The sequence below is a fragment of the Amblyomma americanum genome, chromosome 9 (assembly GCF_052857255.1).
Source record: "Amblyomma americanum isolate KBUSLIRL-KWMA chromosome 9, ASM5285725v1, whole genome shotgun sequence".
Taxonomy (NCBI): Eukaryota; Metazoa; Arthropoda; class Arachnida; order Ixodida; family Ixodidae; genus Amblyomma; species Amblyomma americanum.
This window is the reverse complement of record NC_135505.1, coordinates 124,307,574-124,379,662: the sequence shown is the minus strand read 5'-3', so window position 1 is coordinate 124,379,662 and position 72,089 is coordinate 124,307,574. Positions and strand designations below refer to the sequence as shown.

General features: G+C 44.5%; 1 protein-coding gene across 2 annotated transcripts; it reads left to right on the top strand.

Moving 5' to 3' along the window:
- Positions 1–19,216: 19,216 nt before the first annotated feature.
- LOC144105452 (venom metalloproteinase antarease-like TpachMP_B) lies at positions 19,217–49,514 on the top strand. 2 transcript variants are annotated; one of them, XM_077638576.1, is made up of 10 exons: positions 19,217–19,322; positions 22,000–22,119; positions 26,150–26,221; positions 29,060–29,181; positions 34,402–34,448; positions 37,654–37,762; positions 41,250–41,369; positions 44,066–44,195; positions 46,199–46,312; positions 49,339–49,514. In XM_077638576.1, exons 2-10 carry the CDS (start codon positions 22,075–22,077, stop codon positions 49,417–49,419), a joined length of 840 nt encoding a protein of 279 aa, XP_077494702.1. In that variant the 5' UTR covers positions 19,217–19,322; positions 22,000–22,074; the 3' UTR covers positions 49,420–49,514. The 2 variants fall into 2 exon arrangements, with proteins under 2 accessions (XP_077494702.1, XP_077494701.1); XM_077638575.1 differs by having other exon boundaries at positions 41,250–41,417.
- Positions 49,515–72,089: the final 22,575 nt, after the last annotated feature.

Below are 72,089 nucleotides of genomic sequence, written 5' to 3'. Positions count from 1 at the left end.
TGGGACGGTAGTTTTTACATGGAAAAGATTAACCTTTTTTGGGGGGACCATGATTTTTCAGTGACGGTAATAGTAGGGATGTGCTTATCAATCGTTTGGTGCATTTTGTGTTTGAGGAGAGACCAGTTAGTTTCTGTAGGCCGGTTCGAGAAGCCAAGGAGCAGCCACGCCCAAAAATCGATGAGTTCTGCGTTCATGGCTGTGTAAATTCCTTTGCCATATGTTCATGTTGTTCATGTGTCATGTTGTTCTCTGAGACGCGTCTATAAATGTTGAAGCATCACGTGGAATATTTTTATTGACAGAACTTATTTTTAAGGTAGCAAAAGTAAAACCGGCTTGCGCAAACGTTACTTTGTTGCAAACATTTCTGTCAGCTGTTTTCTAAGACTATTCACAACTTGTGAATTGAGTGTGTTCCTAAGCGAATGATTAGGAAGTTTTTGTAAATCGAATTTGTTTTTATAAATCAATTAGTTTCGGATAACGCAAAAATTCAGCAGACTATACCAAGCGACGCTCTACAGTCAGCAGTTATTATAAATCGAATTTGTTTTTATAAATCAATTGATTTCGCATAACGCAAAAATGCAGCAGACTATACCAAGCGACGCTCTACAGCAGCGGCTAGTTTCACTGGGGCTAGGGCACTCCGCCTTTTTTAAAACTTGGTTACCTTAAAATGAAACTCTTGGTGTAAATGACGCATCCACCTCGGTAGATGGCTACGCCCTTTTTTGCTTACTTTTCAACTGGCAACTCGCAAGGAAAGGACATCAATTTTGAGGCCACCTTAGTGACTTCTATCGCCGAGAAAACGACTGCTTGGGCTATACCATTTAATGCTCGAAGCCGACGTTGACAGCAAGCGCAATGTATTTTTAACTGCTACTATAAGAAAGAATCCGTGATGGCGGTCATGCTTTCTCTTAAGCCGCCGTGGTACCTTAGTGCTTATGATGTTAAGCTACTGATCCGAAAGACGCGGTACTGATCCCGGCTGCGGCGGTCGCATTTCGATGGAGGCGAAATGCTGCGCACTCGTGTACGGTACGATACCAGTGCATGCTAAATAACACACCAGGTGGTTGAAATTATCCAGATTCCTCCACTACAGCGTTCCTCATAGCCTGAGTCGCTTTAGGACATTAAGCCTCATAAACCTAGTGCTCTTCGAAAACCATGGCAAATACACATATTAGCCAAAACGGAGAAAGAAAAGCGGGTTTCGGCGTAACATTAGTACTAGACAGAGCAAGTAACGGATGGTTTATTAGGCCTCTCAACTGGATTCCATTGAAAGGAATACGTAGAAGGGTGCGACAGAGACTCGTGTGACTAAATGAGGTTGAAAAATTTGAGGACATTGGGTGGGAGCGGCGCTCACAAGACAAGGCTCATTCTTCTTAATTTCATTCTGCTGCGCCCTTAAAAGGAATAATCACAATGATGATGGCTTACAAAAAAGGTCCGTGTCATTATAAAATGCCTGAAAATACCTCGTAAACAGATTTGTGCGAAACGACACGATCGGAAAAGCGTAACTGCGACTGTAATGTTTACTACATTTTTTTTGCTAAAACGGACTATTTTGCCAAATCTCTTGCGGTTAGATAAGCAAGCTGACACCGCAGAATTGAGTGTTGAGTCGAAATCACTTTGTTGCAAGCTGTAGTGCTTTTGCTTGTCAGTTCATTTCGAGAGTCGCGTCAAAATATTTCGTTCTCAATTTTCAGTGCAATCTAAGGAGTCCACGCCCATCGTGCCCACGGGGTTGTCATTGTGTGATGCATCCTGCTATGAGATACTTGAATTTCTGTGTGATTCAAGGAAAGCCGTGGCCACGAAGCCTGATGGGCCCCTACTTACACCTGCTTTTCTGACCTGCTTATCCACAGATACTCTGTACTGAGTGTGACAGCGCTCCAATGATAATAAAGAAGTTACATTAAAACCCTTAGCCTTTTTTTCTTTCTTTTAATAATACTGTACACAGGTTCGCCCTATAAGGAGCTCTTTTGATTCCTTCGCCAGGCTACCCTACAGTCGTCCACGACATAGTTCATGCCTGTTGTTACGCCCACGCGACATTACCGTAAATATAATACTACCAGCTAGTTCAAACACACTTGTTCAATGCTGGTTCAAACGCGCACCAAAGCTGGCTTAAACGAGCTTTCCTCACAATTTCTTCAAGTGCTATCAGCGTGTCTGAGGCTCGGCAAGTATGGCCGTTTACAGTTCGTAAAACAGGACGCAAAGCTTGTAACGCGGCTTAATTGTTAGCCCAGGCAATGACTGTGCGTTCTTCAAATTAAGCCAACAGGACTAAGCACTAACACAAAGTGTTGTGTGGTACAGTCTGGTGGCCACTCGCTGTTTTAAGTGTAGTGCAAAAGTGCACATTCTGTATTTGCCACATTTGCTCCGTCCGGAACAAATAAAATTGGCAGTGGCTGAACTTGGCTAACCCTGCAATGGAGCGAAAATCAAGCATGTTTGCTATGTGTCTTAGGCTCGTCCATGGCAGCTCGATCACCATACGACCACGTGGCTATGACGTGGCATCACAAGGTCTTATGACACTTCCATCGGATGTCATCATGTGGCTTCAGTCACCCCATCAGATGATGTTAGGTCAAAAGTCAACGCAAAGGTCACCCAATGTCAGAAGTCAAATGTCAACTAAAGATCATGGGTCAAGATCAGGGGTCAAGGTTTGGACACCATAACTGTACCACATATGGCCATACACGGCTAACCTAGTTGGGCTGAGGGTCGTTCAAGGTCATTCTCAGGCCTGCGCTAGGACTGCTTTACCTAGCTTAGTGAAGCTTTTCGCTTCAAAATCCTGAACGCAAGAATCGGCGATGAGTTTTCGACCGAACATCAGAAGGCAAAATGCCAGTCATATGTAGTGTCCAAATGGGGTCTCAGTCCCTCCTTGATAGCCACTGGATATCTGGAAGACATACTGAGAGCATTAAAAAAAGAACGGTTAGGGAAGAGAATAGTAATGTTGTGGTTACGCCGTGCCGGTAGTTAGGTAGGTTAAACAGTGAAAAGGGCTTCCAAAAATAACTGCAATGGCCCGATCTGCGCGCACAGATAACTAAGTGACTCGGCGGCGCCTTACCAGGAACCGTGCTCGGCGGTCGTCTAACAGGCTGCCTGCCACTCTTGGTCTGGCTCGTGTTAATTCTGGCAATGAGCAGTGGCGATAACGCTCCAAAGAAACTACAGCAGCCTGTTGCACGTGGCTGTGATCATTCGAGATAAATCTGGTCCCATGTCACGTCACAAACAAAACGTTTTAGCCCAGTGCTGACGGCTTTCAGCATAAAAAACAAACACTACAAAGAATCGCGGCATCACCTCCCTCCCAAGAAACACCGACCCGATGCTTTAAAAAAAAGGTTTAGAAAAAAAAAACCCAGACATTACAAAAGCAAACACGGTACAAAAACACCGTGCCCTTCAGCTCTCATAATACGGCTTTAGACTCACGACATCGGCAACTACTGGTCGTGCGTGTGTCGCTGCAATTCTGTAATTCCATCAGGGATGACTTCATAATGCAGTTCACTTAATCGACGAAGAACCTTGTAGGGGCAGAAATAGCAGCGCAAAAGTTTCTCACTCAGCATCGGCAAATGGGCTTCCGACCCCAGACTTGTATTCCGCGTTGCGTCTTCGTTGGCTGTAGCGTCTGGCGACGGTCCGCTGTTGGTCTTTGGTCCGTAGCCGGGAGCGCAAATGTAGGAGGCGGCGTCAAGGTTGTCTTCATCGGTGACGTTTAGGAGTAAGACATCGAGCGTGGTGATCGCTTTCATACCTACGACGAGCCTAAACGGTGTCATTTGAGTGGCGCAGCCGCTCCGGTGTGCTATGAAGGAAAACAGATTGGAAAATTTTATTTGAGAGTAACTTCGAATAAATTTCAAAGAAGTCAGCGTTCAATTAGCCGTTTTTCTTCTCGCTAAACTCGTCGTACCTCTTGCCTCGGAAAGACATTTACCAACACAATGTTGAGCACAGCAACAATGTTACGTATGAAATTGCATTCCTGCTACAAATCAAGCTAACGTAACTAACACAAAGACACATAGCATCCACAGTGAAACGTTCTGTCACCCTCACGCCGAGGCGGAACTAGTCACGATACTTGAAAAAATGATCTTCGATAACAGTGCCCTTTACCGTCAAAAATTTTATTTTCGGTACCAGTAAAAGATACCTAACCAAAATTTATTTCGGATGCAGATACCAGATACTGTGTAGTCGATACTAAATTATCAATATATTATCAAAAATGGTAATGTGATTTGTTAAGTTCATGAATTCATGCGTGGTTTCTGCACATTTTTTTAGTTCTTGATATAGGCCATTGCATTTGAAACTCTTTAAACAAGTCCGGTCGCACGCATTTCCTCTAGCTCCTCTGTCAGCGCAGCTGTCTTCGTTAAGAGTTTAGCATTACAATGGAGCCATGTTCTTGCTGAAATGAACACTCCTATAAGCAGCCCAGAAAAAGCTTTTTTGAGGGTAACGTTCTTCACGCAGACGGGGCTCTCAGCTCTTGACTGCATAAAAATAAAACGAGAAGCTAGTTGTTATGCTCTTCCTATGGTACTGCAGTATTTACAGTTCTCTCTGCCTTTGCACTGTACTAAAACGTAGAAGCTCGGTGCGCTTAACAAATCTGAGTAGGTATTTCCTCAGCACTCCAATTATCAGATTTTTGAAGTTGGGCATTCTCTAAACGCACTTGGAAAACAAAAAAGTATAAAAGTGCTAAACGTTTTTATTAGGTACAACAGTTCTTGCTAATCTCTGTTATTTAGATGTCAAAGCTAGTAAGTAACATTTCTTCAAACCGCCGGTCCTAAAGAGCCCCAAGACGCGGCAGTATTCTAAGCGAACAAAAGGAGAAAAGCCTTTCAGCAGGAGCAGACGAGCAGACGAGTATTCTATTTTGTGCGGGGACCTAGTTTCCACTGATAAGAGTGAAGGACTATATCTAAGTCGACTGGGGGATCCTCGAAGACTAGTCAAGCAACCGAAGTTTCTCAAGTTCCTCTTGATAACTACTCCTTATAGCGCTGCTCATCTAACTGAAAGGAATGCATCAGCTGGTGCACTAGACGCTGCTCGGATTGATTACCCCCATGACCCACGAGTGTAAGAGGGTGTGACCTTTATCGTTCTTGCAAAATAAACGACAAATGTTTTGCAAGCTCCTGAGTATGAACGTCAGTCTTCCATTTCTGTTAGCAACCACCGCAACATAAAATATCGGTTAAAGGGTGTTGGGGCAATCATAATGGCGAGCTTATTTTCTCGTCTCTTGTTACTAAGTGCGCAGACGAGCAACGTATCGGTCGTCTATCTACCAAGCAACACACGCAGGAAAAATGTAAACTGACCACGGCGACCGGCATTGGCACCGTCTTTTAGTAGTCCCTTACTTTTTACAGTGTGCTACTGCCAGTGTAATCGGCGCCAGCCTAAATGTGACTAACAGCTGCCTGAAAATCTGTGGCACGCTTGTTTTTATGTCTATCTCGTGGCCGTAAGATACACAGTACATTAAAATATACTTTCGATACAAAGACCCAGATACTTTCATATCTAGCAAGTGATTCCTAATATTGATACATAAAATGTGTCGAAAGAGAGTACCGTAGATACATGTATCTTCCATACTGCCGATGTCTGCGCCGAAGATCGCGTCGCCATTGGTCAGACTAGAAGTTACGCTTCCAGAGGTTTGAAGTTTCTACACTACTCCCTGATACCGATCAGCGCGAGCGAAGTGCACATGGCACCACACAATACACACAAGCTTACGCGCTCTCCATGAATAAACAGGTGATGCTTCTCCCAGCTTCTGGACTCTTCTGGAGCGCGCGTGAGAGTGATTCTTCTCTCGACGCACCGGATTTCGGCGCGCTAGGCGCATACGAGTCTGGCGCCGTCTCTGAGTGAGCGGCGGCATTTCATGCACCTAGGCAGTACGCATGCGTTTTAAGCTGTAGCTTTTAAGCTTGGAATGCTTTTTAGCTCTCGTTGTCTGCACACCACTGGAGACCTTGGCCTTGGAAGTCAGGACAAGGGAGTTTTTATACACGTCACTTTAAGAGCAAGTGATGTGCGGATTTTGTTTTATTGTGCATACCCGCCTTTTTCAGCAAGCAGTTTTTCCGCAACGCACAATGCGCAAGTTTCTTGGTGGCCGAGAGCGTGACGGTTGCATGTACCCGTTTCCAAAATATTTTCAGATGGTAGGATTGAGGCAACTTGCCGTATTCAGATTCTCAAATTGATTTCACAAAAACATTTCAACAGTGCGTGAAATTGACCTATTCATTCGCGACGTTGAGGCTCCTCAACAAATGGAACAGAATACAATTGAATGTTCTCGTAGTTCGCCGGTTCAATACTCGCCAAACCATTTCCTGATACATTACGGTTGTGCTGCGAAGTCATTTTCCACCTTCTGTTTGAGTCTGTTGGTGTTCAATATGGTAGAATTGCTTACTCTGTAACCACTCAGCAGCGACGGCCACACTAGGACCAGTTGTTTTCTCTAGGTATCATGAATTTCCCACTAGCCCCATCAGCCACTTTCTTCACTTGTTTTCTATATCCCGAATGCCCTGGGAACTTGCGCCCCTTGCAGTAGTTCCGCTAGGCCCACCCAGAATTTTATTTCCTTTTTTTTTCTCTACGGGTGCTTTGGCTTTACTCTGAGTAACTATATCTAAGCATCTTGCTAGGAATTAGATGTTTGATTTGTATTCCAAAAAAAATTATCTTCAGCGATTCAAAATGAGCTCTGAAAATTTTAAGCACTCTACGAATGATAACCACGGAACTATAGGTATCAGAGGCAAATGCACAGACTAGAGACTTAAACAGCTGGCAAGAACTCAGCATTACTAAGCTGGCGGCTATTCTGGGGCGCCTGGTATCCTCCTTACGTCGAAACTGGCACTCACATGGCGTTTCCTCCTTCTGCTATAGCCAGAACAAAGCTGAGTAACTGTAAGAAATAACGTAATTTCATGTTCTACTGTATTTCTCTCATTGAAACATTATCTCGCTCGATCATGTAAGTAGAGCAGCTTTAGCTCTTAGTTGCATCACATAAATCTTTCTTCAAAAACGTTTCTCACTAAGGAAATATATTCCTTTGAGTGACAGTTTTAAAATTCGCATTAATAAACCACGTGCTTCATTGTTACCACATTTTCAAGTGGCAGCGAGGAGTTACGAGCTTCCTTCATAAAACTCTTCATGTATTAATGAGTCGATCTAAATACATGAAAAATCATAAACATGTTTTCCATGAACTCCTTAGAACGGGGTGAATTATGCAGCCAGCCATTATGTTCTTTTTTTATTCCAGTACATGTGTAGAGCGGTTTTTCTGTAGACGCTGATTTTCGGTATAAAGTGCAATGTGAATGGTTGATATTTGAAGTCAAGGAAAGAAAACCATGAGGTCTTCATGATATATAAAATGCACACGAAATAAAATCTGCGGTGATTCTAAACTGTGTTTTAAGTTTTTAAGATGGGAAGAGGATTAAGAGGCGGTCCATTTGTTGCCCTAGAGTAAATATCAATTTTAGGAGTTATTTCGTGACAGCTGATCTCGCCTTGTATGGAGGTTTTTTTTTTTCATTTCATCACCATCGAAATGCTGCCAGCGCCGCTTTATACCGACCTCATCACCTTCAACTCAACAGCTGAATGTCATAGTGACTAAACCACCATGGCGATGCCTCCAAACAGCTTCATTTTAATACCCCAACTTGTGAAACGCAACCGATTGTTTTCTACACACACATCAAAGGCGAAACATCATTACCACACGTTCCTGTCGGCTCCTTTTCAAATGTTAATAATGTCATGCTTGAATTGGGCAATCAACTTGTTTTCGTGCACCCGCCTTGGCAAAGATTTGTTACCGCGATCTTGGAAGGATCAGCCGAATGACTAGTGCCAGTAAGCACCGCGGTGTGAGAAAAAGATGTGATAGTCCTATTCCGTTTTATAACTCCAATACTCCAAACTTGAATGCATGGAGGTTGCTACAGGCTCCCTCTTTATTCTTCGTAAAGGCTAAGGTCAGCCTACAGAGGGGACATTGTCTAAGCACGGAAAACATAGTAACTAGCTGTGCAGTGTGTATAAAAATAACACCCTGCTGATGACAACATTTATAGTTTCAAATCCTTGTCAACTCTTTGACGTCATCATTATTCCCCCACAGTTTCGAGCTTTAGCGGCCTTTCTAAAGCCCTCGTCTTATTATTCCGGCAAATAGACAGTTCACATTTTGTCTTGGAACATTGCCACATATGTCTTATGACCTCGATCCTTCAAATGAGGAACGAACATTCTTGAACGCGTAATTAGTGCATCTTCGCTGCACTCGCTACGCCTTCTTCCATAAGCTGCGTGATAGTGACTAAACTAGCTCAGACTAAAATTAGGTACCCCCGCTACCAGGTTTCACTTCCATACAGAATGGCAAGTTTTCAAGCGCTTATTGATAACTACAGAACTGCAGAAAAAAACTCCAGTTAGGTCATATTGTCACCGACAAACGGGCGAAGCACTCAAACCAGGTTTTCATTGGACGTGCTGGGAGTGCAAGACAGCAGGGAGCTCGAGCGAGGAAGAAGACGAATCCCCTAGCCCCTCGAGTGCGCAAGGCATGGCAACTCCCATCTAAAACAGTTCGGCCGCGGTATAGCGCCACTGGATTGCTTGGTACTGTTGCATTACTCCCCCTTTCTGAAGGGCAACGACTCGGTGCCGCAACAATGAGAAACAGGAAGGCAAGGGACGGCGAATGTTCCGGCGGCTGGTGTAGACACGCCTGAAGCGCTAGCGGGAGTAGTAAGGCTTCATCCGTGCGACATGGATGACTTCGGGGGTCGGCCGTCTAGAGGAGCGAACTGTTCCTTGGAGGAGAACTTCATAGTTCACCTCACTGACTTGGCGGAGTACCTCGTAGGGTCCAAAATATCGGCGCAGAAGCTTTTTGGAGCGCTCACGCATGCGGATTGGGCTCCAAACCGAGACTTGTTCGCCGGGCTGGTAACTAACAGCTCGGTGGCGGAGGTTATAGCGGCGAGCGTCGAGAGCTTGCTGGTGTCAGATGCGCTGTCGGGCGAGTTGGCGGGCGGCCTCGGCGTGACGGACGAATCGGGCAGCACCCATAAAAGATGAGGTATTTACTACTAGTCGGAAGCAACATGGCGTCCAGCATGGTTGTGGCTTCGCGACCATGCACTAATCGAAATGGAGTGAAGCGTGTCGTTTCTTGTAGAGCAGTGTTGTAGGAAAATGTGGTGGTCTGCGTCAACATACATGAAAATCATGTCGGCGATCGTCTTGTTGAGCCGTTCGGTGAGTCGGTTCGTTTGAGGGTGATAAGCTCTTGTTTTGTGGTGACTTGTGCCGCTCAGGCGCATAACTTCCTGCGTAAGGGCCGAAGTGAACGCCGTTCCCCTGTCAGTTACAACGATGATGGGTGCACCGTGACGAAGCACAATATTTTGAACGAAAAAGTTCGCAATTTCGTCAGTAGTACCACGAGGAAGAGCTTTAGTTTCACAGTACCGGCTGAGGTAATCGGTGGCGACCACAATGTAGCGGTTACCCAGCGAGGACTCCGGAAATGGGCCGAGTAAGTCCATGCCGACTTGGTGGAAGGGGACTTATGGCGGATGAATATGCTGCAGTAGTCCGGCTGGCTAAGTCGGCGGCGTCTTGCGACGTTGGCACTCGCGGCAAGTTCCGACGTAACGCTGGACATTTGCAGCAACCCTGGGCCAGTAGTACTTTTCGCGTATCCGCGCGAAAGCGCGGGAAAAACCCAGGTGACCAGAAGATGGGTCATCATGGCACGCCTGCAGGACTTCGTCGCGCAAGGCCGCAGGTACGACGAGCAGATAGGCAGCTTCCATCGGGTTGTAGTTTTTCTTATACAGAACGCCATCGCGCAAACAGAATGACGACAGTCCACGTGAGAAGATTCGTGGGGGCGACGCAGCGCTGCCTTAAAGATACTCAATGAGGGGCCGTAGTTCACTGTCGTCCCTGTGGTGTTGAGTGAGGACGGACGTGGAGATGGCGCCGAGAAAAATAGAATCGTCGTCAGGATCACCTCGGTTATCCTCGATAGGAGCACGAGACAGACAGTCGGCATCACTGTGCTTCCCACCGGGCTTATAAACGATGGTGACATCGAACTCTTGAAAGCGAAGGCTCCAGCGTGCAAGCCATCCCGAGGGATCTTTGAGGTTCGCCAGCGAACAAAGCGAACGGTGATCACTGACGACTCTAAAAGGGCGGCCGTATAAATACGGGCGAAATTTGTTCACTGCCCACAGAATTGCCAGGCATTCTTTTTCAGTAGTGGAATAGTTCGCCTCCGACCATGACAAGGTGCGGCTTGCGTATGCAATGACACGTTCGATACCATCCTGCCACTGCACAAGGACCGCACCGAGGCCGATGTTGCTGGCGTCGGTGTGCAGTTCAGTGTCGGCGGACTCATCGAAGTGGCCAAGGATGGGCGTACACTGGAGACGAGTGCGGAGGTCTTCGAAGGCCTGTTGTTTCTCCTGGCCCCAGAGAAACGGTTCGGCATCTTTCGTGAGGCGGTTAAGAGGCTCAGCGATCTGGGAGAAGTTCGGCACAAAACGCCGATAATTCGGCACAAAACGCGGTCTTTTCCCGGTCGCGTTCGTCCACCTCGATTTGCCAATGGCCACTGCGTAAATCTAGTGACGAGAAGTACGTGGCGTGGCTAACCGGTCCAGGGAGTCATCAATGCGCGGCAGAGGATAAACGTCTTTTTTGCTGACTTTGTTTAGACGCCTGTAATCAGCACAGAACCATAGGGTTCCATCTTTCTTCGCCACTAGAACAACAGGCGATGCCCACGGGCTCGTCGACGGTTGTATCACGTCGTCTTGGAGTATTTCTTAAACATGTCGGCGGATGGCATCCCGTTCCTTCGAAGAGATCCGATAAGGCGGCTGGCATAACGGTCGCTGGTTTGCGTCAACTATAATGCGGTGCTTTATGAGCAGAGTCTGCTCAACCTTGGAGGTCGAGGCAAAACAGTCGCAGAAAGATTCGATAATGCTCTCTAGGCAGCGTTTCTGATTAGACAGGAGGGTAGGGTTCACGTCGGTTTTTATGGGAGTGGTCGGTGCCTCCACTGATGCCGGGATTTCAGCGAGTGCTGTCCCGAGAATTCGCTAAGTTCTTCGAAATACGCTATAGCTGTTTTGCCAGGCGAACACTGGGGTTCAGAGCCAAAATTGGTCACTAAAAGTTCGGTTCGCCCACTGTTCAATTCACTAATTCCGCGAGCTACACAGACTTGCCGTACCAGGAGCAGTGAGATGTTGGTTTCAGCGATGCCACGAGTGCTGGGGCTGTTATCACACTCGACGGTAACAAACATGCTGACTCTGGACGAGATCAATACGTGGTCGTCACAGACGCATAACTTAGCCCTACGTGGCTCGGTATCGTCGTCGACAGGGCTTTGGGTGGAAAACGACACTATTAGCTCCTGGAGGTTGATAACGGCACCGTACTCCAGAAGGAAATCCAAAGCGAGTATGAGGTCTTTGGAGCACTCGGGTAACACAGCAAAGCAGCCAGGGAAAGTAACACCGCGGATCTGGATTCGCGAAGTGCAGACACCGATCGGAGTTACCACATGGCCACCAGCTGTCCGGATCTGCGGCCCAGACCAAGGGGTCAGAACCTTCCTCAAGGCCGTGGCTAACCGTCTGCTCATTACAGAAAAATCGGCGCCGGTATCCACGAGTGCGGTAACTTCGTGGTTGTCGGTGGATACCGGTATCTCGGCGGAGACCAGTCGGTAGCAGCCCGTCGTCGAGGCCGTCGGTTCAGGTCGTCGTCGGTCGGAGCGTCGCGGCGAATCGTCGGGTGGAGGCTCTTGGCTCGGTCTTGTAGCGGCAGCCCTACCCTCGGAGGACGCCGTCTTCAGGCCAGAGGATGACGGGCGGCCGGGCGAAGAGAACCGCCTTGGGGATGGCGACCGGGACTGGCGTCGCTGTGAGGTCAAAGATCGCACGTTATCAGCCAAGTACTGTTCAATATCCCGTGGTCTTTCACCATAGCGTGGTCGAGGTGCGTCAGGTGAAAAACCCCTTAAACCCATTCTGCGGTAGGGGCAGTGGCGGAGGATGTGGCCGGGCTCCCCGCAGTGGTAACAGAGCGGCCGATTGTTTGGCGTACGCCAAACGTGCGCTTTGCTCACGGGTGGCCTGAACTCCTGCGGCACGAAGGGTACGGTTGCGACTTGCTCCTGCAGGTGTGGCACAGGAGCGACGGGGGAAAAGGCTCGCATCGCTAGCCTGGGACTTCGTAGCGCCTCGCTGTACGTCATAATGGAGGGCGCCGGGTGTGGAGCTGGGGGTGACTGCACAACTCGTCGGATTTCTTCGCGCACCCCATCCGTTACGGCAGCGACGCTGACCTGTGGAGCTTCAAAGCGAAGTTTCGCCAGTTCATCGCGCACAAGGCTTTTTACAAGCTCCCGAAGATCCTCGGCGAGCAGCGACGTAGGCGTGTACTGGTAAGCGGCTGCTACAGTAGCCTGACGTCCGTAGTGGGCGCCCCGTTCCTGCAGAGAGCGCTCGATACCCATTACCTCCTTGGTGAAGTCGGACACTGTTTGTGGCGGGTCGCGGACCAGTCCGGCAAAAAGCTGCTCTTTTACGCCACGCATTAAGTGGCGTACCTTCTGGGCTTCGTGCATAGCTGGGTCGGCCCGATTGAGCAATCGCGTCATGTCCTCTATGAACATCGTGACGCTCTCATTCGGCTGCTGTGATCTTGAGCGCAGGGCGATTTCAGCCTTCTCTTTTCTTTCAGTGCTGGTAAATGTCGCTAGCAGCTCTCGACGAAAAGCCTCCCAGGTGGTAAAGGAAGCTTCGTGGTTCTCAAACCACGTTTTGGCCGAGTCCTGCAGCGCAAAGTAGACGTTGCGCAGCTTGCGCTCGCCGTCCCACTCGTTGAAGCCCGCCACTCGGTCAAAGCTGGCCAACCAGTCTTCGACGTCATCAAACCTCTCACCGTGGAATGATGGAGGCGACCGAGGCGTGTGAAGGACGAACGGCGGGGCATTCCCGGAATGCTGACTTGTCTGGCTAGCCGTAGCGGACGTCATGGCCCTTGCTGGTCTTGCGAGTTGGCCGAACTCTGGTTGTAGGCATCGCAGGCGGCGGCTCGCCTTGTGGACTGGTGTTGTAGCCACGAGTTGAGAATTGATTTCAAGAGTGTACTCGAGGTCAGCGTACATGGACCGTTACCCAGCACCTCCACCAAATATGTCGCCGACAAACGGGCGAAGCACTCAAACCAGGTTTTAATTAGGCGTGCTGGGAGTGCAAGACAGCAGGGACCTCGAGCGAGGAAGAAGACGAATCCCCTAGCCCCTCGAGTGCGCAAGGCATGGCAAGTTCCATCTAAAACAGTTCGGCCGCGGTATGGCGCCACTGGATTGCTTGGTACTTTTGCAATATTGTTCAGTTAGTTAGTTAGTTAATTAGTTAGTTAATTAGTTAGCAATACATAGCCTATACACTCTTGAGAAAATCTTGCGCTAAACAAGCCGGGTGTTTTTTTTTTTGCCGTCTCTGAGCAAACAGTTATTTATTTACATGAACTTGTGACCGTAAAAAAGCCACGTGAATTTAATCTGCGTCGAAAAATAAGATAAAAACAATGGGATGCTTTTCCTTTCTTAAATCTGCACTGCTAACAACAGTTGAGGCTTTTATACCAGTAAAATAGTGCAATTATGGTAAGTACGCATGATGCACGGAGATGCAGTTAATAGACCTTTATATTTTCCTGTCATTCACGCCACCTCGCTATCGCGAAGAGCACGGTGCTATCAGATTACTTTGAACCCCAAAGTTCCCTCTGGAGAGAAGTTTTAAACGCAATCGACGCGCTCACTACATTCTGACTCCCATTTTTGATGCAGCCATTCAGACATCAATCAATGGGCTAGGAGACGGAGCAGTGCTAAGAAAAGTGGAAAACATTTTAGCGTTTAGCTTATGCTGATTTATAGCGTCATGGAAAATAATTTCCAGATGTGCTCTCAAGTGGTGCGTAGGCGTAGGCGTAGAGCGCTCGCGAACTTTGCAATACGTGGACGAGCGCGGCTTGAAGCATCCGCACCCGGCGCAGACGATGCGAGGCACGTAGGCGCGAGCCAGCGTAGACCATTTCTGCAACAAACTGTTCACGTGACCAAGCGCAGCGAATGGGCGTAGCGGCGGCGAAGAAAAAAACCAAGAAAACTTACTTGGTACTTTCAAAACCCCAGAGACGGCGCTCGCGTCTCTTTGAGATGAAAGCGGTAACGGAAGTGAAGCCGCATCCCGGGGGCAAGTTTCCAGTTGTCCTTATCTAAAAATATTGCCAGGGGCACAGCCCAAGCATCATCTCTATCAAGAGCAAGGCAGTCGGACACTTGCGGACAGCTGTCAGACTGACGCGACTGCGCACAACGCTGTGTAATCCTTCTGGGCTAAACCACGTCACCATCGTCTTCACCTGCTGCTGTGAAAAGGACAACGCAGCCGCCTCGGCAGTCACTTGGTAACGGAGGTGACGGATTCAGTAGGCGCTCATTTCCTATTGGGTTCACAGGTTGGAACTCTTTAATTCTGCTGCAGTTACTGTTCTTGCAAATCTCTTCCCGTTGCTTCTGCTGCAAATCGTTGTGTAACTGTGTTACATTTGTGACGCGTAGTTTTCCACCATGAGAATTGGGATGGCTGATTTTAAGCTTGAGATACGTAAAGAAATCAGGGAGCTGAAGGCCAGCCTAGAGCACATGAACAATAATGTTGAAGATTTTCGAAAAGAGGAATGTGCTGATTTGAAAAAAAAAAACAGAACGCCCCTCTCGAAACTTCAAACGAAAAGATGCGTCTTGAACTTGCACACCTGAAAAAGTTGGCAAAAAAGAGATCGATGCAAATCACATCGCAGTACCGCTGTTGGAGGAGAAAAACACTGAGATTAGATTCCCCAGGTCCAGAACGAAAACCTTATTGATGTTCTTGGCAGGGTTGGTGACGCACTTGGGAAGCTATAACAGAACAAGATGTTGAGATGTGCCATCGGGTTCCTGTGCGGTACACAGCTCTTGAGCAGAAAAATGATGACCAAACGTTTGAAGAAAGGCCCCAGCAAAAGTCTGGTAGTAATTCAAATATTGTAGTAGTTTTCAATAACTGTGCAAAGCGCGGTACTGCTATTGATAATGCGCGAAAAATGCGGTTCGGAGAACATAAAATAGGATTTTTCTGGAAACAGCAGTCGGACTCATGTCAGCTTGCTTCGTGCGGTCCGAAACTGAAGGAATTCGAATGCGAATTTCGCAGAGAAACTAAGAATAAGAGCACAATAGATGTGCCGTAGCACGTGCACTCTTGAGAAACTCCGGAGCAAGTTTTTGTGAATGAACGTCTTCGCCCAAAATTGAAAAAGTTTCTTGGTATGACCACTGGTGAGAGATGAACTGGCATTTCGCATGTATCATGAACGGCAAAGTGTACGCGCGGAAAACGAAAACATCCAGCGTCATCCGAATTGGTTGTGAATCTGACCTGGAAAAGATGCCCTCTGCAGCCCCCACCCCCCAAGGGCCTACTGACTGCTAGCCTGTACCTGTTTGGTCTCTTTGATGTCTGCATCTAGGGATCTAATCTGCCCCCTTGGGAACAGTTATATCAGCGTTCTGCACTGCTATGCCCAAAGTGCACGAGAAAAACAATGATCTGATTCTGTTTCTTGCTGAATTCTGATTCAAGTTCCAAGTGATTATGATTACTGAAACATGGTACTCGTCTGAAGCTGATGCTCGCACTCTTCCGGGATACGAGAGCTTTTTTTTTTAAATAGGACCGAACGACGCGATGGCGGTGTGCTGCAGTTCATATCGAAACAATTTGCATGTGCTGTGCAACCTGAGGTTTTTTAAAAGTAACACGGATTATGAGGTTATAATGACTCTAAGCGAAAATAAATTGTTTCCTGTCATTTACCGCCCATCAAACGAAACCCTGAACCGCTTTTTTAGCTGTTTAGAGAAGATGTTGAATTGGCACTATCTTATAAGTTGCATGTCATTATAGGTGATGACTGCAATAATAATTTGTTGGACAGCACAGCAGCCTCGCGTGATTTTGAAATCTTGCTTGATTGATTTTCACATGGAAAGTTCGTCACCGAGCCTGCACGAATCACCCATCACTCTGAAAGCCTTTTAGACTTATTTGTGGCAAAAAAATGGGGATGACTGTGTTAATTAGAGCCGAATAAACACAGGCTTAAGTGATCCCTTTCCTGTATGCATGATACACACAAGTAATCTATTTCATACACGACAGGCTCACCGGCCCTGAAACTATACGTTTTGACAAATAAATTCTAGGACCCTTGAAGCATTTAGAAACGAAATCAGCAAACTAAAGTGGAGCCCAGTGTTTGAATGCTCTACTGCTCAACTAACATATGAAATCTTTGTCACTTTTGAAGTCATGTTATCACAACTATTTTAGGTTAAAGATAGTGAAGAAATCAAAATAGTTACGCAAGCCTTGGATGGCAGATCAATGTTTCAGAATGATTAAAAAGAAAGAACGCTTATACACAAAGTTTGTCAAAACAAGGAACTCGGAGGATCTCTCTGCTTTTAAAAAAATGCCTAAATTTTGTCACAGCCTATTTACATAAAACTAGAAACGCATATTTTAAGAGCTTGTTCAATGGCTCAGCTCGTCAAACTTGTGTTTCATGGCGCGAACTCAACAAACAGTAAACTCTGGTACACGTTGTAAACAGTCAAGTACTTCAACTAACTGTAAATGATCGAACACTAGAAGACAAGGATCTTTCAGACGGGTTTAATAAATAATTCACCGCTCTTGCCTCAGGCTCTCTTGTATTCGACAGCGATGAAATTAAAAAAATATTGAGGTGCAACTAACTGTAAAACTGCATTTTTTGAACCAACCACTTGTAATGAAATCTACTCTACTTTTATGTCATTAAAGGATAGTAAAGCGCGGGACATTGATGATCTTGAAATTAAACCCAATAAGCTCGTTCTAGACCTACTGATAGCAGTTCTTTTTCCCATTTTCAATACCTGTTTACTCACTGGTGCCTTCCCAGAAAGTATGCGGCGTGTTAGCGTAGGAATTATATATAAATCAAGAAACAAAAACAATTTTTCAAAAATAACGACGCATCTCTGTGTTACCAGTTTTTTCAAAGAGATTGGAGAAGATCATTTTCAAACGAATCACTTCTTTCTGCGATAAGCACATCATACTATCAAAACAGCAGTTTGGGTTTTGTCGAGGCATGTCTACTGAGTTAGCCTTGCTAACACAAAAAGAATTAATACTTAGAGAGTTTGAGGATAATAAACTGACGCTAGGTGTCCTAATTCATTTCTCGAAAGCATTTGATAGGATTGACCATATAATTTTGTCTATAAATTCAGAATATGGGTTTAGTGGAGTTCCCACAGAGCTTCCTAAGTCATAATGAAAATATTATGAACAATGCGTTGTAATTAATGAATCCCAATTTTCGGTACTAAATGTTATTTCAGATGTACCACTGGGAAACGACTGTGCCCAGTTCTCTTTAATTTTACAAAAATTATATAGTAAACATCAGCACCCTTGCTACTTACATCACTTGCGCAGATGACACAAGCATTTTTTTTTCATTCTACTGGTATCGATGAGCTCACACACTCCGCAAATGTTACACTAGTGAAATTGTCGCAGTGGACTGAAATAAATACCTTAGAAATTAACGTTGCCAAAACAAAACACTTAATATTTGCGCCTGTACAGAAGACTATTAGTCGAGATATCATTATAAAACTCAGTGCAGTGCAAATAAAACTCATAAAAAAGGCAAAAACGTTGGGAGTGAGTTGTAGTCAGCACCTAAATTGGAATTCTCACGTCGAACGCGTCGCAGGAAACTTGGCAAGAGCTTGTGGTACGCTTTGTAGGTGTAGACAAATTCTTCCAACTAAAATTAGTTTTTGCTTTACAACGCAATTTTTGCTCCTCATATTAATTACGGCAGCCTTGTTTGGACTGAGACATCTCAGACTGACATTAACTAATTGCTTATATTGTAGAAAAAATCCATTCGTCACGTAGCCAATGCCCTCATGACGCTGATACAAGAGGGATTTTACCCAGGTTTAATGCATTGCCCGTAAAGCACACACACAAATTTATTCTTGTAATGAAGTATAAACATATTCTAAAAAGCAACAACACCATTTCTTTTTAACTTATGCAACTTGAGAACACCCGCTGCATCAACCTACCTATTCCGCAATACAGACCACTGGTTAATACCGTTTCCCGTTCAAGCGTTGGCCTACACATTCTGCAGCACCATATGCCTTATTACTTAAATTTCCTGAAAAAATAAAATATTGAAATAAACAAGATTACAAAAGAAATATTCAAGAAATACCATATTGAGCAAAAAATTATGTTTGGCCGAAATATTTCATTCAACATGATTTGTTGTGCATGATTATTGAGCTATAGTGTTTTTGTAATTATCTTTGTCCTCTCTCGTAGTATGTTCACTGTTCTGCAGATTTTCTATAATTATTTATTTGCTCTTGTTTCCATCATTTGCAGTCCGTGACTATCTTCTTTGCTGTCACTTTTGTCGAATATTTCGTTTGCCGCGCATGCACAAGTTCCATATAGCTGCGTGCTGTAGTTTGTTCAGTTATACCTACGTGATTTAAGTTAATTCCAATAGAAAATATATAAATTTATGTTCAGCTACAACGCCTGTATGTATTGTGCATTGCTTTACTATGCTGCCTAAACACCTCTAGCATGACTGTCTGCTGCCCATGCCAAACAGGGGTAGGAACCTCATTAAGCTATTTTGTTAGTAGCTTTTTGTTCCTCCCTTGGCATTTTTTTTCTTCCGTCGAGTTTTCAGAGAAGGAATAAACGCTCAATAAAGATGAAAGATGAAAATATGTCGTAGATGCAAAAAAGAAAGACGCCAGCGTGTTCTTTCTCCTTATTTTCGAAAATTTTCCATGCAACATGTCCCGGAGTCACTTCCGACAACCGCCACACCGCTAAATGCTTGGCGTTGCCAAATGGAGGCACCATGCTTGACATTCATGCTACTTGCAATTTATGTCAACACATCACTAGCAGGTAAGCTAGCCTTCTTGATACAGAATATAGTCACATCGAATATATAGTCACATAGAATGAAGAGAACGGTCCTTCTTCCAGCAGGTCCTCGGTGATGTGTTGGAAACTTAGTTTCATATAATGGAGCGAAATATTGCCATTGAGCAAAGCTGCAATGCTGGCTAGTTGGTTTTTCATTTGGCGCGCTGTACTTAAACACAAGGGCTTACAACAAAGTTTCTGTCTCGTCTTCCTGTTCTTTGTTGTAATCGCATGTGTTTAAGTACAGTGAGCCAGCTCTTTAAAGATTGCCATTGAGATGCTTCTTCAAACCATATACAGAAGTGCTTTAATCCTAACTCGGTCTTTATTACTGAGCTCAACCCGTAACCGCCACATAGCTGAAACCTAAGTGTAATTCTTCTCAAAGCATGGATCACACCCCCTGGAACAATAGATGCACATAATGCAAAGTGGACATTCGCTCCGAAAACAACCATTCAATCCGTGGAATCTCAGGTCAACGTACCAACATTTGTAGAACACAGGGAAGTAAGTGGGTACGAGTACCGCTTAGTTGGAAATTCACCAGGTGTGCATACGACGGAACAATTTTCACCGCTCTTAGTGCGGCTAAAATTTTTAGCCCCTCTTTGTGTGAGTACTTCTGCAGTTTGTCGGCTGAGATGAAGTTTCGACCTTAACATGTTTCCTGCCGCCATCCAGTCGCTACGAGTCTGGCATTGAGGCTACGGCCTATTATGTGCAACGACCAAAATTATGGGCAATAAATATTAACAAACATTCGACATTCACCTTAATTCAGTCCGGAGTCTGAATCCAGTGAATGACTCTCGAATGACTAATCCTGAATGACTAATCATAATAAAATTGAGTTAAATCTTTCTGAAAATTCATTTTTGGGGAAGCAAAATGGCGCAGTAATTGACCCAGTCATCTAGCTGGACATGCGAACCGCGCCGTAAGGAAAGGTAGGATGGTGGGAGTGAAAGAAGGAAGAGAGCAAGACGTGCCGTAGTGGAGGGCTCCGGATAAATTTCGACCACCGGGGTATCTTTGAGGTGCACTGGTATCGCACAGGACACGGGCGTTTTGCGTTTCGCCTATGTGAAAACGCGGCCGCCATGGCCGGATTCGAACCCGGGAATTCTGGCTCAGTAGTCTGGTGCCCTAACCACTGTGCCACCACGACGGACAGTTCACAGGAAGCGTCACATTGTTTTCCACATAAACAGTATAAATCAATATAATAGTATTTATTTATTGTTATATTTCTATTGCCGCCCACCACGTACTTTTGTGTTCTTTTCTACAAATTTTTGTGAATACTTACCTGAAACTTTCACCTTAGAGTCCGTGGCCTCCGATCGAGCAGTATCGCGGCTTTTACTGACGGCGCCCTCTGGTTTTGTGATTAAATAATTAACGTTCCTAATTCTGCAAGTAAACACTTTTCAAATGTTTTTCAGAGCTTGAATTAAAAACAACCGCTCCTCCTTGTTAGGTTTTCGAGGTCTTAAATACACAATTAGCCAGCAGGTTTCCCCCTGCATGGAACAGAAAATATGTTTTTGCATGCTGCCGCGTCTGCAAGATGGCCAAAAAGATAGTTTACCCACTCGCTCTGGGGAAAGTGGAATGCTGCTGCCGGGAAACATCATTTTATGCTCAATTCTTCCTTTTATATATTCACACTATGCAGCGCCTACACATCAGCGGAGGGGAAAATTCGGCGTGTAATCGGACTGACGCTGTTATTTTGGAGTTAGCTGCTCCACTAAACGTACTATACATAAATAACAGCTCGAAAGACGGGCAATAACGAAGAGACGCAAACACGAGCGTTGTGCTGAGCTCGTGTTATTAAAGTGGACTAAAACGAACTACGTTACGAGAGCGCCGCTCTAGTAGTTGCCGAAGTCAATTGCTCGTGTGCTGGCAGACACCACTCGCACTGCTCGGCTCTTGTATTTAAACAGGAGCAGCAATGTAGACATGGTGAGTAATAGGGCTCTTTGCCGCCCGAGCATCAGCAGCGTCCGTAGAGAGACTCACAAAAATGTAGCGCAGCGCAAAGCCACGCCGTCACCTCCGTACAGTATTCCGCTGTTTGCGCATGCGCAGAACGGATTTTCTTCCTTTCGACGAGCCATCGCTGCTCCAGTCTACTAGTTCCCAGTCTGCAATGACCCGATCAGCGCAAGTTATCGCCCCAATATTGGAAATATATCGGCCAAGGCCGGTCCTACATAGGTCCAGAGTGAAACCATTGGTTTTCGGTTTTTTCGAAGAAAGGAAGTGGCGCAATATCTGTCTTATATATCGTTGGACACCTGAACCGCGCCGTAAAGGAGTGAGTGAAAGAACAAAGGAAGAAAGAGGTGCCCGTAGTGGAGGGCTCCGGAATAATTTCGACCACCTGGGGATCTTTAACGTGTACTTACTTTGCAGAGCACACGGAGGGTGAAACCATTCATTTTCAATATTGGGCTCAATACCCGTGCTGTTAGGGCAGCATAGCGATAACTAGGTATTTATAAGCGTTTTATTTATAAGCCATTAATATTTGAGGATCGTTTCAACTGATGTGATCACGAACGTTGGTGTCTTGTATGGCTTACTTTTTTCGCTGTATTGCATCATGCGGTCTCATTTCACTGCCGCCTTCATTTTACAGCATCGCCACCGAATAAGGGATATGTGCGCCCAGACACTTTCGTAGTAGAGACGTGCTTTGTGGCGACCCGGGAGTATGAAAACTACTACACTGACTATGTACAGGCCGTTGCCTACTTCGGTAAAATGCTAAATTCTGTACGCTGTTCTTATTGTATTCGATATAAATTAACGATCCTGTTTACTTATCTCATATTTTCGGTCTTAAAAAAAGGAAAGCAGCGACGATCTTGGTAGCTAATAGCCACTCCAACATGGGCGTTTGTTGCTCAAATTACTTCTTATATAAATGATCCTTAATGCGCGATTGCGGTCGTTAAAGTTTGTTTATTCTTAATTGTCGGTTTTGTGACTGTCGTGTTTCCAGCGTTTTAAACAAATTATACAGCGTTCTTTCATCTCGGAGCGAAAATTAAATATTTTGTTTTGTTCTAATTTCCCTCATATACGTCATTACTTACTTGACACTTTGAACATCATGTGCTTGGAAATCTTCCGCGTGTGCCAATTTCTTTAAAGAATTGAAAATTGGTTTTTGGCGAACCGAAATGGCCCAGTATCTGTCTCACATCTCGGCGGACACGTGAACCGCGCCGTAAGGGAAGGGATAAATGATGAAGTGAAAGAAGAAAGGAAGAAAGAGGTGCCGTTGTGGAGGTCCCCTGAATAATTTCGACCACCTAGGGATCCTTAACGTCCGCTGACATCGCACAGCACACGGGCGTCGTTTGCGTTTCGCCTCCATCGAAACGCGGCCGCCGCGGTCGGGTTCGAACCCACGTGCTCCGGCTCAGCAGCCGTACGCTCTAACCACCGAGCCACCGCGGCGGGTAAAGGAGGCAAACAGATTAGCTAGACCCTTATATTTCGTTCTGAACAGTCACCTTATGAAGTAAGGAGCGCTGTATAGGAATCGCATGGATGGAAAGGGTCTTTATCTTTCTGCCAATAGAGAACACCCAAGTTTCAGATATTCACTACCTATCTCGTTTGCCACCCCAAGTAGCAATTTTTCCACCACATTGTGGTGTTTTGAAAGCATAATCAAAATACGCATGTCATATATCTCACTACACATGCTTGCAAATTCAAGCTAATTGTTTATTACATTGATTTAGTGAGCATAGAATATACCCAAAAGATCAAAGGGACAGTGTGAAATGCTCTATCGAATTTTGCTTTCAGTAACACTTGGTAAGCTGTCTCTTTATTTATTTATTTTATTTGAAAATACTGCAGCCCCATTCCAGGGGCTATAGCAGGAGTGGTTACATATATCATGCGGTACAGTTGCGCGCATAAAGGGGTACATGGCAAAATGTGAAACAAACGCTGCATACAACATCATATAATGCTACGTCTCAATTTCGGACGCAAAATCAGACACAGAAAAGGCACGTATATTTCCATTTAAAGAGTTCCAACTCTCCACGGTACGCGGAAAAAAACTGTATTTGAAAGCGTTAGTACGGGCAAAGAAGGGTTGGATATTAAGATCGTGATGGCTCCTGGTTAGAGATGGTTTTGAAAACGTGATATGCTTACTCTCTGAGAGGCAATTAGCAGAATGCACTATTGAGTGAAGAAGTTTTAAGGACTCAGTTTTCCGGCGGGATGCGAGCGGACTTAAGTTTAAGGAAGATATCGCAGATGAGGGTGAAAAATGAAAGTCGTAGCGGCGAAAAATAAATCTTACAGCTTTTCGTTGTACAGATTCTATTTGATCAATTTCACATTGCTTATATGGATTCCAAACATTGGAAGCGTATTCAAGAATAGGGCGAATTAGTGTTTTATACATGACCAGTTTCGTCTCTTTAGGAGCATCCCGTACTGTGCGCCTCAAGTAACCTACCTTTTTAAGAGCTTTAGCTGTGATATGATCGATGTGTTTTGACCATGACATATTGTATGTGACATATTGACATATTGGATGTGCTCGTGTTTATCGGGCAAGAAAATGCGCGTCTATGGCTTGAGACAACTCAAGCTAAATAAAATTACGGAGGAGTGCAGTTAGCAGTATGCGATGTCAGTGTGCGCAATACATCTTCTAATTGCTTTTTAGCTGCCATCTTCGGGCCTTTCTCTCCTCTCACCGAGAAAAGAGGAGGGGATTTTTTCCGTCTCTCTTTCTACTTTGTCACCCGGCAACCTTGGTAGGTGCTTTTTCGTGTCCTAGTCGGGTGATATAGCAGGTTTCAAGTGTACCCAACTCTACAGCGCCGTACGTCAAATACTGGTGACGCATTCAGATTTCCTCACAACTCCGATTAGAGAAGCACAAACCGACAACGACTGCAAACGCCGTTTTTTAGTAAATGCCGATAGAAGGTAGTATCTTGGATTCGCACGAAAAATTCGCTCTCGTCGCAGACACTTTGCATGGTATAAAGATAACTTTAGGGTGTCTCTGATAGGGTCCTTTAAAACTAATTCCCAAAAACTGCGTTATCACTGAGACTGCTCTCTTAGTAGTCAGAATGCCGTTGTCTATGGATACAGATCGACTTCAGTGAGTCAACAATGTGCCTTTAAAGATGATTCTAAATGTGGTTGTGTACGAGATTGGAGAGGGGACGGAGCCTAATATCTGGTCTGTTGCTGTGAACATCGGACTACGACCAAGGCGGGGGGTTGATCACATGCTTCGCAATTAGCAGTATATTTAACCGCTCATCTGCAATAAAATGCTTAACACACTTAGTACGCCTTCTTAGATCATCAAAAAACACCACTGAACGCAAGACAGTAGAATAAAGCTTCGCGCTACATATCACTGTCGCGAGTAGAAGCGACCCAGTAATGCTTTGTTGTACATGGGTAGCACATTCTTGGACTTGTTAGTGATGAGTTTTTAATGATAGTTGGGACTTGTTAGTGATTACATTACTAGTTTTGGCCTTTTCCTTCCACTGCCTGTCCTCCAGGTGCGTGCAGACCCTTCTCTTTTTTCAACAAAGCAGTACGCTAGATGCCTATTGGTGCTTTCGTAATTTGCGAGCCCCGGTGCCTACCCGCTTTACTTCAATCGTTAAGACATGTCCGAACGCATCCGCCACCTTCTCACCTTTGCGTGCAGGGGTATACTTAATAATTGTTTTTTGTTTAGGGGGGGGGGTGGAAATGACGCAGCATCTGTCTGATATATCGTTGGACACTTGAACCGCGCCGTAAAAGAAGGGATAAAGGAGGGAGTGAAAGAAGAAAGGAAGAAAGAGGTGCCGTAGTGGAGGGCTCCGGAATAATTTCGACCACCTGGGGATTTTTAACGTGCACTGACATCGCGCAGCACGCAGGTGCCTTAACGTTTTGCCTCCATAAAAACGCAGCCGCCGCGGTCGGGTTCGAACCCGGGAACTCCGGATCTGTAGCCGAGAGCCCTAACCACTGAGCCATCGCGAGAGGTTGGGGGTGTACTTACGATCTTCTAAACAGTGGAACACTTTTCAGTGCGACTGTGACATTTGTCTAGCGTTCTACTCCTGGAAAGAGTCCCTGTAAAGATGTTAGAGATGCTGCTGTTGGTGATTTATGCAATTCTCCTTTGGAACAGTCGTGTAGGCGAAATCAGCTTCGGTCGCCTGGCGATCATCAGATTCAGATTGGCGATCATCAGATGACGCGCAAGCGACAGTTCCAATGCCGCTGCTGAAAGTTGTTTTCGGCAGATATATATTCTGACGAACACTTCGGCTTTAGCAGCCACACATATCAGCGTGGGTTTTACTGCGAATGTAATGGAGCGGTAGATGAAAATTGTCACCATTAGAGGCTATAAATATATTTTGTTCTAAAAGCGCAGCACGCAGCATTTCAGGCATTCTTGCAATGCTATGATCATTTATGTGCTCTTATAGTTTTATTGAAAATCGTTGCTGTTTTTAGGAACCAAGCAATTCTTTGAAACTTATTGAAAGCATTGTGAATTTCAAACCTCCTCGGCCATTTGGTCCTCCGAGAAAAGCATAAGCATGACCAAATCGCCACGCAGAACTGACGAATCTTCATGCGAAATTGTGACACGAGTATTTAAGATAGTTTTTGCACCTAATGGCGCTTTCATAACCGTAATATGTTGAAATATGTAATTTAATGCAGCGAAACATAGGGATCGTCAAACAAATTGGGCTCTACATTTTTTTATCCAGGTTAATCTAATTTACGAAAACATGGTGAACCCAAAAGTTCGCCTCCAGATGAACGGGCTCACCGTATGGAATGTAAGTATTTAGTACAGAATATATCAGCAACAGTTTGATTCAAGGAGATTGTGAATGTTTTAAAGGCCTCGAGAGAATGCCTGCATTTTCCTTCGGAATTATGAGCTCCGATAAACCACATTGATGCCAATTCTGGCGTGTAAGCAACATAAAGATTTATCAGAAGCGGATAAGCAAAGCCAAGAGGCATGGGCTATGCTTTCAGGTGGCTATTTATTATAAAACGTCCCGTTAAGTTAATAACTCCCCACTTACCGTACGCGCATCATCGCAGAAACATTTAAGTAAAATTTATGGTTTGTCGGGTTTAACGTCCAAAAGCGGCTCAGGCTAAGCGGGGCGCCGCATTGTTGGACGCCGGATAATTTCGACCAGCTGGGGTTCATAAATATGCAATTGCACAGTACACGGGTGTCTAGTATTTTGCCTTCATCGAAACTCGACCACCGCGGCCGGAATAGAACCCGCGTCTTTGAGGTCGGCTGCCGAGTACCGTAACCACTGAGCCACCGCAGCTGTTCAAAATATTTGAACAAACTCCATATTAGAATACTGGTTTTCACAAACGCTGGTTCTTGCTGAACCTGCGCAGCCTCTCACTTAACCGATATATTAAGACATGGCTCGCACATGGGTTTGCTTATTTGTTCATATGGAAGGCTTCTTACACAACTTGATCCTTTTTTGTGATAATGCACTAGGAAGCTTTCGAAAAAGCTGTGCAGGCACAGTCATCAGAATGCGTGGTTGAATGCGAGAAACGAGAGATTTTAAGTGAACTTACACGCTCACTGGGCTCCTAGCCGGTATAAATTAGAGTTTTCGAAAAGGAATTTCACATCCAGAGGTTAAAGTTGTTGCTTTTCGATAATTCGTTGATAAGCTTCACATCTCTGGAGCCTTCCTTCAAAAAAGATCTATCAAAACTTTCAGAGCTTGGGTACCCAGAACGGTTGGTCCCAGAGCAAATTGCCATCCACGAATGAAAAAATGCTTTTGCATGATAACTTTTGTCATGCAAAACATCAATAATAAGTGCTGCTCATATACAAACTCGACTCCTCAGCATATACATATGCCGCATTGCTACCGCTGGGGCCACTTTTTCGAACTCGTAATAAGTGCAGTAAAAAAAAAACAGAAACAGCTCCAAAAAGGCTGGAACTGAATGCTGCCGAACTGGAGATCGATGCCACGGCCTCAGCAAGATTTTCTCTTTGTTCGTTTTTTTATTTTATTGAAAAGAAGTTCTTGCATTAAAGCACTAACAACTTAGTTCGAATAAAGCGCCACATCTTGCGAAGTTCTAACACGCTATGAAAGCGCTTATATATTATGTACATTTGCGTTCAGAGTCAAAATTTGTGGTAGGTGTATGCTTCGAGCCTTTTGAAACATTCTCCACAATTTTTCATCAAAATTTTGCTTTTTGGTTTGGTGTGAAATTGTAAACAATGAACGAAACATGACAATAACTACTTCTGTCGCACAGTAATTAACTACTTGCGTTTTCAGTATCGTGGCTACTTTCCCTATGTATCCTTTTCATTTTTATTTTTTGACCTTTTTGTTGTGGGTTAAACAGAAGAGCTTGATGCGGGTGGTAAAGACAAATTCAGGCTATACAATGCGTGGGCGACGGACAAGAATGTCTGTTTGCTCCGAACAAATAAATGTCTGGGGTCAGCCTTCAGCTTGAGGCAGTGAAATGTGCTCAGAGCGCAGAAATAGGTCACGATAACACGAGACGCACAGCATCAGTTTGCACTATAGGTAAAGCTCGCAAACATACACCGAGAGAACGAATTAGGCTAGAGACAATGTCTACTACATTCGAATTGGAGAGAAAGCACGGATTTGTGCCACGTAGAAGACGACGATGAGCAGGGAGTGCCGCGGTACGGAGCACTCCCCCATAGTGGGTATGTGCCAGCAACGTCTGAGGCCTTCCTTCCTTCCTTGGGACGGAGCGGATTGAATTCGATGAAGAGGACGCTCTCCAATGCACAGCGCGAGAGAGCGGTGCAGTTTTACACTGCGCACAGGAGAATAGCCACCCGATTCTTGGCCGATCCCCTAGTGTAGGTATGTGTCATATTTTGATAGGCTAACAACAACAACAACAACAACACGAGGCGTGTTGGCTGCTGCGAAATCCTGGTGATCTCACTCAGTGGAGATTGGAGAACACGTGCGCAGCGAATTCTACCCCACTCGGCAGTTCACGCCATTTCCGACACCGTGTGCCAGTTTAGCACTAGTGCATTCATAGCGCATTTTATTCGCTTACGAAAGGGCTGCAAGCCAAAGTTTCATAGGATACACTTTTGTTGCATGCTTGAAAACGCAGCTGTTGCCAACATCTGATGGCTGAGGAAACCTTTCTCCGTTACGCAGCATGGAGCTTGGTTTCGCTAACGTTGACGATGGTTCGACAAGATCTCGGGGAAAATCTCGAGCAGCTCTACTACTCGAACTCGGAGAATGAATATTTTCCTGTCAGAGTTGGGATAACACACCTGGAGTGGAATAGATTTCACTGCCTTTTAGGGGGGCGTTAGTTCTGCCATCTATGAACAAAAAAGTTCAAATTCAAACCTGCGTTGCCTCGGATTGGGGGAGGCCACTTAAGCAAAGGAGTTAGGTGGTTCATAGCATTATAATTTAGCTCTCTTTTTTTTCTGAGAGGCATGTCAATTTCACTTAAAGATTAAAAGGTTATTGTTGAAATCAGCAATTGTTCACAGTATTCCCCTTAGTGTGTTATTCGAATTACATTTAAAAATGAAGTAAGCTACCTCTAAAAAATATATAATTATACATTGTCTCTCCTGGCAGAGTTCTCAAGTTATTCGTTACGTCAAAAAACTTGTGGATGGCCAGAAAACACTTAACACCCTTCAGACTCTCGTGAAGGAAAGCTGCTTTGGAATCTGCGATGTTGTTGTCCTGATTACTAGGTAAGAAAGTTAGAAATACAAAGGTGAGAGGTTTTATTCCTCAAACTGAGGAAAACATGTGTTAGTAATTGCTAGAATATAACAAAAATAATGAATTTCTAGCGGTTTAAGAAAAAACGGGCGGATAAATCATAGGAGAAAAAAACAGCACATCTCACGAGCGAATGGGAAAACTAATTTTTGAAAACCAGGAAAAAACGCACGATGAGGTAGGGGCCCAAGAATAAAAGACATTTGGTTGTTGAACTGGCCGGCAATTCACCGCATGCTCGGGTAATGGCAAGTCCGTGTCGTTCTAATACCCTCTAGACGAGAAAGGCTTGGGCGGTGGTCCGGTGACGAAAGCAGTGTGGCTGGAGAAAATTGAGTTGTGCATGGTGAACAAAGTAGATTGGCACTATTAGCCTGATATGTAGTCCTTCTCGCTTCGTGCAAGTGCCCTCTCTTAATAAGATTTTTTATGCCACTAAGCGTTGTCCACTCAAAGTGTGCTGGTTGTCGTCAACAATGGGCGAGAAATTCATCTTTAGGGGCCACCTGCTTGGTAAATTCAGCGCGCGCGTCATCACAGCAGGCGACGAAACGATCAGGGGTCAGATCTTTTTCACACCGAGTGAAGCCAGCAGTGCGTGCGTGCGTGCGTGCGTGCGTGCGTGCGTGTGTGTGTGTGTGTGTGTGTGTGTGTGTGTGTGTGTGTGTGTGTGTGTGTGTGTGTGTGTGTGTGTGTGCGTGCGTGCGTGCGTGCGTGCGTGCGTGCGTGCGCGTGTGTGTGTGTGTGTGTGTGTGTGTGTGTGTGTGTGTGTGTGTGTGTGTGTGTGTGTGTGTGTGTGTGTGTGTGTGTGTGTGTGTGTGTGTGTGTGTGTGTGTGTGTGTGTGTGTGTGTGTGTGTGTGTGTGTGTGTGTGTGTGTGTGTGTGAGAGAGAGAGAGAGAGAGAGAGACAGTAGTTATGAAAGCGATGAAACGAGGAGAAAGCTGTGTTCACATCCATTACTTATTTGTGAAATCACAAGCACTTCACGTTCCAGGCTAATAATATCCGTGACGTTATAGCAACTTGACAGTGACAAAAAAAGCCTGCCTGCCCCGGCATCTGCTCAGAGGCTTCGGTTGGCGTTGGCCGCGAAACTCGCAGGAATGCTCGAAAGCAAGTTTATCGGCCATTGCGGAGACGTAAATTGTGAAACGTGGAGTCTCCCTTAAAGCACAACTGTAAGAGCTACGAAATTCTTGTTTTAAGCATTAGGCGTTTTGAACAACTTTACCCAATAAGAAACTTTAGAAGCAGGGCTACCTTCAGTGTTGAAAGCCTTCACTTCGATTTCGCAATACACTTTAACCTGTAACATAAAAAGGAGGCAGACTCACTTGATACTGCTATACGCGTGAGAAGGCGTAAGCCCGCCTGCTCACTTTGTGAACGCAGTAGGCGCGTGCTATGGCGTCAACTAACCCGATGAGATGCAGCTGGCAGTTCTACCTCTGCATGGCTTTACCTAGGGACGCAGCGATGCCGCCCCCCCCCCTTCTGATTTGCGCCTTAACTTCGTGGAGGTAGTGGCCACCCTACCGCGGCACGTCCCCCTTCCCTTTCCTGGGAGTACTCATACCACTCCTTGCGCAATGGTAGAGCAGTTAAGGGGTGCGCCTATGCCCTTCGATAGCAGGTGCTGCCCTCGGGTTTGTGCGAGCCAAGTTGCGCTTCCCGAGCAACCTCTCACGAACAGACAGCAATTTAGCTGGCAAGTGGTAGTTATGCAAGGCGCCACTGCCCTTTAATGGCAGGTGCTGCCACCGCTGAAACTTGTGCCCCACAGAGAGAGACCAGGGTGGCAGCCACTTCCATCTGAGTGAGTGAAAACCGCACGAGCCTCGTGCTGATCCTCAAGCACTGGGATGACAGCAGCTGCAAGAGTGCTTCGGAAAGATTACAAACTGATACTGCGAAAGGCAGGCTCTTTTCTTGATATTGAAATTGATGGTACTTAAACGACATTAAACGTTTTAGCTTAATCATCCTTGTCTTTCGCTCGGTGCTTCTGTCTTGTCGCAGCGCTTCTGAAAATGACTTATCTGCACTAACTAGCCCGCTTAGACGCTCTCCTTACAAAAGACTACCTCACTTTTTTTTACCAAACCATATACACAATTAACAATGCTTCAACGGTGGTCGGGAGATGAACTACCGCCAACGCAGAGAAATATCGCTACGTAATGATTTAAAAAACTAAGCCGCCTCCTGAGTCTTTTGCGAATTGTTGATGTTGTTGTTGTTGTTGTTGTTGCCCTCATGACATGAATTGTGCTGTACTGGCTGCATCTCGTGCTGCTGTTTCGATTGTCATCCTCGCCACCTTCTGTGCGCTAGATTTTCGTTTCTAAATGTCAAATCAAACAAAAGGCTGTTCAGCTGGCAGAGAAATGTATGCCTCATGGCACACTTCTCGAATAAAAAAAAAAGAAATGTCAGAGGTCGGCGGCTTCCCAAGCCGCGACAAAAAGGAAGGGAGGGCAGGCGCACTTCTTGTCTCGACGGCTGCATGAGGAAATAGCGACTAAAGCAGCTGCAGTATGACGTCCGAGAGCGGCTAGCGATTCTGTGCAGCCCAAAATGTACTGCGTTTTTCCTGCGATGCACTTGGTACTTGCTGCTATCGATGACAAGATCAGCTGCATTCTACACGTTGTACTCATTTGCCTAATTAAAGAAAATCAGCGAGTTTTCCTGTATTCTCTCATGACAGAAAGTAGCTTTTTAATGAATATTTAGAAAAAAGCACACTTGTAGACTGCCTGAATTTAGAAACTTATTATAGCACGTGCAATAGCCTGAAGTTTTAGCTTTAGAATGTTTGACCCGATTTGCGTAACAACGTATGTAAGACAACGATGGTCGGCGCCAACCTCCTACATGGTGAGGTAGAGGTCTTGTATACAGAATTTCTTCAGTTTCGCTAGGCGCCATAGTTGCAAGATCTGCTATCAGTTTCAACTGTTGATTTACGACGTTTGCACAGAAGCTGCTATGCGCTATTGGTGTGTCTCACTACAGAAAGTTATCGATGTGTTACCACCGTCTTCTATTCGCCAGTTCGTGGATTTAGATCGAAATATAGAAGGTAATATCTTGAAACAAAGGCGTGCTTCTTCATTTCTACTAAATCCAGCACTCCCAATATACCTCTACATCTCGGTTTCCGATTTACAGACATTCCCTGAAGAAACAAAAGGTTCACTGTTGATTTTTTCTTATTAGGCTCATTACGGCCATTTTTTAACCACTCTGTGTCCACCAGGTAGCTAAACGGTCTCGCAGACACAGGTGTTTCATTGCTTATGGTGTGTTTTAATTATTCTTGAAGCACAGGTTTTTATACATAAAACCAGTCTATACGATAATTCCACAAGCTGAGCAATTTTTGTTTAAACCAGTAATTTTTTATCAGTACCCAGCAATGTGCCGCCATATAGCTGCAAAATAAACCTGTCCTGATTACACAAAAACACCGTACTCTAAAAAATCGCCATAGTCAGGAATGAACACACTGCAGCAACTCGTATTTTTCAAAGAGAGTTAGATGGAACACAGATGTCATCCTGTGTTGTTTAATTAGTCTGTCGCGTAAAGCGGTGGTCTTTGAGCGTACATACAAAGAGCATCCGTCAGTCACGTGAAGTTCTGTATGCGGGAATTTTGTATTTTTATTTCTCTTCTCCATAGGTGCGGGTATACTAGTGGGCAAAGTATATCTGCCAGGAAAGCAATAGCTGAATTAAATATAAAAACATCTATATTAAAGTGTTTAATTGACTACTTATGGCCACAGCAAGACGATAGCGGTTTTCACTCCAAAGAAAAATAGTTATGCTCTTCACAGGGTGGTGCTTCAAGGTCTCTCCCAAGCGTATTTTAATGCAACACACAGCATTACCACAGTCTGATTTGCCCTAAACTCAACGTACATAAACCAACGATTCCACTTGTCATCCTCGTTCATCAACTTGTCAGCCTCGATTCCTCGTTCATCAAGCATACCATATCAAGCATACCTCGCCGCAATATGCTTCACTGTATACCAAACATGCCTCACCACAGGACTCGACGGTCTCGAAAATAGCGCAGCCCTATTTATCACATTTAAATACTGAAATAAATTAGCATCACCCTATAAAAACGCTCAGCCTCCCTACAAACACGCTATTAACTAAGCCTCCTCACTCCATTTTATCTCCAATTGCATGTGCTTCTTGAACGCTATATCCTAAAAAAAACACTGTTAACACTATAGCGAAAAGAACGTTCAGCTGCCTTAACCCAGGCAGACCGTAACTAGTATAGACAGCCGCACACTAGCCATGAGCAGCTCACCGAGAAGGACAGGTAATTGGCCCAATATTGGATAGGAACGGTTTCACGCTGGTCTTTTCGAGGACCCGCCTTTGCCAATATATTACCAATATTGGGCCGATTACTGGTGCTGCTTGCCTCCTTTTTCTTGAACGCAATGACCCTGTGTAATATCCTACCAAGCGGCTTAGTTTCATGCAACGAACGCAAGTAACTTCTTGCCGACCTCACCTGTCACTTCCAGGACTTATAAACATTCCGACAAACTTGTCCTGTGACATTAACTGACTTTGAAGTGCACCTATTGCCACACGGTCCTGTACCTTGTCTTTTTCTATGCTTCTGTATGCCTCTTGAGGTTCTCTATTTTTCTTTCGTAGTTTGTTACTGAAATTTTTGCTTCACTGACATTGTCGTTTTGTTATTATTGAATTTACGCGAACTCTAGTCTGTGCTTGTATTATGTCGTCAGTGCTTTCAGAGAGAATTTAATTAATGATATGAATCAACTACCACTGCCTAACAAATTGTTATTCCAAGAGTGCCCATGAAGCAGACACAGCAAATTATCATTAAATGTCTCAGTTCCTTCAAGCACAGGCTCGGTCTTCGATTGAGCGCTTCAAGTGCCACCTCAATGAAGAACGCCACAGTGAAACCAATATACTGGTAAATAGAATGTCAGGCTGTAAAGCATCACTTTGTATACAATTCGTAATCTCTCAAAGAAACTGTTTAGGCATTTCACCTAACATTCCCACTCATTCAATTGGCTGTGTGCTAGGTACTCACAGATGAATATTTTTGTTGAGGTAATCGGGAGCACATTTGAGGTTGAGGTAATCGGGAGCCTGGCATTTCTTTTTTTTTCCAGAGACAAAATTGCGGTCGAACAGGGCAGAAAAAGTGGAACCGCCAGTGGTAAGAGAGATGGTTTATTGACGGGAAAGGCAGAGAGGTTGGCCTGAAAAATAAATATTTGGCCTGCTACTCTGCACTGGGGAACGGGAAGAGGAGAAAAAAGAGGGTCACGTTGGGGAATGATGATGATAGGAGGAGGCAGATGAAAAATACATACAAAAAATTGAAAAAACAAGGCACAGTTTCTAACATCACAAACGCGAGGCAAGGTCCGTCTCACCTAAAAAACGTGAGAGCGCTCGCGTTGCCTGTACAGGTTTCAAACTATCTGGCCAAGCGCCGAGGATAAAATCCTCCGAGAGGGGCCTTGTGTCCATAGACTTCAAAGCAGATGCGAGCATGAGTCTTTCACGTGCATATGCTGGACACGCCACAAAAAAATTGTTGATCCTCTGCGCTTGGCCAGATAGCTTGAAAACTGCCATACCCCAAGTGCAATGAGGGTTGTGATATAAAAGTGACACAGCCGCAATGCGCGCATGCTGCCTATGCCATCAGAGCTGCCAGAACCGAGGCCCTGCTTGAGCTATTGAACAGAAAACGGTAGAAAAAATAGGCTTCGTGACATCATCAACATCCTGACTACACCCACTGCGGGGCAGAGGCCTCTCCCATGTCTCTCCAAATTAACCCGGGACGACATACATACAAAAAAACCCAAACAGTCAACGAAACCAAGAAAAGTATACAGGAGTATTTTTACTTTTAGAAGTTAACTGGTGAGAAAGTAGTATTGCAGTCATTTTTTCCTTAAAGATAATAGATGCCTGAAGAATGAAAAGCTTTTCATTTTTACTAAAACTAAAAATGAAAAGCTTTTCATTCCTCAGGCATCTATTATCTTTCACGTAAAAGCAAATTAAACTACAAATTTCTCACTCATCGATATCACAAACTAAAGAAAACACCTGTCGTGTTCTTTGCCTAGTTTCATTCGGTCTTCGCTTCCTTCGTATTCATATGAACAGAAATGTCGACCGAAATGTAGACAAGCTCCCCATTAAGGGGTATATTATATGGAGGCTCTGAAGGTAAGGAAGATCAATCATTATACATCTGCAGTCGAGAATGGCAATCCCCCCAGTCCTTTGCGATCTCGCAGACCAGCGTCGACCAAGGAGTTACGTTTGCTGCAAGTTTCATATTACTAATTATACTAGAACCAAAGTGCCCTGCACGTCTTTTTTTTTTTGTTAACTCACAGTCTGCTCCCCGAGAGTATCGCATCCGGGGTTTTATCTATTGCAGAATAGCGCAATGTTTTCTGTTACACGTGTTACACGCAAAACAAAAGCGGAGCATCTTTGTACTCCCCCTTTCCTACCGTCTCCTGGTGTGTTAAGAATTGAGAGAGGCAAGATATCATCAGGTCGACTGTGAGTACTGCACCCGCAGACTCCTAAAGAGTGAGAAGTTGTTCCGTGTTATTCTACTCTGAGAAAGGTACTGCCGGGGTAAAACCTAAAGCGAGGATGTTTGCTTTTTATTTTCACAGGCTGAACTATTTGGAAGCTCCATGAAGTAGAGTTTAAGGATTGTGCACCCGGGAAAATATCTGATCACCTCCTTTGCCAAAATTTTGGCAAATATTTAAGGGGACCCTTAGCTCCACCTTCATAGTATGATGTGACAACGTTATTTGCTCCGCTCACAGGCCTGGGGTCCTCTTTGCGTATCACTTTGCCTAGGTTCTGCTTAATTGCCCATGTATGTGGAATTGGTCATATATATCTAGTTTACATTCTTACACCGCGGGAAGTCCTCATGCCACTACTGGGGAAGTAGTGAAGCGGTTATGCGACGTGCCACTGTTCTGATAGGTGGTTCTTTCAAACATAACCACTGTTGGTGGTTCTCAGACCGAGGTTACTCTCCCGAGCAACTTCTCACAACCAATCATTAATTTACCTTCCATCTGCCACGATGGGAGAATTGGTAATGACGTAAAAGCATAACGTGACCTAGGTGGCACGAAGGCCGCCTCTTTCTCCGCTCACAACACTGATAATGCCGATGACACCGGCGACGTATTTTCTCTAAAACGCAGGCCTTAAGGCAATAAGAACGGAAAACTGGGCGAGTTGGTAGGGAATCATGTTTAACTGCGCAAAGAAACGAAGACAGAGAAGAACCAAGCACGACACGAGCGCTCGTGTCGTGCCTGGTTCTTCTCTGTCTTCGTTTCTTTGCGCAGTTAAACATGATTCCTTAAGGCAAACTTATTATTAAGTGAGACGGCCTTGGCATTTCAAAAAATGATTGATTGAAACACGTCACCTAATAAAAGACAACCGTGTACACTCTGCTCGAAGCATCCGCGCGGGCGTGTGGCCCCACTTTGTCAGGACAGCTGAAGTGAGGGCTGATTCAGTCGCCATTAACTGTCTCAAAGCATGTTTCTCGGCCTTTCTGCCATATATTCTCAATATTTGCCCACAACAGACCAACAAGCGTACTGTACAGTGCATTGTTTCAAGAACTCAGTCGCTGTATGTAGACGGGCGGCCCGCAGTAGCTAGTTTTATGTGCTTCGTTCTGCATACCTTCCAAGATTCTTGGCATTGAAAGACGATTTTGGGTAACAGTCGCTGGACTTCAGCAGCGACGGTACATCCGCTCGTTGGATTCTTTCTCGAAAGATTTGTCTCATAAGGCTGAGATTAGAGCAGTATTTACTTCGAGACTGATAACAAGAGTGTGCTTGCCTTTTACTTATCCGCTGGAGCATGCGTAATAGGCAGCACCTGATCTTCAGCGCACGCCTCTCTTTCACCACGGAAGTGCAGAAAGGCCTTCCACTTCCACCGTCACGTCTCAGCTATTTCTTTGTAAGCAGCAGGACCCAGCGACCAGTGCGTCTCTATCTAGTGAGGGGTTATGTACGTTCTGTGTAGTCACCATCATGTACGGCGTGGTTGCCTGGAGATATACTGTGCTTGGAATAAGTAGGGGGGGGGGGGGTTCTGAAGAACTAAGGACTGTATCCTGAAAACTCTGATCAATATATTTGGTGACAGCATGGTGGACGGTGCCAAGGTACGGATGCAACAAATTTTAAAACGAGTAGCTGAGATTCCAGTTTCATTTCATGCTAACAAAAAAAGAGATGCAATTGTTCGGTTTCAAAGCTACATGTCCAGCAAAATCTGTGGCTGAATGTGCATCGTGACATGATGTATGTAACTCTTTGAACATACTTTTTCAGGACTCGCAAGAACGAGCTCAGTTTGTACGGACATGAAAGTTGCAATAGTACACGACATCCCCAATTCCTACGCTGCTGTGGTAACGTTAGCCCACGAGGTGGCGCATTTGTAAGTAAGAAAATATTTCTTGGAAATGTAACGCTGCAAAGATTTAAACGAAGAGTACATCTTCATGGTAGCAATTATTTAGAGGTGGAGGCCTGGGCATTCCAGCTATACTAGCATCGAAGGCTGAAGTTAAGTCCCTTTCTGTATGTTTTCGGCGTTTTTTTTTGCATATTCCGTGCATCTAAGTGACTTAACAAGCTATATTGTTTTGAGCACGAGAAAATCACAGCCGTGAAGGGACTGAAGCTTCTACACAACACTTTTATATTGTCTTTGAGATAAAGATAATTAAAATTCCTAAAATAAAAGCACTTCTTTCCCTTCCACAAAAAGAAACCTGGAGGCACTCTCATGGAAACAAATGCACACTGGTTTCCAAAGACCGCAGTCGTTTAGGCCGAAAAGTATCAAATAATGAAAAAAAATTGAGGCTCTCACAATTACGGAACTAATATATCAACAATCAAAGCTTTACGTATCGAGTTTGTTGCTGCAGCTGGCATTTCGGAAATCTCTTAATGTGAATTTGCAAACATGAGCAGTCTCTCCACTATGCGGAAATGTCAATTTGTTGAAGATGAATCAGATAAGCACAAAAGCAGTGAAAGTCCTGCAAACATTTTCTCTTGATAATATATGGCGCAGTCTGCATTCTTGAAAATCTAATTCTAGGTACTCATTTTAGTGATGCCGTTTTCATTTTTTTATACAGAAGATGTGACGTTTTGGAGGCTTTTTATTCTCTTGCGCTTTTGCCTATCAGAGTAGTTTAGGTAATGCGATGAAAAAAATTCCGACTTCCTCGTATTTCCAAACGTCTGCTTTGCTGCACACATCAAACCGCTCGTCCATCCCAAGAAAAGGTGTGCAATGAAGATTCGGTGTTACAAGTTCAGTTGTTCTTCGTGCACGAGAACGAGGAAAACCGCGCTTGTAGCAGAAACTTGTGAGGTCAACAACAACAACAACAACAACAACAACAACAACAACAACTTGAACACAGCGAGGGTAGGGGACAAGAGCGGGAGGCAAATTTCGCTGTTAACAGTTTATGATAGAAATGACAAGATTTCCTTTGGGCTGTCGCAATTATCACTAATTAAAATTGTGCAGGAGACCCATCGAAGGAAAGAATGATGCACCGGTAAATTTTAAAGTTCAGGGTTTTAGGGCAAAGAGGGTTGAGGGTTAGGTAGCTTTATATAAAGCACTACTATCGATACTCTGATATTTATATTCTAGCCTCTATTCAGGTTCAAGCTGCGTAAACATTTTGCGACTGTACTCTTTGACGAAACACGTGTGCGGTAGCTGATTGGACTCATTGGCAGCTTGTCCTATGCAATACACTGTTACGTTGCGGGCAGAAAAAATGTAATGACCGATGGCAAACAGATGATCAATTAGCTCCTGGCCTAGCGCGAGGTTTGCTTTCTTTGCGACAAGTGGAAGGAAAAACGTGGAAATAGAGCAGCAAAATTAATTTCAATATTTTCTTGAAGTAAGAAAACGTCGCGGATATGCTCACTGCAGGTACTGTTTTTTTTTTGTTCAAATTTTTCTTCTGCAATGGAAAGAAAAAATATTCCTAAAAAATAACAGCGTTGTAGTTGTGGTCGGAAGCCTCCGATCTCTTCACTATTCAGCTGTTTAAGGTTAGCGGACAACGTTTCTGTTGCAAATTCGTATTGGAAATAAAAATTTCTATGCAAGCTACACGTGGAAATGACCACCCGCCGTACATTTGTAATATTGTGAATTCGCTCGACACTTGGTGTTAAAAGCATGCCAGAAGGCAAGCTGACCACGTCATCCCCTGACGGCGGATTATAGACTGTTTTGTCGCATGCCAACTGTTTCCAGCGTTAGTGCATCCACCGTGAAGTAGATTTACGTATATATTTTGTTTTATGCATCAGTCACTTGCCCAGCATAGTGTAGATGAAGCACAAGTAGCACGTTTTTTAGGAATCTTATGTATAGTTAATTGCTCAACTTTTCTGTTTTTATCTTTTAATGCTCAGCGGTCTTTTTCTATTTATTATTTCTGAATGCAAGTTTTGGCTTTTCTCGGGTGTTATTTTTTTACGAATGAATTGCTGACATTTTCGGTAATTTAACTAATCGATCTAGTGTGTTCAAAAGTCAAAATCTATATCGGCGTTTTTGTTAGAATAAATGGTTCATTAACAAGTAATTAACATGAAAATGGTAGTAATTCGAGCTGGGCTGGTAGACGCAATTGCTGTCATCGTTAAAAGAGTGCCTCGATTTAGATGAGATAGTTCTGCATACAGAAATTTAAGTGGAAGTTTGCTTTTTGAATCTAGCACGGCGGGCGGGGCATCACATGTTCTGGTTGTTGATATCAGCGACGGAACTGCCACCTTGTCATTACGGTATCCAAACCTTGTTGCTTTTTGGCGGTAACAATGCATGATTTCGTGCCATTTTTCTACAAGCAGTGGAGTAACTTACTTGATTAACTCCTCTCAGCAGGTGTTGATGGTGAACAAGCAGTGTTTAGCTAACAGACTGCGAAGAGGTGGTGGTCCCCGGTCTGCAGAGGCGCGAACTATATCACTCCCTTTTTTTCCCTACTTTTTTATTAGCTTTGAGTATACTTCGAACTCTACAGTTATCTAGCTACCCCTACGAGGAACATGCGTGCTGCTCTGGTACATTGTCAAATAAATCTAGGGGACTGATATTCACGTACTCCACAGCAGGAAAGTGCATCTCAATCCACTTGGTGGTAATTGTTTTGGAACGCAAGTAACAGGCGTATTTCTTCTCGTGCAAGCATAATTCTAGTATAAGTTACTCTGCACGTCCCGACAAAAATCCGCTTCCAGCTTCCTGACATCTTTAGAAGCATCAAACTGGTGACTTGTGAGCAAGAACCCGCCGTGGTTGCTCACAGCCTTTGACTTTCAGCTGCATGCTCCAAAGTAGCGAATTTGAACCCTGCCGCGTGACCATACTCAGATTGATGTGAAGTACAAAAACCCCATTGTGCTTCGTGATCCCAGAATTCTTAGAACAGCCTGATGGCGTGAGGAATAATTTTGAGTTCTGCATTGCTCATGTGTCACTTCGGTACGCCGATCTCTACATACCGCTCATGGAGGAAAATGGGAAAAAGTTGACATTAACTCAGCCTCTCGATCGGTGTTCTTGTTTCTCCACCAAACTTCAAAAAAAAATGGAAGCCAGAAATTTAGAGACATGCCTTAACTGCCTCAATCCATGATTCCCTAGTCTTTACGTGCGGGAGGATTACGCGTGTGAAAATGATCGCGATTTCTCTAAATACATTAAGGTATTTTCAGGACAGATAGCGTAAATCGTGAATCGGACTCCACGATTTTTTCAGACGTATTACGTCTTCGTATTCATGCCGTTTTTTTTCGCCATCGTATGTTTCAGAGAGTACGTTAGAACATTTTTTTTTGCTAATAGTTCCGTTATGCGACGTTTTTTACAGACTAGGAGCAACTCATGATGGACAGGCTCCTCTTCAGCGTCCTTACAAGCCCCCTGGTTCAAAAAAATGCCCGCCGACGGATGGGTACCTGATGGGAAATGGAGATCTTGGCGCCAATAAGTACATGCTTTCAAACTGCAGCATGGCCCAAATTCGGGCGCGTTACAAGTAACGTTATAATTTTCTTCCTTTAGTAATCGAAACAGTATGTAATCTTTAGAGGGGTTTTTTTCGGAGAGCTGGAGCTTTAATGAATGTAAAGCATTTCTTGCTACTTTCTTTCAATTGCGTAGTGGGCAGTGTTAAATTTGAAAGGGCATCTCTGATGTCATTTCGCATAAGCCTGAGCGAAAAATAATAGAGGTCTACTCTTGCTGTGCAAGCCTCTAAATTCCACTAGAGCTACCTACTTCAAAGAGCACGACCGCACCTTCATTCATAACAACTTAGCACCTCTACGGAGACAACCACTCTCTGCACAATTTGCTTTCGATGTCGATCGTTCTTGGAGCTGTGGTACTCTGTTGCGTTCTGCTACTCAGCACTGGGCCAAGAGTTTTATTCCTGCAGCGACAACCGCATTATCTAGTAAAAGACTAAACCTCTACATCTAATATTCAGCAGGAACCTGCACCTCCGGACTCGGGGAGAAACATATGCTAGGCACTCACAGTGCTTTCACGTTAAGCAAGATTAACTCCTGGAAAAACCTTTAGCTTGGAATGGTGTTTCGATGCGTTTTACTTATATCACATCAGGCCGAGCACATTAGTCTTGCATTCCCAAAGCAGCTTCTCGGAAAGTCAAGTAAGCCAGCACAACATTGAACATTCGATATTGTTTTTCAAGATAAGGCTGCGCTGTGGCCACCGGACCGCTTCGATGGCTTACAGTGCCACAATTAACGAGGGAACCTTATCGTTGCAAGCTTCACACGAAGACTTTTTAACAGCTCTTTGCACTAAAGAACAGATATTGGGGCAACATGGCCCAAAAACGGACACGCAAATATGCGCAGAGGAAACTCCTGAGGCAAATATGACGCAGAAATGGCATTTCTAACCCTTTTGCGTAATTGCAGGCATTGCTGGGACTGTCAGCGATGATAGTACTACGATACATGACCCTACGCATCACGACAATGCTTTCTCAGAGTCAAAATCATAGTGGTGAAGTACCTCAGTTCAAAGAATTTTCATAACTTCCGTATAAGAATGTCTAAGCATCCGTACAGAACCGCTTAGAAATAAGCGACGATACAGCCCCGTATCACTAGAATGCCTGTAGAGGAATGGGGGGCGGGAAGTACGATCGCATGGTTCAGACCACTCAACCGCTCTTACGTCGGGCTGAGAGTTTCTTAGAACGACTACGAGCATTCACATGCAGAGGAAAGGTGCTCCGGAAGAACGAATGGAACAAATCAAGGGCGTTTTGTTTGAACCCGAGCATTCTGGAGCATGCGCTTTCAAACAACCAATCGAATACGTATTTAAGACAGCAAGAATCCAGCTTAGTTCGAGCTTTAGAGTGACGCCTTGATTTTGCGAGTGCTGAACTTTTGATGCGGTTTCGCCATAGCGGTACACTCGCGCGACCAAAGGTAAATAGGCCTTCGAAATAGCGCTGCATAGCATGAACGAGGCTTAAACTGTACGCCTCAACGCGTCAATGGGTAAAGACGCCTCCATCGAAATTCGACCGCCGCGACCGGGATCGAACCCGCGTCTTTCGGGCCAGCTGCCGAGCGCCGTAACCACTCAGCCACCGCGGCGGCTCCAAAGAATATGGTTGAGATCCGCTTTGTCGTTGCATAGCTTGCAATCATTTGAATATTGGCCCGGATAATAAATACTGCACATAACCGCGTTCTTGAAGGTATTCATTTGAATATCGTCCTGGATAATAAAGGCTGCACATAACCGGGCTCTGGAATGTATGAGTTTGGAGACAGCGCCAAGAGGAGGCCCAAACACTCAGCGTGTTTCAAGAATCCCCACTGGCCATTATGCCTATCAGCTTCTATTTGAGTGCATGTTAGATGAATATGCTGGGACAAGAAGTCCCAGCGTAATTCACCGCTCCCAAAATATGGCCGACACCATGGGGATCGAACCCGCGACAGTGGCATCATCAGCCGAACGCTAAAGTACCTTAGTCGCCGCGATGCGTTCATACTGCGGCGTAAAAATATGTCATCATGTTCGAAATTCTGCTGCATTAAGAGGGGCATGAGGGGCCTACAAGCATGTCCTGCGACGAATAAATGTTATCGCTGATTCAAAGCCAACACGATTGCACTCATCAGCGCCCATGATAAAATAAAATACTAATTCTCATGGGCACCTATAACGTTCAAATGATTTCCCATGCTATCATAGCTTTCTAGACTGATGGCAAACATAGTTTTGTAATACCCCAGGTCTTTATTATCAAAGGTTGCTAAATATCTCGGTTAAAACAAAATAACACTTTACATTACCACTTGTTCACTGGCGCGATTTTAGACACTCGTAAACGATCTCGACGCATCATTTCTTACCCACTGAGCACTCAATACAGCTGTAAAAATCTATAAACACCTAGAGGGCGACCACCTTAAGGCAGACGGAAGCGCCTCTTTTGACCAGCACGAATATTAGCGTTCGCAGAATAAGCTGTGTGCAATGACTGTTTCCGAAACCGCTCCCACATGTGTTTCGCTCCTTTCAGCCCTAAAACCACAAGACTCGGTCGTTCGAAGTTAAGTGGATAAAAATACCTTCCGGTGAATTGAGTCCAACCTGTGCTAAAGATTTGTACTTTTTTCTGTGCAGAACACTTTCGCCGAGCTGTATTAACGTTACGGCTGAAGCATATGAGAAGACACAGGAATTTCCCGGAAAGAGCATGACACCTTATCAACTTTGCCAGCTGCTACGCGGAAGGGCCTCGTTGTCATCAGAAGTGTGTAGAATGAATTTTTTATCTTCTTGTTTGTTTCTCTACTTCATTGGATAGGAACCCTGTACTTCATTTTTTATCGGGGTCAGGCAAGCCGCTTCATACACGATGCAGTCAAACAAGCAGTTAGCGACAAGAACTGGCGCTTCAAAAGGCGCAGGCAACCACATATAATATTATATGTTTTTCCAAACCCATCTGCGCTGTTCCGCGCTGAATGAAAAAATATTTCCTGAATATTGGTTTTAACGTGCACATTCATAGCACATGCTGCAACTGACTAAATTGAGCTGGGGATAAAATCTTATTAAGAACACGGTATCAATATCCAACTTGTTGCTGACATTACATTGATAAGTAACTTGACGGCTGTATTGCAAAAGAATGATCGAGGGCCTGTCCAAGGAAAGAATTGCTGTGGGTATAAAAATTACTGTGAATAAATGTAATAAAAATTTCACCAGTCTCGGAACGGAATAGCAGTTTCCAATATACACCGAAGCTTTGAAAGCAGTAAAGGTATACATCTACTCAATGCAGGAAGCGACCGCAAACCCGGACCACGACAAGGAAATAACTAGGAGGATAAGATTGGGGTGGTGTACTTTTGCCGGCACACAGATGTTAAATGGCATTTTACTTAAATCCATCACGACAAAACACACAGCAGCTGCATTTTAGCAAAATTCCCCTACCGGACAGAAAACTTGAGGCTAAACCAAAGGGAAGAGCTTAAACTGAGTAGAGCAGAGTAAGCTATGCAATGTGAAACGATAGGCGCAACTCTAACAGACACGAACCGAGCAGAGTTGATCAGGGAACAAGATGGGCAAAACATGTAATGCGAAGCCCAACAAGCGGTGGTCGTTAAAGGCAACTGAGTTCATTCCAAAGCGCTGGCAAGCGTTGCGCGGGCTGTCAGAAAATCAGATTAGCGGGGAAGAGTTTGAAGATTCCTGAAATATGTCATGTTGGCGGTGGAGAGTTGGAAGACTCCTGAAATATGGCTGCCTCATATGGAACAGGTTAGGGATACTTGAAGGGATATAGGTTGCGCCTTTGTCCAGCAGTTTGTGTAGTGAGGCTGATGATGAAGGGCAGTTTACAGTTCTAAACGACACCGTACATTATTTTACATTGTGCATAGAAATAGCTTCCTGAGTTTTCACGGGCGTCTAATCCAAGGAATTGCAAGGATATCAGTATAAGCATAGTTTTATGGCGCATTACGGTGCAGTAGAACTCCCTAAGCATAATTCATCTCTGCAATAAGCGTACTTTAAGGGCTGTATATTTCATGCATAAAACATTTAGCGTCATAAATTCCTGACTTTCAATCTAAACATTCACATAGCTACTTTGTGAATACGTTATAGAGTCCCGTTCACTGAAACTTTAGCACAATACCAGTTGCATCTAGCTGTTAAAGTGCACCTCAAAGTTTAAATACTTTGCTTAATAGGAAACGAAACCACCTAGTTTTTGTTATTGAGCTTGCAAAGCGGACAACAATTGCTTTCTCGTTACATGCGTAAGTATCACGTAGTGTGCAGGGTAGGCGGAATTTACAGGCTAGGACCATCACTTTCGCTATAAGGGCATACTGATAGACAGCTTCGAAATAAATCTTAGAAAAAGTGTTCATTAGAATTAATTTGCGTGGCAAAGCACTCTCTTGTACTCTAATCTCCTCTCAATTTACATACGGCAAATACTACTTCATGATAGTGCAGCAAAAACACAAGCATTAATTATGTATCCGTGAATCCTCTGTGCTGCGGCAATTCCATTATTTTTTAAACGTTAGTGACTTCCCAAGAGGGAGCTAAAATCTCTAAGGCAAGGAATTAAAATCTGATTTAGGAACCGAAATAAGCACATTTTAAACGTTGCCGGTTAAACAAAAACGCACTCCATTTACGAGCAGAATTACGAGAACTCGTTTCATGTTTTTAGCAGGCGTTGGCAGTTTCACTCATTCTTGCTAATTTTACTTGTTTTTCAAGGAAAGTGATCACGAGGAATGCAATTTAACGTGTTGCGACTTTGAGCGAGAGGATGCTGGTCCATTCTGCACAGAGCACAAATTCTTAGATGGAATGAAGTGCTCCGAAGCGAAGGTAAGCGCAGACATGCTGCGTGCTGATGGAGTGCCTTGCTGAAAGGCTTCATGAGTCTTCTCCTTAGCGCTCAGCAGAAAAAAAACATGTATGGTAGTTCCATACAATCTACATTGCAAACTTGCCTGAATGTGCCTCAGAAAAATATGAAAATGCTTGGAAACTTTGTTTCGCGCAGACCTAGCATTTCAAAAATCGGCCTAGCCACATTGTAGGGAGTTGCAATGATTAGTATTCTTTCTGTGGCAGGAAAACGAACGCTGCTACCTTTGCGCAATTGTTACTTCTGCAAGCACTCCGAATTAGAACGCTAAAAAGGTTCCGAAACCTTTTGCCAAAAGTAGAGTTGATTCACGAGTCATTGTATATTTTACGCAGCCGCACCTCACTTATGCCTGATAATTTTTCCCAACACCGCGCGTCCGCTGTGGCTCGTGTGTATTTAAATATGCCGTCTGTAGAGTCAATGACTGTTTTTTTGAAACATGACTGCAAAGGTAGTCAATACTACATACGTACTTAGGAGAGGTAACGTGTGGGCAAAAAAAAATGAGACTGTGCAATGTTTTCAGGTCCTCTAGACGCAAAATTTCTTTACGCCTCTGATCAAGTTGTACACGGGAAAATTTGAGTTTTAATTCCTTGTCTTTTTCACCGAGGACTTTAGTACTTTCATGATCCCAACCGACTTATGTATACAAGCGGCCGTTGACACTTTCTGGGCACTGAAAGTATGAAACCCCCTAAGCTGCTCGCTTCCGGGGTCCTTATGTTTAGGCAGAACTCTTCAGTCCTCGAAGGCGAGGTCAGAACCTTTCGTCAGTTTCTAGCTTCCTCTATAATGTTCTAAAAAATAAAGGTTTGTCGCCTGCTTTGACGGTAGGGTGGCTGGTGCTTCTTAAAGGCTAGCGTACACCTCAAGGTGTCAACAAAGAAGGAGGCAAAGTCTCACAACGCTTGCAGCGGTTTCCGTAGGCGTAAAATCAGTGGCGGCTGTAATACCCCTTCGAGCTAGTGCCGCCAAAACCACAATATCTGTAGGAACATTAGCACGACGTTATAAATCGCTCTCTTCCAAGTTATTAACGATGTGGTACAATTTAACGGCGAGATTGGGCCATCCAGCAATGATGTCAAGATCACATGAGCCGAAAACTCAGAAAAGGGGTAGTAATAACCTCTCCTGCACCGTAAACACCTATATTCTACAAAGTAATTACATAACAAGAAGTGGAGGTTGCAAATGCGGCCGTTACTACATAAGTTGCCTTAGGCGGCATACGTTACTGCTGTGAATGCAAATGTGCGAAAGTCTTCTCAACTAGGATATTCGACTGATACCATTTCAACAGTCCAGGGTCCAATGTCAGATGTCTTGTGATTTGTTATAAAAGTACTAATATGCAGCTTTATTTACTGCAAATCGAACAAAGTTATGTGCAAGAAAGGAAAAAACATCGACTTTGCGTCCTTCCAAGAAGTTTCTCAACAATATTTTGGATGAATTCGAGAGTTGAACGAAATGATGTCTTCGGGAACAATCATACCAATTCTTCAAAATGGATGCCGAGAAAAACGAAATATAACAAACTAAAAACGATGTTTTCGACGACAGCAAGAAACCTAAATGGCAAAAAAATTTAACCCTGCTCATGAGATCTCCGAATATAATAAATATTATGGCGAAATCTTACAATTGGGCGTGTAAACTCTTTCCCGCTGAAAAAAAACTTTTGTTCAGGGCTGTTTTGTATTAATTGGGGACACCAATATGTCAAAATTTAACTCCTAGTTATTATGTTAAATATCACGAGCATATTTTATATGCACAGTGTTTATATATTAATTTATTTATTCCTATGCCCTCAGGGCCCGAGGGCATTACAGAGGGGAGTGGGGTACAATATTCAAAGATTTAAAAAAGAACAACAGTCACTATTAATAAAAAATGTGAAAAAATATGGCTCGCGCAACTCAGTAGGCTACAGCAATGCTATGAAACAAATTGAGAGCTATTACCACAAACGTATGAGCAAAGAATAAAAGCCGACAAGGATACCACGCAAGAAACATAGGGAGAAATTTTTGAATAGGCAAGAAAAATCTGTTGCTCAAATATACTGCCGTGCACTTACCCAACTCAATTTGTGGAAAGAAAAAAAAGAAAAGGTTAGTTCGAACCACTAGATGAACTGAAAAAGAATATGCAAATGGCAGTGCGCAAGACGTCCGTGTTCTATGTTAACATCAGGTTAGTTAAAGTTCTATTTAAACAGGGAATGAATACATATTTCGACTACCGATCGAATATAGTGATTCCATTGTTCCCATGTGCTGAGGATGAAGGAGTTGTATAAGTGATTTGCTTGGCATGGAAGAATAACAATTTTATGACGGTGATCAATCCGAGATTAAACGTAGCAAGGTGGTGTTATAAATTTGCTCTTAAGGATGAGGTTATCATAGCAGATCTTATGAAATATACAAAGGCGGAATATATTTCTACCTTGGGACAATAGTGGCAGTCATAAGCTTGATTTCATGGCGGTAACACTAAAGTTACGGTGTTAATTCGACAGAATAAAATCGGACCGCACGGTTCTGTATAGGTTCGCGTTGGTAGATTAGTGTCTCTTGATACGCGTCCTAAAGGATGCGGCATATTTCTGTTTAGTACGAATAAACAACTTGTAGAGAAGGAATTTTACGGAGCTAGAATAAAGAATAAAGTTACGGCGTATGTAGCCCGGCATGCGGTTAGCGTTGTTGCTTACATGATCTATATGTACATTCCAAGAAAGAATAGGGGAAACAAATACACCTAAATATTTATAAAAAGGCGCAGTCTCCAGGCTACTATTATTAAGACGATATGAAAGTAATGTTGTGTTGCGATGAGCAACACGCATATACTTGAATTTTTTGTGTCATGAGAGCTGCATCACACATGCCACAACCTTACGTTTGGATATAGCCTTTTTTATTTTTTACCTATGCACCCTTGCTTTCATTTTCATCGCTTGCAGACTTGCAGGAAAGGCGTATGCACAGCCGAAAACTGGGAGACCGCACCTTCACCAGCTGCTCTAAGTGCGCCAAACGTTTAGAAGCAATCGTTATTGTTTCCGAATTCCGCTGGACGATTCAACGAAATTCCCCGAGCGGATTCAAATTCTTTTGAAGTAAAAAAAGTATGCTGGGCGGCACAAATTTGAATTGAATTGTTTGTCTGCCATCTTGCACAGGCAAAAATTACAGATGGGGTACTGTGGAAAAAACTTTTGTCCATGAATAGCTTGACGGGTCTGCAATCTCTAATTTCGGCGGAGAGGCCGCATCACATATGGATACGTACACTCATAAGCATATATTAAACACATATATAGCGATGTACATATACACCACTCACATGTTTCTCAATCGCGTATTCCTTAGAGCGTTTATTAAAAAGATGTAAAAAAGATATCGCGCAGCAAGAGATTATTACATTGAACTTTTACACATCGGCTGGAGTTCCCTGTACGATGATATGAAAAGATCAAAGCGGATCGAACTATAATATTATAACATTTGGTATTGTGTACTTAAGGCACTGTTTCCCGTAGTTTGAGCGCAGCGTCGGTACTAACCATTCCTCAAGTGTCTCGTGATATAGTTATGAGCTTTGCAGTTGTGCGAGATTACGTAGATTGCTAATATTTCTAGAAATTTTCAATCTGTATACGTGTCTCAAGCGATATCTGTAGAGATTGTTAGCTAATATTATGGCGTAGTTCCTAAAGAAGGTTATTTTCAATCCTGTGTAGCAAGTCTTATATGTACCTCAGAAATATTATTTCTGTATCAGGTGAAAATCTCCTAGATTAGTGGATGTTGTGTGGCCCATTACTAACCGGCAATAGCTATAAATGTGAATGGAAAGTGATTTATTCCACAAGAGTTAATCGCGCGTGAAAGGATTTATCTTCAGCGGCCTATTGCACCAGTTATTAGACTTTGTCTAGCCGTAACATTTTTAACGTGATTATCCCAAAACAGTGTCGCAGAAAAGATAACATCCACACATTTGAAATTCTCTGCTATTTCAAGATTTCTTGAGTTTTTTTCTGAAGCTTAGTGAAGAGGTATATGCTTGTCTTTTGTCCTGAATATAAGGGCATTTGCTTCACATTCATTAATCTTCGTTGAATTTACTTTCGATCATTCTTCTAAGGACTTAATTCTGCTGTTACACTGTTCTAAAACGAGATTAAAATCATTTACTTATACTTCTAATGTATAAGTAAATTGTATTATAATATTCAGTAAATGACAAAACACTAATTAAATATAAAAGAGACTCTCAATCAAGTTCAGCAAGTCGCTAAAATAATCTGCGGAAAACCTCTTTCTATGTTATAAATTTTAAAGAACATTTTTAATGAAGCTGGGGCCATTCAAGTGGGTGTGCTTGTATGGAAGGGGAAGGACGGTGGCTCGACCTTGAACGACGAAGGCGAAGTTATGCACTCGGCCCGCAGAACGAGAAACGACCTCATCGTGAACAATGCGAGCAAGTGAATGCCGCCTCAGGGCTTTAACCGTGTTTGTTCTTAAAGTCTTGTTTGGTTTGGCCGGTAATTTAATTTTCTCGCTTTAGATATCACAGATGACCCATATGCAAAATTCAGTGTTTATGCCTTTCTTTTGAAACAAAAAAGGACTGACTTCCCATCTCGCTCGCCCCTTCCCGGACGCCCGCCGCGATGGCACACTGGTTGGGCGCTCAGCTGCTGACTCGAAAAACGCAGGTTCGATCACGGCCGCGGCGGACGAATTACGATGGAAGCGACATTGTAGAGGCCTGTGTACTCTGCAGTGTCAGTGCACATTAAAGAACCCTAGGTGGTCGAAATTTTCGGAGCCCTTCACTATCGCCTCTCATAGCCAAAGTTGATTTAGGACGTTAAACTCTTATAACCAAACCTATACTCTATAGGTACCCCTGACTCTATTAGCGATTATCTCAGTAAATACCTTGTAGGCAACGGACAGTAAGCTGATCCGCCTGTGTAATTTTTCAAGTCCTTGGCGTCTCCTTTCACAGCAATTAAGATAATGTTTGCATTCTTCCAAGCTTCTGGTACGGTCGATGTCATTATGCATTGCGTATACAGGGTGGCCAGTATTTCTAGCACAATCACCCTTCCATCCTTCATAAGATCTGCTGTTACCTAATCCTCACCAGCTGCTTTTCCCCTTTGCATCGCTCCTAAGACTTTCTTTACTTCCTTTTTTGTTACTGACGAGACGACCCACTGCTGTGCGCCAGTGTTCCTCTTATTAACGTTCTGATTACATTGGCTAAATTATAGATTTCTGTCGAACTTTTTTGATACTATAACTATCTTACCAATATTGCTAGTGACATTTCCCGCCTTGTCTCTTATTGAATACATCTGATATTCTACAGAAGCCCAGTCTCTTCCGTCGCTTTTAAGCTACCTCTGTTCTTTAGAGCATGCTCGATTTTCTCCGTATTAATCTTCCTTATGTCGGCTACCTTGCGCCTAATTATTGACTTCGATAGCTCTACTAGTTCTATTTCGTCTCTAGGACTAGACGCCCGTATGGTTTGGCGTTTATTAAATAGATTCGTTTCCTGAGATAACTTGGCGGGATGCTGTCGAACCATCATACCAACTGCTTCTACTGCGCACTCCTTGATGATAGCAGTGAGATTATTATTCATTCTTTGATCACTAAGATCGTGTTCCTCAGTTAAAGCCTAATATCTTTTCTGCAGCGAAGACCTGAATTCCTCTGCTTTCCCTCTCACTGCTAACTCGTTATTGGGCTTCCGCTTCACTAGTCTTTTTTGTTCTCTCTTCAAATCTAGGCTACTTCGAGACCTTACCTTTCGGTGGTCGCTACACCGCACCTTTCCGACGGCCTGCACATACTGCACAGTGCCACGGTGACAGCATAGTATGAGGTCCATTTCATTTTTTGTCTCACCACTGAGGCTCTTCCATGTCCACTTTCTGTTCTCTCGTTTGTGGAAGAAGATAGTGATGATCCGCGAATTATTTCTATCCGCGAATTCGACTAATAACTCTCCCCTGCTATTCCTAGAGCCTATCCATAGGCGACTACTGTCGGGTTGCCAGCCTGCTTCTTTCCGACTATCGGACTGAAGTCGCGCCTCTGTACAGTCTACTCTGGTTTTACTTTGTTCATTACCGATTCTACGTCATCATAGCAGCTGTTAAGGCGGGATGTAGGCGCATAGGCCTGCACCACCTTCAGCTTGTACCTCCTATTGAGCTTAATTGCGATTGCTGCCACCATATCGTTAATACTCTAGATGTCCTCTGTGTTGCCAGCTATATCCTGACTGAAGAGGAATCCCACAGCTAGTTCTCGTCTGTCCGGTAATCTGAGAGAGCACATTATGTGCCCGCCCTTTAGTACTGTATACGCCTCACCTGTCCTCTTAACTTCACTAAGCCCTATGACATCCCATTTAATGTCCACTGCTAGGCTAGGCTCACTAGATAAGGTTCTAGCGTTAAACGTTGCCAGGTTGAGACTCCAGTGGCGACCTGTCCGGAGCCAGTGATTCTTAGCGCCATCCGCTACGTCACAGGTCTGACCACCGCCTTGGTCAGTTGCTCCACCGCCGCTGGGGTAGAGGGCAGAGGGTTTATTGGTTTGCTCACAGAAGGCTGTGGCCAAGTACTACACCAGGGGGGCCAAATCCTGTTCTGGTGAGGGAGTGCGTTGTTGGTTCGGTTCACCGTGACCAGGTCACACCCCAGGTCTGGATATGCAATTCCATCGACAAGCGGAGTTTTCTTTTTTCAAGCCCGGTGAAGAATTGCATGGCCTCAGGATTCGAGCCCCGGTCCTATAGCACGCGAGGCCGATGCCCTACCTCTACGCCATCGCTGCTTTTCAAACCCCCTAACCCGAACCCTTCACCAAACAATCTCGGATGGTTCGACTTCTCCCTTCCACGATAGGCGTGACAGTTGAAGAGAATTTCTTTTTATAGCTACTGTTGTTAGGGCGCGTTTTTCATATTTTTCGGCATTTCCGTTGCCGCAATATTTTAGATAAAAAGAGTGCACGGTAATTATCAGCACGGGGAGAAACAATGGAGACGACGGGACAGAAGCTTATGAACCAACTAACTCATCAGAAAGCCCTTACTGGTGCGATATCACACCAGGGTGTTTCTTCAGCATGCTGTGATGCAGAGCTGGACGTCAGAGCCACGCGGCGGCGCAATGCATCCCCCTGATTGGCCTCAACACCGAGACGTCATCATGACAGCATATTCACCTTAAGCCCGCTCAGGCAGAGAAGAGCACATGTATTAATGAATAAAGTAGTCTACGCTCACTTATTCAAACGCCTTTAATTGAATCTCATGTTACGGAGTGATAACAATCCTGTAAATTTGTTTCCATAAACACCCATTTGGAATATATTAGATTTCGCACACCTGAAACTCTATGGCATAAAAAGATTGCAGTTTTCATATAGAGGCTCAAAATATTATTACAACATGCAATATAAATAGCGATATGACACTGTTACACCCATCATGAATGAGAAAGACAAAGCGCCCAGCCTCTTGCCACGAGTGGCATTTGTTTGTCTCATGCCACGAGTGGCATTTGTTTGCCTCATGCCGACGGGTATACTTCGTTGTATTTCGTTGCATTACAAAAATACCGAACATTTATAGCGCGGAAATTTTTCACAGCCTTACATTTGACCTTTGACGTTGTGCCACGCTTGGAAGAAAATCGTACAAATCATAGTGAGGCGAAAGCGAAAACATGCAACCTTCTATTCTAGGATCGTGCACATGAATACGTTTGGCATATGGATGATATTTTAGGCATTAAAGCGAAAGTTTCACACTTTCCGAAAAAATTCCACACGAATTCCGTCTGCTTTTCGATGGTTCCCTCTTGATGATAATGGCGCCTAATGGCGGTCATGATCCGCCCTTCCTATACATAAGTAACACTTGTTGCTGAGCTGGTTGGTGCATAGTTATATGTACAAACGTTAGCGCAAAATAAGACACGTTCACAAGAAAGGTGGACAGGACAACGCGTTTTTACTGACAACTGATTTTTATTGACAGAAACACATAATATATAGGCGCACCGTCACACCACCTATAAGCTGCAGCACACTTCAGAAAGATGAATAGCTTCATAAAAGCGATAAAAGACAAAGACTAAAAACATGACTTAGTTAAAAACGACAAGATTGGAGAAAGAACATTAAAAGGCATGACACGTGGTGTAAAGGGCCAAAGAAAAATGACTGAATGGGATCTGAAAGGATCAAGACAAAACCAAAATGCATTAAAACCGTAAAAACCAGAAAATGCACGTGAGACAAGAAAACCATCTAGAAGGCTTAGTGCACCGAACCCTTCAGATTACACTGGGAAAAAGCCGCAGCACCTGTACACGTATTCGTATCAGGAAAACTTTTTCTAAAAAGGCTTCTTCGGTTTAGTACAAGAAGATAGAAGCATCGCTAACGGCACTCAGGCCCGCTTTCCTAATTAAAAAGGCTTCTTTTAATTCGCGCAACACTCGATCACGGCCTCTACCTAAAACTACAGTTCTTTCAATAATGGGCCCGCAGGGGCCTTGTTCACAGTACTTACAGTGAAGAGGCAGATTAGAACCTGTTATCGTCCCAATCGAACGCTCATGCTTCCTCAACCTTTCATATAGGCAACGCCCCGTCTGTCCAATATACACCTTTCCACACGCGACTGGGATCTGATAAACAACTCCTTCATTGCATACTACGTACCTAAGGGCATGCCTGGTCCCGCAGGTTTTCCCTCTTCTTCTTTCTGAGTTTACACGAGCACATAATGAGGTCAGCTTACAGGGAGCAGACAATACAACTGGAACTTTGAATTTAGATGCAACTTTTTCAGGTTATGGGCAACGCGGTGGGAGTAGGGCACCACTTCTGACCTAATTCTATCCTCAACTGGCATAGGCTGCTTACGTTCCACGCCTTTTATGCTGTGAAGAAGGGACTCCATCACACTGGTCAGGACAGACTGAGGGAAGCCTGCATCCTGAAGCCTTACCATCTGAAACTAGAAGCCCCTTTCCATGGTATGACAACAGGATTTCGCAATGGCGCCGTTTAAACCAGACGTGGCAATGGCTCGCTTCAGTGTCTTAGAGTTTGCAGATTAATATGACAAAAAACCTTTCTGGAAACGAGGGCGATACATCCAGCATAATTTCTCTTTGGTTATGGAAAGTTCCAGGTCTAAAAATTGCAGTTTATCACTTTCAGGTAGCTCCTGTGTAAATTCTAACCCTTCTTTGTTCTCACTAAAATTTCCTAGAACATCGTTAACTGTGCTTAAGTAGGACTGTGCATCCTGTTTCTTTAGCAGGATTAAAAAATCGTTTACGAATCTGAAAACTCTCATTACCCTATCCTTGTCCAACTGCTTATTCACACTTCGATCAATCATTGAAAGGAAAATATTGCTCAGAACCGGAGCCACACACGAGCCAATAAAAATCCCTTTCTTTTGTATAAGCGATCCACTTTCAAACTGTACAATTGTGGCATTAAGATAAAATTCTAACAAAGTCATGAAATTCCCTGCTGACACACCAGCGGCTCTTTGAAAAGATGTACCCCCCCCCTTTCCTCAATGCATGCTTGAACGGCTGTGAACAATTTCATATGGGGAATGGAATAGAAAAGATATTTAGCATGAACAGAAAAGAAATACCCAATTTTTCGATTATCGTCAAGAAATTCAATTGTATCCCAAGAGTTCTTTGTTGCAAAAGGATTAGTGACCCCAAGCTGGTTAAGATCCTTCAGCAGGAACTGACTAACAAGGCGTTGCCAAGATCCCCTTTTGCTTACAATAAAACGGAATAGTAAACCTTCTTTGTGGGTCTTAGGTGTAAAAAACATGCTACGAGTATTGCCCTTGCAGTCACTTATTAACTTTGCTAACCTTTGCAGCTCCAATTCGTTGCAGAGGGCGATGGTTCTTGACTTAGCCTTCACGGGCTCGAGTTCAGTCGCGTTGTCTTGTCCACCTTTCTTGTGAATGTATCTTATTTTGCGCTAACGTTTGTACATAGAGCTTGCTATACATGTCCGTATTTCGCTGGGGCATGGTGAGCGTGATACAGCAAATTTCTTGCCCGGTATACTTTAGTCTCTACTCATATGTGCCTTATCTAAAATACGGAGTTTACGTCTGAACAACGGAGGTTACGTATGCCTTGCTTCAAGTTTCCGAGCCCTAGTTTAGAGACTTATAGTGGCGTCTTGGTCTGGTACAGCAGTGCAATTTCCGTTCGTCAAAAATACTGCTCGGAACAGCCAAGGAACGAAGACAACCAAGAACTATTTCTTCACTGTTGTCACCCCCGTACTGGACAGATGACATGCTGCCAGTTTGTCATATTTTCGTAAATTCTCTTTACAGAGAACCTTTCGGCGCAATAATTTGCTCAATCAATCTTCTACTTAATCTCTATTGAAGCATGCATGATTACTGAGTTGACTAAGAGATGATGGGATCGTACCAAAATTTTAAAGCAAGGAAGCTGGAGCATCACACAATTCCTTAAGAGAATACTCTGAGCAATGAACCCAGCTTTACCGCATCATTGTCGCTATGCGCTGAGCTAAAGTCAGAGTTATGCTCCTCTCAGCGGGAGTTGATAAGAAGTATATTCTTCCTTTGACATTTCACAAGCGTATGTGCTGCACTCACTTCGCAAAGGATAAAACAGTGCGTCTAAGCCGCGTGTTGCAGAGCTAGGTGCTTGATCGGGAAAAATGAAGTCCGCACTCCATACTCTTCGTCTACTTCAAATTTTCTCCAAGATATTAATTGCAGGTAAGGATTTGTTCCCGATATCATCACTGATAGCCCATAACTTCTGCAAGCGAGGTCTTCTGGACGGTATATTATTTTTGTACCTTTCAAGTGCAAACCGGGCCTAACACATATGTCTGTTTATCAGGTAGAACATTATTAGTTCCTCCTAACTCGTCCTAAACACCTCTGCTCATTTTTCAAACCTAAGTATTCAGTTCTAACACTGCATGCCTAGGGTTCTCCAAAGCATAATATGCTCCTTAATATTGCAAAAAAGAAAACTAGTCAAGTCCGTTTCTTCTTAATCGGCTTACATGGAACGACATATAAAAACTGAGATCCGTGGAGTCGTGGCTTGTTCAGAGCAAGCGCTTTCCTGGCATGTTTGGGCGAAATTGCAACTTGAAACAATTAGTGCGCGCTCTAGGAGGGGCTACCCCAGCTTTTGCTGCTGTGCAGAACCCCAGTCTTATACGAACACCGTGGCTTTCCCTGTTTTAGGAGAAGAAAGAAGCCTGTTATCTTTACACAACGTATGCTCCAATAGCCCTATCAAAGTGTTTTAGCATTTCCGTGTGGGAGATTTCCCATTGCATGGTCATTCCACAAGAAATAGTGCTTCTTGTAGCCACTAACTTCTCAACTGGCAGTTGCATGGCTCCAATCTAAACGTTAATTGCCTATCTAAAGCCCTCAATGACATTAGGCAGATCCGGAACGCTCAGAACCTCTACGCTTTCTTTTGAAGACTCCTGCTTTTTGGGCAGGCGAATTTTTAGAGACAATTGAAACTAGCACCTTACATTAGCTTTCCTAAACTGCCATGGTTGCGCCTGACGCTTACCATGGCGCGGATTCTAATTTTGCAATGAGTGCTAGAAAAGATCTTGATAGTCGTGCGTATTCCATAAATGCACTGCGGGCATATCTACATGTGTGCCCCACGGAAACCTCCCGAAAGTCACAAACAAAAACAATGTCCAACTCGGCAAACACATTGCCGGAAGTGCCACAATGCATATCTCATTTCCAGGTGCACTTTCTTGACCTTTGTTCGTGAAGTTTAGAGACTGATTTATTTTCTTGGCTAGAAATGATTCCCCAAAACAAATGTTGGTGCTTATGTGTAGCGACATTGTTTCGGGCTAACCTGAGCTATTTATGTTGCTTGCTTTGGCAGTTGTAGACGGCACTACGTACATGTAGAAAAATGCGCTCTCACTAGTCGATTGCGCTTTCTACAGTGAGCGAATGTGGAGAGATGGCTGTCTTTCTTGCCAAAAAAACAGCAAAAATGACAAGCTGCCAAAAAGACAGCGAGACCTTCGAATCCAGTGCACATAGTGGGGGATGTTCACCTACCAGACAATGTGCGGGGGCTCCTCAGCCTAGGTCCAAAATTTGCCATCGAGCCCAAAAAGTCCGCGGTAGAACTTCTCGGACTAGTGAGACAGATACGGGAACGAGAAGCCGACTCTGACAAAGCCAAATGTATTTCCGAAGCCCTCGACGTCTTGCTAAAACGCAAAACGTCCTTCAAGAATTTCCCGCTGCGCCAAACCGTCACCTTTCTTCGAGCCAAGGACCTGTTTCTGGCTCAATCCGATAAGGAAGGCGGCTTCGCGGTGCTCCCTGCGGGAGACTTAAACTCAAGAGCCACCAGCGCCCTACAGACTCTCTTCCATTGAAGAGACGATGTCAACCTTCTCAAGGTGAAGAAGCAAGCTGCGCGCCTTTGTAAGTCACTCAAATTGGACAATCTAGCCAGTAGAATTAAGTCTGCGAGTCGTCTCAGTGGAAACGGGTTTTACTCCCCCAGGACCCATAAGTCTAGGACCCCGTTTTGTGTTATAGTTTCTGAAAATGAAACTTGGCAAAAGTCGGTCGCAATTTTTCTTAGGGACAAGCTGAAGTTAATTACAGTTGACGACCCTTCAGTGGTCATCGGATCAGATAAGATCATCGAATATTTAAACACTATCCATGGCAGTAACTCATAAGTTTTTCCCATGGACATTAAGGATTTATATTACTCGTTACCGCATAACAAATTAGTGCTGTGCATTGAAGCCGCTATTGATACTTTCGGAGCCATGAGCTTCCAAAACTAAGTCGATTTTCCCGTTCTTTGTTTTTTGCGACTTTTGAATTTCTACCGGAAATCAACATTTGTTACCTAGAATGACCACAATTATATTTAAAAGCAGGGTTTGTGTATTGTGTCTTGTGTAGAGCCCATTCTAAGCGAACTTTTTCTAGCCGAACATGACAGAACTCTGAATGACATGAATCTTGAGACGGCCGTGGTAAAAATATTCCGGTACGTTGACGACTATCTCGTCCTTTTAAATTTCAGTCATGAATCTTTCAGCTCAGCGGTATCGCAGGCACTTTTCTTGTTTGACCGATGCATGCCTCTCCCTTTGACGCATGAAACACCCAACGATAAGTCGATCAGATTTCTTGACCTGAACCTCCGTTTTTTAACCACACCTGCTGGTTTTGCCAACCTAGAGGCAAGAAGCCACTCCTGCCCTTCGCATCAGCCCACACAAAACTTGTCAAGCACGCATAGTAAAACAGGGTTTCCAAAACGCGCTGCAAAAATCATGTGAGCACTTCTTCCTGGACAGCTTCAATAACCAGAACAATCGCCTTTTAATAGCAGGCTTCCCGCTACATCTTCTTGTATCCGTGGCCGGCTCCATGATCAAGAAGTCCCGGCCGCACGTCGGACCTGCTGCTTCAAACGATATGCGCTGAAATTTTTGTGGTAATGCCCCACCTCCACACAGTCAGCCATCGTCTAAAGGAAGTCGCACAGCGCGCTGGCGTGGATGTCGTCTTCACGGCTCCCAACAAGCTTTCCGCCTCTTGTTCCAAAGTGAATAACCCGCCGGAACACCGAGAGTAAAGGGTGACACACTCTTACCAATATGTCACCTGTGATTCAGGAATAATTTACTCCGTCTCACTGTCATGCGCGAAGAGGTACATCGTTCAAACGGGAAGGTGCATCAATATCCGTCTCCAAGAACATCAAAACAACGTTAAAAGTATATCCATTTCTGGGCACTTGGCTAAGCACTGTAAGAGGTGCAAAATCACAGAAAAAAGCCCTAAATGTATCTGCACCCCTAATTTTAATCGTTGGACCACTATCGGCCGAGGACGACATAAGCTGACGAGGGAATTCGTCGAAGCCCTAAATATTAATTATGCCGGTGAACAATGCGTGAGCACTCCATCCCTCTCCTTGTCAAAAAAGAGCTAAATTCTCTGGGTGACTTAACGAACAGCTAGTTTCCTTTCTGCCACATCAAGCTCGATGAGTCAACGATCCCTTGTTGTTACTACCATTATCTTGTTTTATCCTCCGCGGCGTCTTACAAGATTTTAACGCTTTTATTTCCCCCTTTTTGGGCACGTTTCTAAAGCTTTTACCTTCTTCATTTTTCATGTATTCACTTGTACATTCCCCTCTGTGTCCTTCATGGTTTTAACGCTTTCCCCGCCATTTTGGGTAATTTTTCACTGGTTTTGTTTTTGTTATTGTTACCTGACGAAATTTTCGCAGCTCTTTACACCGTCTTTTTATCGCTTACTTTCATTTGTTCCTGTTTTTTGCCATCTTGTGACGCGACCATACCGATTGCCGGTTATTGCTGCAGCAGCCCTGTAACCCAACCTCTCGCGTCTTCTATTTAAGCATCTTTCTTTCAGAATAAAAATTCAGTTGTGAGTCGGCGCTCATGTCTGTCGTTTTCGGTTTCAGCAACCGAATGAGGACTGTGACGTGAGCATGTACTTAAAGGTCACTTGTGACAAAAAAAAACTGCAATAAACTCGCTGCTTACACATTCTTTCTCATCCCGGCTCTTGAGGAATGCTGGCTTCAGCCATGCAGTAAATAAAAACGATGGAGCAGCGATTATATGGATGTTTCTTCATGCCTCATGTGACAAAAAAGAAACACACTTTGACGTCACAGCCATTGTCCGTCTTCTGAAACTGAAACCGAAAGAGCATGACAGAAATAATTCGAGTATAAATTATTTAGCACTCGTAGGGGAATATCACATGGTGATGCATGCATAGTAGTGTCTTCCGCATCATTGTAGAGAAAAAAACATGCCACGAAAATCATGTGTCTATACTCCTTTAGCCTTTCCTATAATCCAGTGAACAACGGCTTCAGGAGGTCTTAAGTAATATAATTGTCTTGATAGTAATAAATTCTAGTTATCCAATTGAAAATTGAGTTCAAGTAGCCTCTTCTGTCACCCGTTTGAATTTTCTTCAGTTTCCTGCATGCGCGCAAAAAACGCAAAGGCTAAAGTGTGCTCTTAGATATGCGCTTCTTTAAATGTAAGCGTTGCTTGCAGAATTACGGCACTTTTTCTTTCCTTTTTGTTCAAGTATTGTAAAAACACCTTGACTGCCATGTTTCTTATAGAAATAAGTTTAGATGGGGCCAAGTTGCGTGCCTCTTAGAGCATTCGGTATAGTACTCTAAACGTTCTTGACGATATTTGTGTTCTCGTCGGCTAGTGACTCTAAAGAACTACTTTATATACAACTTGAGCAGCAAAAAAAAAGTTTTCCTTGAGAAACTAATTGCGACATAGCATGTCTTATCTCGCCTACCAGAGATTTCCCTCATGTGCGCTAGTAATCAAGGGAATTAGGATTCGGTTTTTTCGTCAAGCACTATTTTCAGACCGTAGGCCAGAGGACATGATGCTGCGCTTCATACATTTTTTTAATTGTTAAGGTGGCCAAATTTATAATTGTTATAATTAAAACAGCACAGCGGATCTTTTTCATACTCTTTCTGGACTCTGCCTAAGCTTTTGGTCGCAAACCAGCCCTAACATGCTGCGTGTTCTTGCCGCTTGCAGAGCTCTACTCCTACCCTGAAGTTCTCAAAAATAGAGACGACGATGTACGCGCGATACATACTGTAGGCGCCAGTCCGGTGCATAGCCTGAAAAAGATCGACGAGCTAGCTGAAGGCATTCACACGACCGCCTTAAAGGACGCCGACCTTGACGGTATTAATGTGAGTTCTGCCACTGTAGCAGCAGTTTTTCATTGCATGTTTTGTCGGAAAGCATTCTGTGAAGAACATTTAATGCCGCCTTTGGGCCAAGTGAATATTTTTCATTACCTGCCGATCTTCAAGATACAGTGCAATCACAATGCGCCGAGATGTTCTAATTTTTCATTTCGGCTCATTTTTGTTGGTGGTATAATGTTGCTTTGACCGGATGTGTTTTTAATACCAGAAGTCTACGTAAGCTAACACTTGACTAGCGTGGTGCTTTTGTACGCGTTGTGAAAGCTTGTGACAAAAGAGCCTGTCTCTTGAATCCGTCGAGCACAGCTTGAATGTGCTATGCGGTGATTGTAATTGCCTTCATTTCATAAGATCTCACTGCGTTTGTTTCAAGATTTCTTCACAGAACTCCTAAGGCTAAGATTCCAAGAACGAGCTTTAAGGCTGTGCGTTTCCTATAGCCTCCGATCATAACGTTCACATGAAAAATGCACTCACACAACCTACATCATGACCTTAACCACTCGTCCAGACCACGCAACGACAGCCATTTTCTTCCCACTGCTCATTGCACCTTGTTTTACGCTTGCACACCAAACGAACCGTTACCAATTTACAGTGACGAAGATTGAAGTCCGTCTTTCAAATTAGCTGATTCAAGACCTAGAATGTTAAAATGCTGAGTTTAATATAACCATTTCCCAAGGTAGTGTGGCCTAAAGGTTCGAAGTGCATCTGGCATGTTACTGCTCCGTGAGGAGAAAAAAATGCGGTGCCTATACAACCTCACCCATAATGAGTGAGTCGCTGCCAAACCTACACATCTCAGAATTGAATCCAATGACCACAAATAACGCAATCTCATCCAACAACAGCCAGCAACGCACATGCCTCCTTTTACACCCAAATTTTGGTATTTAGATGCACGTCAGCAAACTGCGGTCTAGAATCGATATCTGAGTTTAACGCAGACAACAGACGAAAATTATTGCTATATTCTAGTGACATGCTTTCAAAAATGATGCGATTTGACTAGGTATTGCCTAACACTGTCCAAAGTTTCTAACATTGTCGACTTGTGTGTGGAATTAATGATTCTGCGCCAGTAGTTGCCTCAGGAATAATTTTGTTTCTCTTTCCGAAGCCTATAAAATGCTACGGCAAATATTTCGCTTCTTCACTGCATATAGTGCTTTAATTACGAACATCACAAAAGCCAGGTATCACCTTTGCTTTGAGGCGGGGTGGCATTGTGCTTTCATCTTAGCTATTAGAAACATAATACTAATCACACTGAAGTTCTGCCTTCGAGAAGTATATCTTACCGATCCCAAGTGCGAAAAATGTTTTTTCTGTAGGACAGTCCGCTACTGTGATGTTTGGATACGCTGAAATGAGAAGCGCGCCTTTACTTTGTACTATCTGCTATAAATAAGCACTTTTGCTGAAACCGCTTCTGCAAATCCAACGAAAACTGGGCCGCTTTGGCGACATTCAGCAAAGCGAAATAATTCAAAATATTGCAGGCTTCAAAGAGATACGCTATCTAAGCGCACAGTGGTACCTGGTTGCTTCGCCACCATCCGCAGCGGGCAGCACACGACGAATGTGTCGTTGTTATTTTGTTTTATTTGTGTCTCTTGACCTCCTAAATGGGCAGTCTGCACAGCGCGCTGGGCTGCACAGCTGAAGATATTTCCCAAGCCAAATCAACCCAAGCAGCACGCCAATAATGGCCCACCAGCTTAATAACAGTTGCGCAACTTGGTAACAAAAGCGGTCCTATTTTAACATTTGGGCAAATCGCTAGTTTTTGCCAGCCTGGTCTATCGGTCACACCAGGCATGGGCCGATGGCCCCGATCTTCAGCCAGTCTAACTGCCAACAATGGCTTCAAAGTCATTGCCACTGCACTGCTGAATATACCCGAATAATGGCTTTTCAGTTTTTGGCGTAGCCTGAATGCCTGCATGCATTGCCATCATGGCATATCAGTGTTTTGCGTAGCAACACCAGTGGAGAATGATCACGCGCAACTAGAGGCCCCGTATTTTATCTTTAATACCATTGGACTTATTGCTGTATTGCAGTAAGATATTTATCTGGGCTAGTCAGCACATGGTTCAAACTGAAGGCACAACGCTGTGTTTGTCTCTTTCTTGGTCCCGTCATTTGTGCGCTGTGGCTTCAGTTTGAACTTATTGCTGTATATTGTGTAGTTAGTTGTAACTCATAGAACATTCAGGCAAGACTACAAGCAGTCTTTTCTTGCAATGTATTGTCACTTGACAAAAACAAGCGACTGAAACATTCTTACGGGAAATATTTTATTTCACCATTTACCCTCAAATTTCTTGCCTTTATGATGATCTAGGACGGGCGAAACAGCTTCGCTAGCTGACGTGGCACGGCTAAGGAGTCCCTAAAGTGCTTTGTGGAGCTTTCCTCTCCTTACGTGATGAGTCATATCGGAACTACTCCTGCCTTGAAACAAATTCGTTGCACAGCTTTTGCAAGATGACCTTGCAATACATCGAAGCCGCAAAGAAACCCACTGTGAGATCATCAGCATAAATATGACCATCGCAGGAAAAAGAGAACCAGCATTAAATACCAGATTAAATTTTGCGGCGCACAGTGTGCGAGAATAAACTCCCAAAACATTTCTACAGTATCACTTGAAAATGATGCTTAAGAACTACCGCCCCCCCCCCCCCCTTAGTTGCAAAATGTGGCCGATTGCTAACCTTCATGCGTCATGCCACAACCCGAAATGCAGTGTTGTTGAAGTCACAAAAAGTAAGATAGTACCTAACACAAATGGACATATTTTCTGTTCAATACTATAAAAAACGAGCTCTTTCTTGCCCTTTTACTCTGGTAGTTCGTTGGCACAGGTGCCAATACCTCCTACCCATGGACGTCAAAACAACTACTTCAAATCAAGTTTTTTTTTGCATGGAATAAATTATTCTATGCAAACTCCGCATGGACAGTTTTGAGAAGTTTTACGTTTTGACGGCTAAAAGAAGAAAAGTCGCAATTGACCGCCTCCCCAAAGGGCGACAACATGACTTACAGCCTTGACCCCCTCCCCCACGCCTTTCGCATCACAGCTTTCATTTTTTGACCTCTTCTTCCCCTCCATACTTTAAGACGCTATAGCTACTGCCCTCAGTCACCCCTGATGAAAGAGCCGAGTCGGCTTCGGAACGTTTTGTTTCAATTTAAAGTTTTCGGCTCGAGATGTGCAGAGTTTACTATATAAGTCTATTGGAGTACACACGCTGAAGGGGTGTAACACGGTGAACCTGTTAAGACACTTTATTTCGCTACATGCACCAGTTTGTTTCTACTGAGCGCTCGGGATAATCTGGTAAGAAAAAAATCTAAACAAGAGGCCAGTTATTAAGGGCTACAAAATTACCTTTCTTGTATTCGCTAGTAATCTTGGAGCGTTTTGACAACAGTGCCTGCGATAAATCGAACGTCAGATGTAAGCTATCGTTATCTCTTAGGCCGGGCATATGCATTATTCGCGGCATGGTATCTTCAGATGATGTTAGTACAAGGTGTAGATAGGCGGACAGGCTATATGCTAAAGTTTCCGACTTGTAAAGAAGGGCTCCGCGAGACATGGTCTCGCCCGACGAGTGACTAATCCACTCTTCTAAAAACACCGGTTTATTACGGATACACAAAAAGCACTTTTAACGAAACAACATCGCACGAAAATATTACAGTTTCAATACAAGCATATTTTAAATCGAAGCGTGCGGCTGGAAGCACCGACATCGCACTCGGCGACTCCCCGTCGCCCGTGTGAACGTGCCACTCCAAGCAGAAGATATGCTGCCCCCTTACCCCATCGCTCAGTCGTGGGGGGAGGGTGGTAGACTAAGCCCCCCGGAAAAATTTCGGGGGGAGGGGGCTCGAGCCCTCCAGCCCCCGAAGTAGGCGCCTATGTCTGGAGTTTCTCACTAGGTGTTGAGTATGCCAAAGGTTACCAAATTATGCAGGGACATTTTCTACGCAGCCAACATATTTTTAATAAAGTCAACGTGACGATAATCTCCACACAAGGTCGGCGCGACATGGACTGTGCATTTTCAACGCTTGCAATGCAAGCAAACAGATTGCGTTTGCAAAAGAATATTCCACTTTAGTATTTCAATGCCTCGACACTTGGTTTGCCTGTTGAAGAGCTTTTAATATTGAAGGTACGACCATCATATATGGGGGAAAATGTTTTGTCAAAGGAAAATGGGAAACGTGAAGCTCAAGAACACAGATCTTTCGGTGAGTTGGTGCATTGCAATCACGTACAAGCGCAAAAACATGGACAGCGAAAGACTTCGATAAAACGAGTTCTTAAAGGGCTTGAAGAAAGTGAAGCGTTTCTCGGACTATAAATAATAACTATTTTAGTTGCCATCCCAGAAATGATGCAGAAGGTAGGCCAGAAAATGCGCGTGAAAGGCTTGACGCACACTGTTGTGTTCTGAAGAAGTACAAAGTGAACACGCCAGCGCGACAACCACGCTGCGTGCGCATGAAATAAGGGCGCACTCTACAACAAATAATATTTATGCTGAAGTAAAACGCTTTTCCTTGAAAATTAATTCACTTGAAGCTAACGAGTACAACTGGGCAAAGAGAACAGGACGGAACAGCGCATTGTCTGTGCTTGTGTGTGCCTTTGATCCTCTTATCTTTGCGCATTTGTACTCGTTCGCTTCAAATAATTATGCAGTACATTTTCAAGCCAAAAAATCACCGAAAAAGGTAACATTACTAGAGAACCCGTCCAATATGACTTAGCCATGTAAACTCCAAGCTCACTCGCAAGCTTTTTTTTTTTACTGTTGCTGTACTCACGATTGCTCTCCTTCCAGCATGGAATGCTAAACAAAGAACTTCGCATCACCCAAGGCAAAGTTGGAGAGGCTTCCTCTCGTGGCGCACCTTTACAGTTCTTCAATATTGAAGAAAGAGATAACGAGGAGGATGAGAAGGAGGATGACGAGGAGGATGACAAGGAGGAATCATGTAAGTCTATTTCTTGTGGAACGAACATTTCCTGTCACGACCTGAAGGCCATTGAGAAACTAGACGCGCATATATGCCGGCACCCTTTAGAAGACTGAATGTGATGCGCAGATCTGTTACTGTTCTAAGTGCCCTAAAAGCTCCTGTAACGGCACGAAGGACTAATCATCTTGGGTAGCAACTATGGTAGGAGCCCTCATAAGCGCAATAATGAGCCCTAAACCAAAACTCTCTGGCCAGGCTGTATTTAGCATATACGTGAAAGAAAATGTTAGTGGGAATTTGCATGTATAATCATATAACAATACAGGCATGAAAACTTTTTGAAGCTTTTGCTGGTAGCGGACGCAATTACATTCGCCGCGGTTTAAAGCCTTCCAGCGTGCCTTTATTATAGTGGTAGAAGTCTATGGGAATCCAAGTCCTTTATGGCAGTTCTTCTTGCAAGTTTTTCTTCTGCTGTTGGTGGCAGCAACAGCAAGTGTAAAATTAGGTTATTCGGCGTACCGCATAGCAAGGCGCGTTGCCAAGAAGGCAACAAATAATTTCAACAAGTAGAAAAAATGCTCTTAAAAAGCAAGTGTGAAGTTCAGCTCGACATTTGCTCATATACACAAAGAAAATAACGCATAACACCTTCGAAGGAAGTAGACATGCCGCAGATCTTTACTGGTACCGTCGAGTGTTATCACTCACATAGACGGGATTTCGCTCAGTGGAGCAAGTAAGGCTTTGGCCTTAATACTTTCAGCCTCTTCTTTCTCAAGAATGAGTGCCACAACCGGTGGAAATGCTTCGCCTGCGGCTGCTGCTAAACAAGCTGCCCAGGCAGAGACTCAGCGCCGCGGACGCCAGGATCCAGAGGTGCGCTCCGCCGAAGCAGAAGTTGAGCGCTGCCGCCAAGAGGAACCTGCCGTTCGCGCAGCCTATGCAGATCATCGCCGCTGACGAGGACAGTGTGACATATAATAGGGAGAAATAGAAGGGTGAACAAAATAAGTGTGAAGAAGACGCCGAGGATGGCGATACGGATGATGTAGATTTACCGAAGAATAAAGAAGATGAAGAAGTATTGAGTGAGATGGGAAGAGATTATTGATGGAGAAGAGAAGAAGAAGACAACGACAAAGATTACGTGGACTAATGCCAAGGCTATAAAAGCGCGAGGAAGAGCGAGGCACGGAGGGGGGGGGGGGCATGAACAGAGAAGCGGAGTCTCCGGCAGGTCAGGGACGCATCGGCTGGAAGAGAGCGGCGCCGGCTGCTGCTCCGGTGAGCTCGCGTTCTACGGTTTCGCATCGTGGACTTCTTGCCGTGCCTGAGCCAGTTCCGTGGTACCAACGGAGGACGCTGCCACCAGCTACGGCCAGGGGTGTCTCCAGCGCTGTTGCCACCCAACCGGGTGGTGCCCCCAGCGCCAACATCACCGGCGTTCCACGAGCGTTTGGATCAGGAACTTGCACTACGCAGCCAAAGACGCCGCCAGCGACGCCAGCCCGAGCACGTAAAACGCCACCTCGACGCCGGCTACTGGACCCATGCAACGCCGCATCCGCGCCGAACGAACAGTGAGCACGAACGCCGACCGCTAACAGTAGAACCCTACTAGTAGATGCTGGTAGCAGTGTTCCCGGGTCGTGTGTATTGATAGTCTTGGTGTTTTGTGTTAGTTTTGTTAGTTTTGTGTGCTAGTGTTTGTGTCACGTAGAGTGTATTAAATGCGAGTCTGTGTGGGTACACCTGTCGCCTAGTCCATTCTTTCGGTCCGAGTGTTCTCCGGGGAGATCCGTGACAGACAGCCTGCCGTTCGCGCCGCAGAAGCAGACAAAGCTGAGCTCAAATTTCGTATTAGGGACTATCGTAATCGTCTCTAGAATTGGTTGCACAGAAAAAAGTTGCCCTCCCGCTGTGATCCAGAGATATAAGCAGCATGCTCAAAATCACTGCAAAGTCGCCCTCCCACCGTGCTCAGGATGTGCGCGTCAGTCTTCTTTGCACAGTATATGGCGCTAGCGGCAGTCGAGATGGCCTGAAATTCATATAGCTGCTCATTAGGAAAATTTTAGCGTTGGCTCTGATAAAGGATTAACGCCTTTAAGCTGGACTTGCAACTCAAGAAAAGTGCCAACAGAAATATCGTCTATATAGGGTGGCCGGAACTCATCTCAAAAGCATCACGTTATGCTATGGCTGCCGATTATATCCAAGACATTGTCTTCGTACTGAGCGACGCCATGGCGGAGCATTAGACAGTCCTGTATATGCTGCTGAACGTCCCGGGTGGCCCTTACGAAGTCGCCCATGAAGCCATTGTTGCGAAATTAGAAGAGGTGGGTTTACAATTGTTTTTGATGTTCTCAGCAGGCGTACTATTCGCCGGCGCGTAATAGGGCCCTCTCTGATCTTTGGTTGATGTAGCAGAGAGGGCCACAATGATCGGCGCTATTCCCATTTTTTTTAGCCACGATGGCGGCGGTTTCGTGATGTTTCCCAAAACGCCACTGCCACTGTCTGCACATCTGCATGAACGCGGCCGACATTGAGCTGTTTTGTTTGGGAGCGCCAGGGGAGGATTTTCGCGTTTGGAGGTGCCCCCAGGTGTCCCTTTTTGCAATCCATACACACCTGAGCGATCTAATTATGCAGCTCTCCGTGGCCCAATGCGCCCCCCCCCCCTCCTTAGAGAACCGTGCCCGTTCCCGCGCCTGCTTTGCGCCTCTCAAGCTGTCTTCGATGCTCTCTGTGATTACATTCTGCACGCTGCATGGGGATGGACATTCACCAGCGGTTCGGCTTGATCAGGATGCGCTGGAGTTTGATGATGCTAAGAGAGCAATTACAGGAGCTAGTTGGTGGTTCATCGTGTGAGCAATGGACATGGGTAATGGTTGCTCTTGTCTGTGGCGCTTTCATTTTTTCTTTGAAACAAAAATCTGCGTGTCATTCTTTGTTTAACATAAAAAGCGTAACCCATCCGGAATAAAAATAGTTGAAAGTTCGAGCTTCGTCTATTACCGTCCATACAGTTCTCTTGGTGAAGTCCAGCGTGGTTCCCACACAAAGGTTGGAGATCACCAACAGTCACAGTGCCCAGGCTCATCGCGCGAGGTCACGGCATTTAGGAGCAAGGGTGGATGCTGCTTACTACTACAGTCTCTGTGAACACGCCACGGGGGCCGCATTTCCATTGAGCCGATATGTGAGGCTCCCCTGTACTCCGTCATGTCTGTGCATGTTAATGACCCGCATGTGGCCTAAATTCATAAGGAGTCGTGCGGTACGGTGTCCCACATAGCCCATGAATAGCTGTTTCAAATTAAAGCCCCCATAGCAATGAGCATGTCGTTCAGAATCGCTCACATACAGCACATCTGACAATTTACAGCTGCTGAGATAATCCTTTAGAGCGCAGCATTTAGGCGCCTGTTCCCCGGGGACAGTACCCAGGTTGAGCGGCCTGCCTCGTCAGCGTAACCAAGAGAGAAGCGCAGCGGGTTAAGAACGACGGCGATTGCGAGGAAAGCGCAAGAAGGAAATAAGAGGACGAGGGCAAAGCGGACGCATGAGGTGGAAAGCGGAGTCGAAGCCGGTAGCGACTGCACTCGCCGCGAGCTCCATAGTTGCCAAGCCACTCCTAGATGCTCCATCTGTCGTAGCTCCTCTGTACCTCTACGCTTCTTTCTCTTCACGCCAGATGGCGCGAACGACGTTGAGTACAGAATCAGACAAACAAGAAAGCAGCTCACGTGTGGTCGGCGACCTCGCCTCTACGAGAAAAAAGCGCTGGACTCACCGAGCAGGCTCAGAAGCGACGGTGCCAAGCCTCATGGAGTTCAAGTATACCTCAACAGCTGCGCTAAAATTTCGCATTTTAGAGTGTCATAATCGTCGGTGAATTTTTCTCGAAAATCCTCTAGCTAAAAATTTGATTATGTTAATGGAACGCCCATTATAGTGACTGACCGGTCAGGTGCGGACACTGACGAAATGACCAGTCAAAAGTCGTGGACCGGCTATTTAGAGCGAAAGCTCCACTACTCCATGTTTCAAAAAGGCCATCGACTGCCGGCGCATGACCTTCAACGAGAAGAGCGCTAAAGGTGTGGCCGAGCATCATACCACGTGATGGGCCGCAGCTGTAGCCGTGCGCCACCACCGTCGGTGCGCGGCGCGCTCAGCCCCGCGTCGCTAGCTGTGGTCACATGACTGACCGGGGCATTCGCCGTTTGCCTAATAAGGGAACGAAGCAGCTGCTCACTTTCGATTTGGCCATGGAGAAGAGTGCGGCGGCCAGTGCGATTGTAACGCCTGCGAGAACCGTGCGCTATAGACTGCAGGCTGATTCGGAGCACCGTGCGGATGTGGCTCGATGGGCGGCGGTGTTGAAAAGAAAGCGAGAAGCTAGTTGCGCCAAAGAAACAGCCGAAACAGAGGGATAACGTGAGCAACGACAAACTAAGCGGCGGTTGAAAGCCAGGGAAAGGCGACAGAAGAAGGAATTGGCAGAAGCTGGTAACTGCCAATGGTTTCGCTCTGTCTACTAAGTTTGCAAGAGTTAAACAGCAGCCATTTTTGTTTTTTATTCGAATGCGTATGTGAACTTTGCATATAGTTGAATTAATTCTCGCCCTCTTTCTCCTATTCATTTCCCTATCTCTTCTATCGGTGTTTGGTGTCCCTAGCTTCTCTCTCATCTTTCATATTTTCTCCGGCCACCATTCACGTGCCTAATGTATTTCTGTTGTATTGAACTCGGTGCGTCCGGAACC

Excerpts from the sequence above, each read along its gene's own strand:
- LOC144105452 (XM_077638575.1), top strand. The coding sequence starts at position 22,075 with ATGAAAACTACTACACTGACTATGTACAGGCCGTTGCCTACTTCG. Across the intron at positions 26,222-29,059 it reads ACGGGCTCACCGTATGGAAT|AGTTCTCAAGTTATTCGTTA; the intron begins GTAAGTATTTAG and ends CTCTCCTGGCAG. Across the intron at positions 29,182-34,401 it reads GTTGTTGTCCTGATTACTAG|AGACAAAATTGCGGTCGAAC; the intron begins GTAAGAAAGTTA and ends TTTTTTTTCCAG.